Below are 62,518 nucleotides of genomic sequence, written 5' to 3' on the forward strand. Positions count from 1 at the left end.
CGATCAATTATGGTAATGCCCAGAACAACAACAACAACCACCATAGCCACAGCCACAGCCACCAAAACCACCACAGCCATGGCCACAGCGCTAGTAACATCAGCTCCGGCCACATGCCAGCAAGCTCCACTGCAACAAGCTCCTCCGCCTCCGCCTCCAACTCAAACTCGAGCTCGAGCCGATTGGGTAGCGGTAGCAGTGGCAGTGGCAGCGGCAGTGGCAGTAAGGGTAGTAATAGCAGTAATAGCAGTAGCCACCACAGTAGCAACAGTAGCAATCCTCATCATAACAGCCACCACCACCACCACCATCATAACAATCAGCCGCATTCGAATGGAAGTGGAAATGGAAATGGAAATGGAAATACGGGATTCGGGATTGGTGCAGCAGCAGCAGCAACAACAGTTACAGCCACAGGCCATGATATGGCAACAGCCGCCTCCTGCTCGCAACAGCAACAGCAACAGCCACTGCCTGTGCTTCATGTTCTGCCACAGCCGCAGTCTTTGACACTGCCACAAGCTCCTTTGACGCTGCAACAAGCTCCTTTGACTATGCAACCAGCTCCTTTGACTCTGCAACAGCATCAGCCGCAGCAGCAGCAGCAGCCGCCGCAGCCGCATTCACATTATCAATCATCGACATCATCCTCCTCCACTTCTGCTTCCACTTCCAATCATCAGCCATCGCTACAGCAGCAGCAGCCACAGCCACAGCCGCAGCATCTGCACCACCATCACCACCATCATCATCATAGCCATCATAGTCAATCCCAATCCCAGTCCCAGTCCCAATCATCCTCTGCTGCTTCCTCCCAATCCTCTTCTGCCTCTGCCTCTGCCTCTGCTCTCCTTGGCCCTGTCCCCGTCCCCGTCCCCTTATCCGTGCCCCTACCTCTACCCCTACCCCTATCCGTCTCTACGTCTCAGCCTCAGCATCTCAGTCGCAGCCATAAGTCATCGCACGTCCAGCTAGTAATTCCATGCGTAACCGTAGGTGAACACGATCCGGATGATGCACGTCGACGCCACCACGCAGCAGCAGCGGCAGCCATTGCCGCAGGAAGCCCCAAGCATCATCATCACCAGCAGCATGCATCGTCCATGCAACCGCAACAGCAACAGCAGCAGCAACAGCCACACTACCAGCCGCAGCAGCAGCAGCAACAACCGCAACAGCAGCAGCAAGTGCAACAACAGCCGCAGCCCAGCATCAAGTACGAGCCAGGACAATCGCAGAAGAAGCGCATCCTAGCGATGGCTCAAAGCGAATGCAACTACCAGCCGCAGCAGCAGCAACAGCAGCAGCAGCATGTGCAGCAGCCTCAGCCATCTGCCAGTCTGCCGCATATTCCTCCAAAGCAGGAACCGGCAGAATTCTACCCGGAATATGCACCACAGCAGCAGCAGCAGTTGGACACGAAACGCTCCTCGTGGGCACCCACATCCTCCTCGGCTGCACCGCCGCTGGCACATCCCAAGCGAGAGGCGCCCTCGGCTGCGCCCATTAGCTATGTGGCACCCGCTGTGGCGCCACCGCTGGCACACTCGAAGAGCAGTTCTTCGTCGTCTTCGTCATCGATTAGTGCTGCAGCTGCCGCGGCGGCAGCCGCTGTGGGACCACTCTCCTGGGGTGCACCTCAGGTCTACCGCCAGCCATCGCAGCCGCCGCCTGGCAGTGTGGCCTCCCAGCCGCCAGCTGCGCCGCATCACCATCACAGCAGCCATAGCCATCATCATCATCAGGCTGGCACACCGCTGGGCGGCTCGCCTTCGTCCACGGCAGCGGCGGCCATGCTGCAGACAGACATCTATGCACAGGGCGACATTTATCGCCGTCCCACCACGGTGTTTGTATCCCAAGCGGCGCCCAGTTATGCGTACGCCAACAGAGCAGTGGTGGCACCACCACCGGCACACAACAGCAGCAGTCGTCAGGTGAGTGACAGAAAAATTGTTGAAGTTTCTTTCGATCTATCATCCTGTCGATCTTGCTTAGGTGATACCATCGCATCCGTTGCCAGCGCACATCCAGATACCCACGCAGTACAGCCAATTTGGACCACTCAGTCCTGCACAGGTAGCTGCCGCCGGCAAGCATGCGGCGCACTTTGCGCCCACCAACATATGGTATGGGGCTGAGTAGGGAGCCACGAAAGTGGGTGACACGAACGAACAGAGGGTTAGGCGAGACGAGACGAGAGGGAGATGAGATGAGATGAGAAGTGACACCAGCAAACAACAAACAGCAAACTGCATACACCACCAATCATGATCTGAGATCTTGAGAGCTCAAGACACTCATTTGAAATGATTCAGCGTTCGAGTGAGTCGAAAATGCCGTCACAATTAAAAGGCGTTTAAACCATTGAGATTGTCGGAACACCATGGAAGGGATTTATTGATTCAATTTTGTATCCTTATTAATTCGCAGATCGTTTATGGCCTCGGTTGAGGAAGGAGAGGATGAGCAACGCCAAGAGTTAGAGCAGCAGCAGCAGCAACAACAGCAGCTACAGCTGACACAATGCTGGTGGTTTATGCTGCTGATGCAACAGACGATTATACAACACAACACCAATATGCTGCAGGCGGATAGCGAGGAGTCCATCACATCAGGAGAGACATCAGCGGCAGCATCGGTTACATCTTCAGTTGCAACAACCACAACATCATCAGAAGCAGGAGTAGCAGCAGCAGCAACTGCAACTGTTTCCGCCACAACAGCATCAACATCTTCAGCGGCCTTGAACATATTTTGCCGAAGAGCACGCCGCAAGCATTGAGACAGATAGATCATCGCCTCGTCGCCAGTTCTTTCGTTATCTTTGAACATAAAAGAGATATTTGTTTCGATTTGGAGGAGGGTTACCCTTTACGATTATTCAGTTTTATTATGTTTTATAATATTAAATAATTGTAAATGTAAAAGCGAAGCATTCTTACACGCTCGCAAGTGTAAGACATGCATTAGAGCCCATAGAGCTTCTTCACTTCCTTCTTCTCTCACTATATATATAAATACAACAACTGTATTCTATATATATATATAAACATGATATATACATGATATGTGCGTGTGTAGTTGTATCTGTATATTCAGATAATTGTTTTTTCCCCACTCTTCTACAAAAAACGAAAGCGTTTCATTCTCTATGTGTGTTGTACATCAAAATATTCTCTACATATATGATACACACTATTATATACATACATATGCATATGTAATACTATAATTATGAATACTAAAATATCAACAACAATTTAATGGCACGCCAGCGACACACTAACAAACCACAAAAAGCTTAGAAATTCCTTAGACTCTTAGAAAGTACCTCAAAAACCACGAAATACGAATACGAGCAAAAAAAAAAAGAAGTAATGAGCAGCAAACAAAATGCAACAAAAAGCAACAACAGCCACTAATGCAACGGTAACACCAACAACAAACAACAATATATTGTTAATGCAATTTGCCTTTACACAAACAAGCAACAAGAACGAAGCAAAAATAGAAATCGTAAACAATTGTAGAGTAACAAATTAAAAAATACCGCAAAAACCTTACTAGCAAACAACAAAGCAAAGCAAGAATAACTAAATAGACCCTAGGAATCGAAGAGTTCGAAGATAAACCTAATAATATATATGTATAGGAAATAGCTGATAGAAATAAACGGATAGGAGTAGGAATAGGAGGGTTGGCAATGAATGCAACAGTTTTTTTATACACACACTCGTAAACACACTCATAGAAATAACCGCAACAAATATGCAAAACAAAATACAAAATACAAAATACGATTACGAAAAAACGATTCTAAATTAAGTTAAAGCCCACAAATAATTATAGGAAAAATTGTACATACTTATATATATATATATATATATATCGATATATAAATACGAAAGGAGGAAAGTATCTTGTAACTAGAAACTGGATTGGAGAGTTTTTTGTACATTTTAAGAACTGAGCACATCAGACGCATTAGAACGCGCTTTTAGCCAGTCTTTGTTTGGATTGTATGTAGAGAACCCTTAATAGTTTTTAAAAGTCCTTCTATATAATTTTTAATCATTTTTGTATGCTCTGTGCAGAGAAGCGGAAATATTGTTGGGAAACCAGAGACAAGAAACAGCTGCAATCCCCTTAAAGTAAAGTCGCGCTTCAGGTGGAAGCGTCCCTCGGTTGGTTTGACTTTAGGATTTCTGAGTTATCCAGCTGAAAGGGTATCCATTGCTTCGGCAACTGAAGAAGACTTTCTTTCCTCTTTTAACTATGTTTTCTTAGCACTTACCCTTCATCCCCACCCACACGCCACAAGAAAATACCTAAAATTAAATGATGTAGTGGAAAAACTGATGGGATAAAATTTTACTAAAGTACAAAAACTAAAAAAAAAAACAACAAGCAATCTAGCAATAATCAATTAACATTTTTAAGCTTTATAATTTGTTCTTTTAAAACTTAAATTTTTGGTTAACTTAAAATCTGAAACCTTAAATTAAAGCTGGGTTTCAGTATCGCAAAAAAAGGCAGAGGATCAACCGTATGATTGGGGCAACTTTGTGTAAATATAGCACGCAATTTTGATATGTACAAAACCTGGCTTACTTTACACACTTACACCCACTAAATCCTATATACTATATAGACATATAAACAACTATTGTACACTTAAAAAATCTTGTTAAATAGGTTTCCTAAAGTATTTTGTAGCTAGACCTAAACTTAAACCTAAACATGTCGTTGTGCATGCAAACTCCTTTTTTTTCTATCCCTTAGAGAGGGTGGGCACTTCCTATATAACCATACAGAAGATACAGTTACAAAAGATACAGTTAACCGCATCCCCCTAAGCCCCCCCCTTTGAAAACCAACCACCCTTCTACCCATCAATCAGCACCATTTTCGGGATTAGAGAGGGTTAGAAAAAAGGAGAGTGGTAAAACTCCATTTGATAGGATCTAGCATATAATTATTGTGATGTAGTTTTTAACAAAAAGCAAAGAAATTGATAAAGAAAAAGATAACGATATAGTAGAAGAGATATAGAAGCGAGAAAAGGAGCGTTTTGCCAGTCGTCGTCATTGTCTAGAATTAAACAACAAATTATGAATACAACCAACGTAATGGATAAATGGATAAATGGATAAACGGATATCTACAGCTATATGCATCAATATATATGTTAACTAATTAGTGTGCAGTGCAGGATTCAATAGCGTTAACAAAAGAACAACAAAACAAATAAACCAATCGTTTTTTAAACCAACTTTTTAACAATAAAACAAAACAGAGAGATGAACTTTTTGTAGTTTATAATTAAACGAAAGAAGGAGGAACATTTACGAGTAATTAGCATTGTGTGTAGGGGGCGATAATTAAGAAAACGTTAGTGTTGTGAATATATACGAGTACATACAATATATAAGTACTATACATAGATCTAGATGTGGTATATACAATGCATACATATATATTTTGTGTATAAAAACAATAAACGGCAATAAACAAGCAGCTAACGATTGTCATAAACAATAAAACGAGAAGAAAACAACAAGCAAAAACCAATTAAAAATTACTTGAATTGTAAAACGAAGATCAGAAAGCGAATAATTCACATAGATGGAGATATATAGATGGATTTGGGATAGGATGAGTTCTTTTTTTATAGAAATTTTATGGACCATTCAAACTATAAATATAAATATGTATGTTAACAACAAAATAGGAATAATAAACATTAAACACTTGTGCTGTATTCCCCGCCCTCGTTCGTAGAGAGGGAAACCGAAAAGGTTTTCTTGTCGTTTCTGTGTGTGTTTCGTCCTGCACTTATTTCCTGTCGGTGTGTGTGAAACGTTCATATATTGTTCATATTAAATGTGTGTGTATATCTTACAATTAACTAATGTATCCGTATCTGTAACGGAACAATTTTTCACTTTCTACTAAATGTTTTAGGAGCAGCAACAAAAAAATGAAAAACGAAATAAACGAAAATTAAGAAAAAACAAATCAAGAACGCTTTAAATGTAACAAAAACGAAACGTTAATAGACTTACAAACCAACAAACAAACAAAACAAATTAAATTTATAACAAAATAACATTTATAATTACCGAAAACAAAATTCAATTTATATTTAAAAGAAAAGAAACAAAATTTAAATTATATTTAACAAAAAAAATTAACTCACACTCTCCACACGAGACAGCTGCATACTTTTGTGGCACACTGTAAGAGAAATTGTACATGTAAGCAAGCAAACGATATAGGAATATAGTAAGAGAACGGATATCCACATCCAGGAAACACTCTAAATCTTAACACTCTTAATATACGTATAATATATAGAAGTGCGAAAATGCGAAAATGTTTTAACGTGTAGCCTTAATATTTGTACTCGTCGTCCTCTCGATTTCCAGCAAACAGAAACAAAATAAATGAAAACAAACAGCATGAAGAGATAGCAGTAGAAAAAAAGATGTGTAACTATAACAATACGAATACGATATGAATATGAATATGAATATGAATATGAATATGAATATGATATATACATATATATAAATATTTAAAGCTAAAGCTAATGCTTAATGGTGTTTACTACAATATTTCTTATGTACTTGTGTTTATAATCATAATCTGCATTGATAGGATGAGTTGCCTTTATCTGACTATTTTAACATTTTAGAATTACAATTTACTTTAACTTTTACCATTTACCTTTACCCCTTACTTGTACTTTTTTTGTGTGTCGTTTCCTTTGCCTAATGTTTTTGGTGGTCCGCAATGGTCCACTCAGACATTACATATATAATGCATAATGGAACATAAACCCATATGAATATATAAATATTTACCTACTATTACCAGAATTATATATACCCTAAATATATATATGCTTACCACTTACTTATGTCCTACCACAAAATACATATATAAACCGATATTCATAACGCAATTATGATGAGTCCCTGTTTTTGGTTTTATTTATTTTTTTATCGACTTTTATGCTTTGTTTTTCATGCCATTTTGTTTGAAGGACACCAGAATTATGATGATGATGATTGAAGAACAACAAATACAACATATATCCCACCAAATTACAAATGGAGTAAAAATCTTAATGTTTAGCTAAAACAAAACTTAATAATAATTAATCATAATATTGTGCAATACTATCGATAGCAGAAAAGCTTCAAACAACAAAAACAAAGCAATTGTGCAAACAATTTAGGTTTAGGTTTAGTTTTAGTGTAAAAGCTTCAGCTGATTTAGGATTTAGTTGAAAGACCAACCAGGTTTCTGCAGATTTGATAGATTGATTTCGCCCACAAACAGAACACCTCCCCCCGAAGAACGACAACCCCAAAAAGGCCCCACGATGTTGCTTGATTGACCAACAATTGATGAGCTTTTATTGGAAAGTATAAATAATCGTATTTTTGGTTCTTTTGCATTTACCAAAACACACAACCAAATGGAATCAGTAAAAAGTAAACTTAAAGTTAGCCAAACAAAGCACCCGAACTGGAAATCAAAGAGCAGATAGATTATCAGATATCTACGAATAGCTGGAGTACGACGATGTTTTTTGACAAACAAGATTGATAATAACCCGTCCATAATTAGATTTCATTTCGTTAAAGCGCTGAGTCTGGACTGGACAGCAGCAGAATCGAATAGCGGGGAGCCCTTCTCCTCATAGCATAATGCTTTAAAGTTAACGTAAGCTTCGTAATTAGGTTTAATCTACCAGTAAAACGAACATATATAGATGGATATGATATAATCTTCGTGTTTCCTTCACTTGAAGAACTTTCTCCAGAAAACTCTCTTAACAATTTTTGTGGTTCGGATTGAAATTAAATAGATGTTTTCAATAAACAACAACAAAAGTCACTCGAAAAAATACACACGTACACATATTACAAAATGGATAAATCTATGGATATATATACAATAAATATATATATTTTATTAAATACGAAAATTATTTCCTAACAAATCGAAAGGGAGGAAAGATAACCGAAAAATGTTGATGTGTGAAATTTATAAGACTAGCATATTTCCTACCTAAAAACAAGAAAAACAAACAATATACATACATACGTTATATATACATGTATACACGGATATATGATAACTAGCAGCTAGAGCTGAGATCATACTCATAGATGGACATATACAACAAGCATATATACACACATTTACATACATAAATACATACGAGTACTATGGCTAAATGGTAAAGATATTGAATTTAAAATGATGTTTGTACCTTTTGCTGATTTCGAAACCAAACAGAAAATGGCAGAAATCTAGAAAAGATATAGCGAATGCAAAAACATGTATTGGATATATTTCATTGTAGGTGATGCAAAACGTAAACGAAATCGATACAATATATGAATGTATGTTTTAATAGATTGATCAGAGAATGTGAAGCAGAATGGGAGCACTTTTATGGGATTTGCTACAACACAACCGATACATAGTGTAGATGTTGCGTTTGCGCAGTTTCAGATTAAAGAATTTAATTATTTTTATATACGAAATCGATTAGAGGTAGTAAATCTCTACTCATAAATGGGATATGTCCTAGCATACCACAACATAGAGCGAGTAGAGGGGCAGGCAGCGGCAATGGATTTGCATTTGAAAGTAAACCAAAGACCGGTAATCAAAGATCGCACACACAAAGAACACTCACTCATTCATGGATAGTATGAATAGTAGATAGAATTTCCTTTTTTCATGGGCACCAAGTCATATTCATCCAAATAAATTGGAAAATCCATTCAAAATATGTTCACCAACACCTTATCAACGATACACCAACCAGAAATCACCAACTACTCAGCAAATATTCAGCCACAATCCACAACACAACTCGATTCACAACTCTAATCGTATTTTAATCGACGGTTCTCGTATTCTAATCGTATCTCTATGAATATGTACTGAATGTTTTTTACTTGGTGTCCATTTCGTTTTTAGGCATAAGGGAAATGGAAACGAAAACGGAAATGAACATGAAATTCAAAAACTTATATCAAAAACCAAGCACACCGATACATTTAGCATTGTAATTGATAAGGATATCGATATTAGCGTTTAGTTTTATGCAATCAAAAAGTATATACACAAACACGAATATATATAAATGTGTATATGTGTCTGTATCGTAATCAGATATGCGTACCTTTGGAGCAGAGAAGGCCGCCTGCTAATTGATCGAATACAAAGAAGTAACCGTGGGGGAATGAATATTGTATCGAGACCAAAGAAAAACCAAAAATCGCAGGACACAGCAATTTGTATTTATGTATAGTTCCCTACTCCCTCCCTAACCAACGGCTAAAACTTATAACAATCGAGTTCCGATTTCAAACATAGAGATAATAAACTCCCAATTCAGATTTAAGGATCCTCGAGTTAAACAGAACTTGGTGGAAGTGAAAGTGTGTGTAATGACGAGTCTAGATAATTGATAATAGATAACTATGATAAGAACTTTTGACTTTTATGGCTGTTTAGAGATTTTATAATACGTCTATATCTATATAGATATTCTATATGTATACATACGATATATATATAGTATAAACCAGACATTTTCGTAAATTATTTACATACTCATAGACACAAAACACAAACACATAGAAAATACAAGATACAAAAACTAACCAAAAACTTTTGCTCCCCATGGGGGAATGGGTGGACTTTGAATGTCCCCCTCCAAATGATTTTCGGCTAGTTCTGGGCTTGGAAATATCCCTCCTCCCCTCCCCAAAAATTAGACACACACACACACACACACACACACAAACGGGGGGTTTTCTGTGGGAGGGGGCCTCTTGTCTCTTTGTAGCGAAATAGAGAAAGAAAAAAAAAACAAATCGAACATTGTGAAATTTAGTGTCTTTACACTTTAAAGAGAAAATATATACAACCAGCAAAATGGATTACTTAATTAAGATTAATTGTGAATGTAGAAAACACACACACACACACACCCATACACAGATATAGTTACACTAGCGGGAGACACAGATACACTTATACTCATATACACGCCGACAAGCAAAACATAGTTACGGTTGCATAGTCAGCGCCGTACAACAAATTATGATTATGATAACTAACGTAACATACTCTCGTACATATGCCTAAAAGGATAAACAACGTGTAGTAATCTACAGCAGCAACGTGCAACCAGCAACCAGCAACAGCAAACAAACAGCAAATGCAAATGCAACAAATTAAAAACAATTACAAATCAATGTCTATATATGAAATGGAGAATGCACGATGTGTCGTGTGCCAACAAAATATATATACATATACCATATATTGATGTATTTGTGTGTATACGGCAACAGATGCTATCAAAAATTGAAGAAAAAAAGTATATAACAAAATAATACTTGAAAAAAGAATAAGAAAAAGAAAAAAGCAAAAAAAAAAACCAAAGAAATAACAAAACAAATACAAAACACAAAATTATCAAAAGAAAATGCAGAAAAGTGTTTTTTATGTAAGGGATTTAAGCAATGGGATAAAGAAAGGGAAGAACAGGTGACAAGCTTACACATTAAATTCCTCAAATATAGAAGGTTCTCCATTGATATTTGATATTTTTGCATTGAACAGAATTATTTATTTATAAGTATTTATTTAGTTTAATATTTGATTTATTTATTCTTATTTAATTTTGTACTTAAATTGAAAGCCTATTTTCATTATCAGGAGTTCAATCCTTGCTGTCCATCTCAGACTCTGCCAAGGTAAGTCTCCAAGTTATTTTTCTTAATAAGCATGAAAAAGGCTTGCAATAAAATATAAGCTGTCGGTCCATAGTAGGCTATTCTCTTGGAAACATTCAACAAATATGACAGAATATAATAGACAGAAGTTTTGTTTCCCTCTTGAAAAGTATGCCCTGTCGATGCAGTCTGTTTAATGAAATAGACTCATACACATACAAATCAAATATACAAATATATAATCATACAAATACACTCCATCAGTGTAGTAGTCCCAAAAAGTATCAGTTGTGTCCTGGCTGGCTGAATAGTTGTAAAAAACAAAGTACAAAATTTCTATTACACCGGGAAACAATCAGCGGTTCGGTTAACAATCAGGAACGCATCTGGACTAAGGAGAGCATCGAGTGAGTATTTAATTGAGTGTAGTCCAGAGACCGAAAAGATAGTCAGACTTGTGTTATGGCTTCTTGTCCCTTCCTTAAGTACATCATGGGGCAGTCACTATCGGAGCCGGTGACCACCAAGAACACGGCCGAATGTGAGAACAGTGCCTTTCGCGTGGGCTCCAGCAGCATGCAGGGCTGGCGCTGTGAAATGGAGGATGCCCACACGCACATCCTGTCGCTGCCAGAGGATCCCACTGCAGCCTTCTTCGGTGTCTACGATGGACATGGTGGCGCTGCGGTGGCCAAATTTGCGGGCCAGCATCTGCATCACTTCATAACGAAGCGTCTGGAGTACTCTGACAACAACGTGGAGGTGGCTCTGAAGCGTGGCTTCCTCGATTTTGATAAGGAGATAGAGCAGAATGGATCCTGGCAACAGAAGACTGCCGGCTCCACTGCCGTTGTGGTGCTGATCAAGGAGCAGCGTCTGTACTGTGCCAATGCTGGCGACTCTCGGGCCATTGCCTGCATTGGGGGCAAGGTGCGTGCCCTGTCCATGGACCACAAGCCCCAGGACGAGGCAGAGAGCAGCCGCATCGTGGCCGGTGGCGGCTACGTCGAACTCAATCGCGTCAACGGCAGCCTGGCCCTCTCGCGGGCCCTCGGCGACTTTATGTACAAGCGGAACATGTACATGCGCCCAGAGGAGCAGATCGTCACCGCCTATCCGGACGTAGAGGTGGCCGACATCACCGAGGACTGGGAGTTTGTGGTCCTCGCCTGCGATGGCATCTGGGATGTGATGTCCAATCAGAAGGTGGCCGACTTTGTGCGCAAGCGCATCGCCTCGGGCCTGTCCCCGGACTGCATTTGCGAGGAGCTGTTGAACAGCTGCCTGGCAACCGACTCCAAGGTCACTGGCCTTGGAAGCGACAACATGACAGCCATTCTGGTCTGTTTCCTACACGGCAAGAAATACGAGGATCTCGTGGTGCGCTGCGGCATCAACCAGCAACACGTTGATGGTGTGGGCGATATCAATCAGAGTTCCAACGTTTTGGACACCACCACATCCCTTTTGAATGAGATCTAACAATTACACACACAATTGCCACACAAACACTAGGGGCTATGGTTGGTTGGCTTAACACACATTCACTTGATGCAAGGGATCACACTGTACACGCTTTTAATTGCGCGGTTGCAACACTCCAACAACAATCAACACTCCATAGGAACCAGAAATCGCTCATAAGAGTAGCAAAGTAGCAATTAGCATTTCAATCCGCTGTCCACTAAAGTATTCAGAATTGTTAACACTGGGGTTTGGTAGCCTATACAAAACACTTGATACTCACGATCATCCACGTACTCATCATCGGCACTCAAAATTTTCCAGTTCTTTCGTTCAAAATCAATCAAAATCATTTGTGTGTTCATTTCACAGGGATCGTTGGATCTCTCGTTTAATTCGAATAAATGTGCAAGTTCTATAATACAATTGTAAGATCTAGATATACGTGTATATGCGATATAGAATAGGGTGTATATGTGTATGTTAAGTACGAGTATATATGCATTCTATATAGTAGATAGGTATGTGTATATATGTATGTATCTTTGGTGCGATTAGCTGTAGGTTCGAGTCGTTGGTTGAGTATAGAAAATGCAGTGTGCTTCTCGTGTTTCCCCTCTAAATGTGCTCGATGATAACGTAACTAGCTAAAATGCTACAAAATAATAAGCCATAAAATGTATGTCTAAATGTGTAGGCTAGAGGTGTGTGTGTGTGTGTCCAGGGGCTAATTAGTGTTATAGTTATGTCAATTATTGCACCACATGCGGCCATCAAGAGTGCTTAAAATAAAGTGGTGCACACACATGAGGAATAGATCCACAAGATGTGCGCTGAATTTTAAGATAAAGACTAGATATCTCTCGTTTTGGTTGGACTTCCGTGCGGGAAGCAGGAAGCCAAATCCTCAATGCCTTAAAGCGAAACTATTTATGATTAATAAGGTTAACTATGTGTATACTTTTCATGTGTAAAATCATAATTCTATGGGTACAAGTAAGTTAAGAAATTTGTGTGTAAAATTAGCTTTGCTGCTTGTGGGGGGGTGTCAACGATCGCAGGTGCACGGATTGCTGGATCTACATATATTTATGTATGCTGATCGTTATTTGTATGTGCTATCAAAAAAATACTGGTTTACATTGGTTTTTTGTCGTTGTTCTTTGGCAAGTCTCTAAAGAAAGTCTCATTACAACTAAGTGAAGATCAAACGATCGCGGCCTTACAGTTGCCAACGTATCGATCCCTGTCTCTATGTAGATATCTATGGATATATATTTTGTGTATAACTTCCATCTCTGCTACTCTTCCGCGTTCTCTTTCATCTCTTTGGAGTGATCTGTCTGTGTGGATCAGCTAGTGCTCTCTCTTTGGAATTTATCTACTCTCTATCTAAATGGTATTTTAGCTCTTTTGCATATTTTGTTTTTTGTTTTTGTTTGGTTTTTATCACATATTCGTTGACTACAGTAAGAAAATGGCCTTGGACGTGGGTTGGGGCTTGTGGGCGTGTGGGCTTGATCCTTGATTCTCCTTCAAGTTCTCTGCTTCTCTCTTTGGTGTCTTTTTCGTGGATATATTTTGTGTTTGTGTTTGTGTTTGTTTGATTCCTGAGTACTATGCCACCATCGCATAGTTGCCCGTCAGCTCAAAGGGACTCGTCTTGGCCGAGTGCGTAAAATTGTTCTTTGGCGAAAAGTCCACCGGCTGCTCCTGTGGCCCAGTGCTGGGAGTGCCCTCGGTGGATGGGTTCGGTGGATTGGGTGCGTGAGGATAGTGGTAGGGCAGAGACAGGGGCAGCACCAGGGGCCGCGTATGCAACTCTTGGTAGAGCACACTCGGATGAGGCAGTGCCGTCGGCTGGATCACGTTGATCCGTTTGAAGTGTTCGTAATCCTCCAGGGGATAGACGGCAGTAGAGCTCTGATATGCCAGTGCTTGGGCCTGTCGTCGCTCCTTCTCCTTCTGCAGCAGCTTGTTGGCCAGCGTGGACTTTGCGGAGTCCACCGGGGGGACAGTCACCGTCGAGGGAGAGCCCGAAATCGAACCCGAACTGGAGCCGCAGCTGGAGCCGCCCTCCTGCTGCCGCTTGGGCGATGCAGGGGGTCGCCCGGTGCCACTGCTGCTGCGGTTCTTCATGCAGGAGGACTCCTCGTGCTTGTACAGATACGACTTGAGGGCAAAGGCCTTGCCGCAGCGGGCACACGAGTGCGGCTTGGTGTTCGAGTGCGTCTGAATGTGGGCGCGCAGATTGGACTTGTCCGCAAAGGCCTTGCTGCAGACGCTGCACTTGAAGGGCTTCTCGCCGGTGTGGGTGCGAATGTGGCCCTGCAGCAGCCAGGGGCGGGAGAACCGCTTGCCGCATGTATGGCACTCGCAGCCCTGGTTGTGGGTGCGCACATGCATCGAGTAGGCGGGCATCGACACGTACACCTTCTCGCAGTAGGGGCAATGGCGTGCCTTCTTGTCCGTTTTTGACCTACGAAAAGGGAGTAACAGATTACTCTAGGGAGCTCCTTTGGGGGGATGCTTCTAGCACTCTCTCTCTTACCTGTGGGTTTGTCTATGGCGTGCCAGATTCGAGGATGTGGAATACTTTTTGCCGCACTCCGGACAAATGTGCTCGTCCTCGCTGGCCTGCTCTTGATGATCGTGTTGCTCCTGTGGCTCTCCCGATTGATGGCTGCCGTTGCTGCTGCTGCTGCTCGTGCAGGAGTTCGAGTCGGAGATGGTGCAGCGTCGCGATTTCCTGCGATCAAACACCTTGTGGCTGTAGTAGTTGGAATCGTCGTCCGACGAACAGGCATAAAAGTGTGGCTTCACCTCCGACTCCACCTCCGTGTTCAATGGACCCGCTGCCAGTGTCACCTCCGCCAGCTGTGTGAGATTGTACAGCTCCTCGGGTATGGGCGTGGCCTGCTGGTCCTTCGTCATGATGCTGAAATGCTGTCTGCAAAGCAAAAAGGTGGGAATTTCTATGATGAAATGGACAAAACATGCGTAATTCCCACCCAATTGACTAGCGACAAACCAACGCGACTGAGTGCTAGATATATTCACAGGTATGTGGATGTATCTGTGCTATAAATATGTAGCATCCACAGAGCACATCCATCACTCTGCTCTATCAGAAACCCCTTGGGCCATAGATCTATCTCTCTTCTCTCTGCTCTGTCTCTGTGCCGGTAAGCGCCATAATTCTTGTTTGTTTATTTGAAGATTCATCAATTTATAATTAAGGACGTGGAGCGAGAGGCCACACGGCCACGATGCGATGAGCCAAAGTCGTCTGCATCATCATCATCAACATGGGATTGCAGGAATGGGGAATTGCAGCACACGGGGCGTATGATTAACGTCAGAGAACATCGCCGGCATTGCATTCTGCTGGCACTTGTTGGCTGTTCTATGGGTTCTCTAGTTCTGTATATTTCATACTTACATACGTGGGGGAATGGGAAGGAGGGTTTCTTCTACTCGCATGTGATATAAATTTACGTCGAAATGAATGCGCTTAATTTGTTCATGTTGTCGTGGCATTGATTAATCTCGCACGTAATTGGCGCAACACAGCGTCAGAGTCAGGTGGGGGATACACGCCATCACAGCGGAGAGTGTTCACTGTAGTCATAACCCAGATACAGATACACAGATCTGCGCCACAAATATTGTTTTGCGTGGAAAAGCCATCAAAATTATTGTGTTTATATCCCATCCCATCCCATCGCATCGCACTTGATCATTTGTTTATCCATGGCGAAAGTTTTTCTCCACAGAGCCGCAGCCACAGCCACAGCCACGACTACAAATTGTCTAAATAATCGATCCCATTCAATGAGCACTGAAGACGAGGTCATGTGCAATAATGCGGGCTGCTGTCTTGGGCGGTTTTTGGGGTTCAGTTCAGTTTTGTTTGCTATTTCTATAGAGCGCACGTCTGGGGCGGCCACCAGGCCGTGGGTGTGGGTGATTCTTTGGCTAAACATCTGCCTGCCTGTCAGCCTCTTGCAACCTGTTGAGCATTCTTAGCTGCCAATTCTCTCGTGTTCTTCTTTTTTTTGCCGCGAAGTACATCAAAATGTTGAGCGGCAATTAAACAGAAAATTCTTTTGCTCTTTTCCATGGAAAACCCCTTCAATGTGCTCCCAGCCCCCCTGCTGTGCTGTGTTGTGTTGTGTTGTGCGTGGGCTGTGCCAGACAGACAGACAACATCCCATAAGTTGTGTCTTGGCAATTTGCGGCCCATTTATTAATAATATTCCTCATCCACACTCTGCCCAGGTGGTTGCCTGCCACGGACACTTCTCTCTCTCTCTCTCTTCTATATATTTTCATACATAAAGTCGAATTTTCTACCTAATCACGTCATTTTCCATCAGCCAACGGTGTGCTCTGTGCTCATGGCAAAAACTTTTACATATTGTCTACGTTCGTGAACATTCCTCGAATAAGAAAGAAATTGCCCAAGGAACAGCTGACAAGTGCTTGCTGCTGGTCTCTCCTTGCGATCTGTTGTGGGGTCTGTGCCATATTTTCGATGTCAGAATCGTTGATGTTTAAGGCAAACGAAATGTCGCATGTATGTTCTGTGACAGGCCGTTAATTAATAATTCCCTGGGACACCGTGCAGCGCGATTGCAGATCACAGATTGGTAATCGCAGATGACACGAGCAGGAAGTACGCACGGGGGGCACGGATCGATCCCCAAAAGTACTTCTTAGCACTCCGATTGAGTGTTGTGAATCATCCCACACATCCCACCCCACACATACACTGACCCAGGCAATGCCAAAAGGAAATCCATTTCGTATGTTATTTTCCATTGCCAGCGAGGCGCACACGGCATGCCATGGCCTCTGTGTCTGTCCGTGTGTCCGTCCATTCATTGCCAATGGGAGGAAAGTTCAAAGTCCTCTTAATGTACACAGAAAAGCCAAAGAGAGAGAGAAATTCTGGATGGGTGGATGGGCAACAATGGTGGTGCAGAGGCGTTCAACGAGTTGGAGGTGGTGGCCTCAGTGGCCTTAACAGCGTCGTACTTATTGTTCTTCTCCACCGATGGATCTCTATTTATAGATACCTTTTGCTCTAGGGAAAGATGGACAAGGGTTCAGTGAGCGATGTGTGCATGTTGTTCGGGAATAGTTTACATTTTAGTTCAAACTTGAAAATGCAAATGGATAATAAACAAATCTCAGCGCCAGTCTACGTTCCCGCCCCATCCAAGACTCTGCCGCAAGAGTCAATGCCACAGCAACCCATTGCTCCAGCGTTTCGTTGGATTTGTTTGGATTGGTATCAGAAGGAAGGGTAAGGGAAATGTTTATGCCAGTGGCGTGCCCACATCAATCGTTGCCTCAAACTGCAGTAGAGTTCTCGATGGATTGTTTACTGCTCCAGTCGGTGTAGAGATAAACAAGGAAAGGACACACAAAGGATCGCTGGGGTGCTAAGAGGAAGCTGTGCAATCACCTGTAAATCATTTCTCATTATTCCCCCATATGTATGTAATTATCTGTTGACCAAATTAGTTGTGGTGCTTCCAAGATCTACGCAGTTTTTCCCCCAACAATCTTGAACAACGCATTTTCCAACAAGAACGTCTAGACAATGGCAATCCCAGATATGAGCAGATATTTGTGCAGATATATCTCTGTTGAATGGCAACCATTTCCCCGTTCTAAGCTGTCACTTCTCTTTGGGCAAAAGAAGAAAAAGACTTCATCGCAGGGGCACAGAATTAGCCGAACAGAAGCCAAAGCCCCTCGCAGCAGAAGCTCATTGCCAATGCAAACATTTCTCACGTAAATGTCAAAATATCAAAAGAAATAATAATATTAATTTAACAAGTGCGGTGGTCATTTCGTGGGGATCGTATCGTATCGGATCGGATCGGTATGGGTTGGGTTGGGGTTGGGGGCACTCTCTGCCAGTCTTTTGACTGTTTTGCATTCACGCGAATCTTTTGGCCCAATTTGCCTAAACAGATTTTTGTCTTCGATTTGGGGTGTCTCTCTCTCTCTCTCTGTCTCTGCTCTTCCTGCCGCACAAAAATTATAGTTATGCATTCTCTAACCGAATGGTATTGTGTAATGCCCAAGAAAACAAGACTGTGGGAAAATTCCTATTGGAAAAATATTCGTAGAAGTGACCCACTGTATGTATTTCACTTTCTTTCTGACCAGAAGTAAGCGGATTTCCTTTTTGTATGCCAACTCACCCCACACGCAGTTTTTGCGATGGATCCGCTTCTTGTCTCTCTCTCTCTCTCTCTCTCTCTCTCTGTGTGTGTCTCTGTTGTTGCTCTCGGTTATAGGTGGCTGATGATTCAGATGTCGATGCCAAATCAATAATATATTACACACAGGCACAGGCACACAGAGATATCCGTACCCGTACCCGCGACACGCGTTTCACTGTTCCTCTCGTTTCTACTCGAGATTTTCACGAATTTTCAATTTCATCACCAAGCCAAGAAGTGTTCGCTCGAAAGTGTGTGGTGTAGTGTGGTTTGTGGCATGTGCTTTTTGGTGGGAGGGTGCTGATCGATCGATCGATGATCCTCGCCAAGTGTCAAACCGAACGAACGAACGAAACGAAACGAAACGGTTCAGACCGTACAGACGGTGGGGTGTTTCCGCTGTCTCAAAAGAAAAGCGAACGCAACGAGATCCCAGGAAGAACTGAATCTTCAGCGGAATACCACTTACAGTTTTTACATCGGCAGGCGGCACGATCCACGACGGCTCCGAGGGAGACGTGTACGACAGCCAGCAGCTGTTCGCCCGAGGATCGTCGGACAGAAGAGCGAACGGAGAAGTTCGGACGGAACAAGTGTGTGCGGTGTGCGGTTTATAAATAAATCGAAAATACGAGCAATGTTTTCATTATGCCTCCTCTCCACAGCTCTCTGTGCGCTCTCTAGCTCCGGCGCTGGCCTCGGCACCCTCTCTCTGCCGCTCTCTGGCTCCCACTGATTGGAAAACTGTTCTTTTTGAAGTGCAGGCAGCAGGCCAGCAAGCAGGCAGGACCACTGCGCAGAATTTTCCTCCTAACGAGTCAGTGTCAAAAACCTCATTGAGTGTACCGTTGGAGTGTGTCTGTCTGTGTGTGCCCCCATGCTGATCTCCTTCTCTCCCTCACACTCGGTCTCCCTTTGGCTTCGTGGTTGGGCAGTTTTAACGCTGTTGCCGGCTCTTCTGCTTCTTCCTTGTGTGGTTTCTCCTCTGCCTTTTTGCCCGTGTGACGCAGTGAAATGCAATTTGGCATTTGTTCGTGCTTTCGGCGGGCATCCAAAATAGATTCCGCTCACCTGTACCCCAAAACCAACCCATCCCCCTCAAGCAGTCCCTCTCTCTCTCTCTCTCTCTCTCTGCATTTTGGCTATTCCTCCCCCTGGCTGGCCTTTGAAGGCAAACGAATTCCTCACAGGTGTTGTTGTCTTCGCCTCTCTTCTTCTATCTATCTTCCCGTTCCCGTTCCCTTCTCTTTCTGCCTTTCCGGCGTAATGAACTTAATGTCGCCCCGTCAGGTGGTGGTGGCAGGGTAGTGCTGGGTGTGTGGTGGGGCTTTTGGCTATTGGTTCGGATATATTTATGGTTCATTTTCTATATTCTATAGCCAATATGATTTATGTGTGAGTGTGGGCACTCGTTCTGTCGTTGGTTCTGGTTTAAATTGGTTTTTGATGTTGGACAAAAGATTTTCACATCACAGCTCACAGATCAGACATCAGACATCAGACATCAGAGAGCGGAGAGATACAACCCATTCCCCCTGCTTTTTCGCACTTCTTTGGGCATTTTCACACTTTACAAGTTGCAGCCCACGCACTGATCCAAAGACAAAGGAAATCGCAGCAGCAGCACGAACGCCCGCCAAGGGTGTGGCTGGGAAAGAGAGCGGGAATGGAGGATGGATTATGGGGCGAGCGACTTTGTCTGGCGCCAACATGGAAATGCAATTTGAATGGTAAGGTCAAGATGTGGGGCCAGTGCCATGCACCAGAGAGCGGAGAGAAAGAAAGCTTTGGACCAAGGAAATGCCAAAGGGGGTTGGAGGTAGACACACCAATGCGTGACATGTGCTAAAGACACTTTGTGGCAGGCAGCGTCGACTTTAATCACGGCAATTAATAAGAGAAGAAAGGCAAGAGACAGGCGGAAAAGGAGAAAGATCAAGAGAGAGGACTGGGACAAAGGAAGGAAGTGGCCCATACCACCGCGGGCCATCCATCCCCATGTAAGATTCAACCTCTGATCAGCAGCGCAGCCCCCATCCGACAACAACTAAGCCCCGCGACAGCGCAAGGCGAGGCCTCACCCAGAGCGAAAGACCATTCTGGAGACCAAGACCGCGACAGCGACTGGCGGCCATAAATCTATTTTCGTCCTGGTTCCAGCCAGGCCACCGTCACCTACCCTCCCCTCCTGGCAGCTCCACGGCTGTGGCTGTGGCTTTGGCTGCTGGCTGCTGGCTGGTGGCACCACTCCACTCGACTCTCTCCTCACTTGCTGCGCAATTGCATTGGCAGGCAAGCAGGCAGCTCCATCCTCCCGTCTGTGCTCCGTTTATTAAGTGCCCCTGGATCTTTATTTTTAACTGCTGCATCTTGTTGGTGTTGCTGCTGCAGCATCTCTTGCTGCCACGCAGCATCGGGTGGCTCGTTTCTTTGCGTAGGTAAAATGCAATACGAGGGTACAAAATAAAAGTAAAAGTAAAAGCCAAAGCCTCAGCCTCAGCCCCATTCCGATTCCCATTCCCATTCCCATCCCCACATCGATGTGTCGAAGAATCGACAACCACATCCGTAAATTCCATCTCAGTCCAGACGGAGGTTCTCCAATTATTTACACAGATAATAAATAAGCGGAATCAGCCTTAATGCGAACTTCAACAGCCAGAGACTGCGGAAAATAAAGAATGAGGGAAATCTCCTCTTTTTCTGTATTTTCTTTCTTTTGCCAGCCATTTCTTCGGCTCGTCTGTTGTTTTGTAAATAATTTTATAATTGATTGTTAATTGAAGCCTTTCGGGGGAAGGGATGATTACGATAACGATCATGATGCGATTGCGGTTGCGGTTCCATAAATTAAACGTTCATCTTTTCGGTGATCACGTGAGAGATCTGTGAATTCGGGAATTATGCCACGAGCCAACGACTCGACTCCACTTGAGAGGAGACCTCAGATCTTTAGCGATTACTCGAGAGGCATAACTTATATCGCAGAGTGTGACTTCATCACCCCATGATGCATCCATGCAGCATCCTGTTTATAGGAATTCCTTTTACTCGTAGAACACTCAAGGGTTGAGGCGGATGGATGAATGGTTGAATCTCTCTCTCTCTGTTTCACTCTCTGTCCCTGCACCTGACACGGCCGGATATGTGTGTAATTCCTGTGCGAGGAATCAGAGTTTGCAGCTGAAGTTTGGATCGTGCCGCTGCCTGCAGCAATATCATAAAGTTCTATTTATACAGAGGCTGACAACAACCGACGGATGGGGTATGGACTGCACCACTGGACGGGTCTCTGATTCGGATTCCGAATCGGATTCGGATTAGGGGAGTTGCGGATGCATGGAGATGCACACACACAGGGGGGAAGTTCAAACTCCACATCCAAATCCACGGCGCTGCTAAATTTGAACTTTTTGAAGAGCAAGTGAAGCGGCCAAGCGACTCCGTAGGTGGCTGCCACTTGGCAAGGGCCTCGGCCAGGATGGGGGGAGCGTAAGAGTAAGGTGGTGGATGTGCCTCAAGTGGCGGCAGTGGCTGTTTATTGGCGGCTCGTGGCTCGAAAGGGAAGAAGTGCAATGGAAGCGAAACATCAACCGTGTCAAAATTCAAAGAAACAAAAGCGGAAATGTTGTTGTTTCTTTATTTTTAACAGCGGAAAACGTGGGGAAAACAAAAACAGAAATCATCACTTGGATGGTAATGGAAACTAGCTTTGGTCAATGAACTCCATTCCCATTGGCCATGTCTGAGAAATGAGCTATTAACCTGAAGAACTTCCACTTATTAACATACTAAATGGGGAGAAAGTTCTTGTAGATTATGCAGAATAGTATTGAATTAGGTTAATTTTAAATTTTTTTAATATTAATTAATACTATTTTTCTATTGTTTCTTTAAATTCGCGATTTTTCATTTGATTTAATTGAATTTACCGCCCTATAATCGATTATCGAGTATATAATATCGATTATGCTCTTATCGATACCTAAAGTACTCATGACACGATATATTTCTGATGGTCATGCTTTTACTCATAATTGCGTTCATCGGTATATTAATATAAATAAATACGCGGTCACACTGAAAGTACTCATAATTGCGTGCCTTGTTTGAGCATGAGACGGTATATTTCTGAATACCAGGCGGTATTTTTTTACTCATAATTGCGTTCTTCGAAATATTGCTGGGGGTCTGGCGGTATATTTGATTTATAAATACGCGGTCACACCGAAAGCAAAGTCACGCTGTAGGAGCGAAAATTTTGTTAATTTCGCGAAAATTGTTAAAAAAGTGTCGCAAACAACTGGAAAATTGCATAAAACAATGAATAATAGTAATTGGAACTGAAAGCAATAGGAAAATCACATTGCAAAGGCGTTTAGCCCCGAAAAACACACATTCAAGGGAACAAGAGGCACAACATGGCGCCGACACCCCTGCCGCTGGAGCAAATGGCCGGCGTTGGTGGCTACCTGCCAGCTGGCCAGGAAGGCGGACCGCGCATCAATACCATGTCCATGTCGGTGCTGATCGATTTCATCATCCAACGCACATACCACGAATTGACGGTGCTGGCCGAACTGTAAGTACACCCCTTAGAGAAATTCGATATGGAAAATGCAAGCTTAATGCGAATTCTGTTGTTTATTTATGTTTAGGCTTCCAAGAAAAACTGATATGGAGCGCAAGATTGAAATCTATAACTATGCAGCTCGCACACGGCACTTGTTCACTCGCCTCAATGCGCTGGTCAAGTGGGGTAATTCGGTGTCCAAAGTCGATAAATCGTCGCAGATCATGAGCTTCCTGGACAAACAGAACATGCTGTTCGTGGAGACGGCCGACATGTTGGCCCGCATGTCACGGGAGACGCTGGTGCGCGCCCGCTTGCCCAACTTTCACATTCCCGCTGCCGTTGAAGTGCTCACCACTGGCACCTACAACCGCCTGCCGACCTGCATACGCGAGAGGATTGTGCCCGCGGATGCCATCACGCCGGCAGAGAAGAAGCAGACGCTGTTGCGCCTCAACCAGGTGATTCAGCATCGCCTGGTCACGGGAAAACTTTTGCCGCAGATGCGTGAATTCCGCATCAAGAATGGACGCGTCACTTTCGAGGTGAAGCACGAGTTCAGTGTCGCCCTGACGGTTATGGGAGACAGCCAGAGTGTTCCCTGGCGTCTGTTGGACATTGATGTACTCGTGGAAGACAAGGAGACGGGAGGTAAGTGCTTCAAACGGTTTCCCTTTTAGTTCTCTAACTTATATTCCTTCTCCTTCCTTGGTAGATGGTAAATCCCTTGTGCATCCTCTGCAAGTGAACTACATCCATCAGCTGATCCAAGCGCGTCTGGTGGATAATCCCAATGCCCTGAGCGAGGTCTACAACTGTCTGCACTACTTCTGCCAGTCGCTGCAGCTGGAGGTGCTCTACACCCAGACTCTCCGCCTCAACTACGAGCGGCTGGACGACAACAACATCACCGTGGAGGAGTATGTGCCAGGTGTCAAGCTAACCGTCTCCTACTGGCGGGACCTCAAATCGGAGCTGGGCTATCGTCTCACCGTTCAGTCGGATCCCAGTGAGATTGGCCGTCCGCTGGCCGTGGTTCATGTACCCTCGCTGGGCGCCAAGGAGTCGGCGGAGGTGGCCGATCGCGCTGTCCGCTCCGAGCATCTCTCGATGGAGCGGCTGATTGTGCACACGGTGTACATACGATCAGTGTCCAGGCTGAGCGACCTGAAGCTGGAGTTCCAGGCGTTTCTCAAGGATGTTGACTGTGAGTGTAAATGTTTGTGGATTCCGCGTCAACAAAGGAACCCAATCTAAATGCTAATCTCCATTGCAGTTAACCTTCAGGGCACTCCAGCGATTCTCACGGTGCCTGTGCTCTCGCCATGCCTGCGCGCGGAGCAAATCCACATTACCATCGACACGCACACGGGCATGTTCCGCTGCCATGTGCCCAAGCACTTGGACTGTCCCATCACGGAGGAGATGCAGGAAGCCCTGAACACAGATCGCAGTAAGCTGCCGTCACTGCTCTCGGAGTTGCGCTATTGGATCACTCATCGTAGGTGCGAGAAGACACTGCAGCATCTGCCGGCCACGGCAGTCGACACGCTGACCTTCCTCACGTTGCCCGAGCAGGAGCTGTTGCAGCAGGGTCGCCACAAGATATACGTGAAGCTGCACAGGCATCCCAATATAATTCTGGTAAGCCATTGAGCTTCAATCTCTTGGAATAAGCATCTAAAGGCGGTCTCTCCTGTTGATTCCACAGGTGGTTCAGTTAAAGGAGAAGCCAACGATGGCAAACGAAATGGAATACACATTCCACTTGGGCTTTGTGGCTTTCCAGAAGGATGAGGCTGACGTTATAGACGATTCTGCCAAGCAATTGGTGTCTGTGGTGGCACAGCCACCATCGGATATCCCCAAATTCTTCACTAAACTGATGCGACTCATCGAGTTTGACACATTTGTGGCCACCCATGGACCCGGCACGGAGGTGGATGGTGAGCAGATGCAACCCACAGAGGGACTGCCTTCGATTTACTAACAGCATTTGCATATCCTTGCAGCGGAGGTTTCTCCACACAAACGCAAATCTACTGGCGATATTCTAGCGCCCCCAGCCAAGCAGCAAAAAACAATATTCCCCGCGTACTTCATTCCCGAACTGGCCCACGTTGTGGCCATGTGCGATGAGAAGATTCCGTTTATGAATCTGGCCCAGACCCTATCCAAGCACAATATTCCGCATAGCGGCCTACAGGTGGAGGCGAATGCCACATCCTTGGTGCTGAAGATTTTGGCACTGCCACAGCCAGGCAAATCGGCCACAACATCGGGCCAACAGGCACAGCAAGGAGCTGCCAATGCTGCTACTACTGCAGCGGGCGAGTCCAAGCCACAGCCGTTGAGCGGCTCCTCGGCTTTCCCCAAGATCGAGCCACATGTCTGGGACGATCTGATGCGGCGTGTGCTCTCGATATCGGTGCGCTCGCAGACGAACAAGAACAGCCAAGTGAGAATTTGGGTGGTGGAGTTTGTCTTCTACAGCACACCGCTGCAGAGCTGCCATCCCAAGGAGCAGGGCAGCCGGCGCACCGTTTACTTAACCTACGAGCAGGCCAATCATGACTTCTCCAAAACAGTTGAGGAACTGCTGAACGACTGGTCCAAGATTGTGTACCTCTACACGCTGGTCCATGACTTTGCGGAGCAGCTGAAAAATAGTGAGTACAGTCGAAGGGGTTGTGGGAGGCGGTTTATTCTTAACTAATTGCCTTCCTCTCTCTTCCCCTCTAGAACGCCTTCCTCTCTGTGACATGCTGGTGGTGAAGTCCTACAGCTACATGAATCTACTGCTGGGTTATGGCCCCAAGAAGGAGGTTAGCTGCAATATCTACTGGTCTGTGCAGTCGCACGGCTTCCGTTTGACCTTCGTGGGTGGCATGTCGGCGGTGAATGCTCACTCAATGATGCGGGACCAGCTTGCACAGCACTTAAACCAGCACCACAGCCTAACACAGATTGCACAAATCCTGCACGAGACATACTATCCCATGAGCTCCATTGCCAAGCTGCCAGTGCTGCCTTTCCTGGGGATTCCTGTAAGATCAAACATTCTTATCCATAGTTGATCCTTTACCAACGATGTATATTCCTTTACAGCGCCCACAGGTGCCTGTGCTCTCGTTCTGCATGCTGGCACAGTCGCCCTGTCTCATGCGTCTGACCTACCAGGCGGTGTACTGCTTGGAGCTGCGCTTCCGTGCCAATCGTCTGCTGTCCATTCGGGATGGAGCCAGCAGCCGCTTCGAGCGGAACATCATAGAAGAGTTCACGCCCATACAGGGACTCAAAGCGTTCCTGTCCAAGTACGTGGATGAATCGGCAGCGTATCGTGGACGGGCGCCACACGAGGACGACAATCCGCTGTCGCCCATGGGCATGGAGGATAACTATGGCGGTCCCAGCAGTGTGACGGGTGTGAGTGCGGGCGGCTCGTCGCCATTCCTGGGCGCTGGCATGCGTGGCCCACAATCGCCGAGAGACAGTGGATTGCGCTTCCCTGCGCCGCACACTCCGCCATCTAGCTCCAATCCGCACACACCCGCCAGCCCACATCCGAGTGCGGGCGGAGGAGGCGCAGCGCAGAGTCATGGAAACTTTAACTTGACCTCGCCGCCGGCTCCGCATATGCCGCATCCCTCGCCGGGCGGACTGATGCCTTCGTCGCCACTGAATCCGCAGCCAAGTCCCCACATGGTGCACAGTCCAGGGCCCAATACGATGTACATGCAGAGCCACCAGGACTCGCCCTTCACAGCCATGTCGCCGGCGAACAACCAATGGCCCGGATCTCCAAGCATGCCACGTCCTTCGCCCAGGCCTGGACAGAGTCCGGAGCACAAGAGCACGGGAGGTGGCAGCGTAGGGGCAGGTGGGCAAGATCGTGGAGGAGCCAGGGGTACACTCAATCGACCCTGGGCTGGTGCCACGCCCACTCTGCTCACCCACGAAGCCTTGGAGACCCTCTGTCGGCCCAGTCCGCACCCGAACAAGGATATCAATGTGACGGACATGAGCCCGCTGGAGCGCTTCCTCGGCTGCGTCTACATGCGCCGCCAGCTGCATCGTAACATCCAGAGCGAGGAGTCGCTCACGGCGCTCAACTCCACGGAGCCGGGAGTAGTGCTGTTCAAGGTGGACGGTCTGCAGTGCCAGGTGATGCTCAACCAGATGCACATGCAGACGCTACACCTGAAGATCACCCAACTGCCTCCGCCGCCCGACAAGCCCACATTCCAGCTGAGTCCCGACGATCTCCTGGTGATCGAGCAATACTTCGACACCCGAGTGGCAGCGCCGCCCTATCGCCCGAACTCCCTGCACAGCATCTGCCGGCTGCTGAACCTGCCCGCCCAAGTGCTCAAGGATTTCGTGCAGATCATGCGACTGGAGCTGAAGCCAGAGTTTGGCGGGGATCAGCTCAAGTGGACGGTGCAGATGTGCATGCGAATGCCGCCGTCGGCGGTGCCCATTGTGCCCAGCGGCAATGCCTGCGTGGTGCTGGGCAGGATGAAGATACTGTTCTTCCTGCAGATCACCAAGATCCCGTACAACGGCAAGGACTGGAAGGACAGCCCCTCGCTGGTGCTGCCCATCGTCTACGACATTACAACGAACCTCACCCAAATGGCCGAGCGCAGAGAGCAGGTGCCCTCGCCCATGATGACTGCAGCCAGCACACTCCTGCGCCGCTTTGCCGAGTTCAATTCGCAGCAGAATCAGTGCTCGCTGTTCCCGGCCATCACGGATCTGCTAACGAATCTGCAGCTGGCCACGGACATGCCACAGCCCCCGCCCAATCAGGCCATTGGACCACCTGTCGGTGTCGGCGTCGGTGTGGGAGTTGGCGTCGGTGTTGTTGGCTCCAGCCCGAATCCCATGATGCCAATGCAGCAGCTACAGCCCCAAGTGGGACCACAAGGACAGGTTGGCCCTGGCGGCTACCCACAGCTTGGCCCAAATCCCGGCGGTCCGCAGTGATGAAGGCGCAAGCGCCGTGCCTCCTCACTAATGCCGTGAGCAGGCACCAGAAACGGCGACCAACCCGAACTCGAAACCGAACTGCTGCACATCTTATTTATTCGACAAAGAAAAACATATTCTATAAGCAGAGAAGAGCACTCAAGCTGTGCAGTTTATTGTGCACTTCCCCCAGGCAAAACCGCACACCGTACACCATTTACTCTTTAATCTATAATTCGATATTAATATTTGTAAAGTGGCACGAGAAAACCTGTTTATACGCATCGCAAAATAATATTTATTTCCTGTGATCGCTCCCGGGAAGATCCACATATGCAGACTCCTGGCAGCGAACGGAAATGTTGATACTGATCAAGAAATGTAAACAATTGTATTTTTTTTATGTAAAATCCCATTTTTAGCTCCACTTTGGAGACAATTCCCCACAGAATAAATTCACATTGATGTTGTGGTAACAGTTTATTGTGCCAAGATGACCCATCCATTTGTAGTAAACAATACAAAGTGCGGCTAGGTACGAGTATGTAAACAAAATACTAACTAAATGTATGTAAGTGTAAGTGTGAGTGTAAGTCGTACTTCTGTTTCTTCGTTGCTAATGATTGTATCACATGATTCTTTACAGCTTTGCCCAACTGCCAGAGAGGTGAGAGGTAGCTGGGAGGCAGGAGGAGTTCTCCAGCAAGTGATTCGTGACTTTGATGCACCCGAGGTTAGTTATTGTTGTAATTATATATTTTATATGGTAAATATCTAACTGATCCCTTTTCTATTTGGCTTTGTTGCTGGTCTTGGCTGTCCCAACTACTGCTACTGCTGTGCCGCAAGCTGTGTGTTGTCCATTTGGTTGGTCAGCTCCGTGATGCCCTCTTCCTCGTCGGAGACCAGATCAACCCAGTAGCGTAGCTTCTTGCCGCGCAGATAGCTGGCGGAGTTGTCAAAGACAACAGTGTCTGGAAGGAAAGGAGCAAACTTGGTTAGGAACTCCCTTCAATGATGGAGCAGCAGCTACTACTCACATGTGGTGTTGGGTCGCGTGGAGATGTAGCCAATCTCGTCCATCTCGTTGGAGTAGACTGTGCCCAACGGCACCTCGCTTCGCTTCTCGCCCGACTTCTCGTCCACACTGTAGATGCCGAACTTGATGTCGTAGTCGATGGTCCGGAACTCCCAGGAAAGTACCTTCTGCTCTTCTAGATTGACTTTAAAGTGCAGCTTCAGTTTATCCCCCTTGGGCACCTGCGTTTCTTTAAAGTCCTTGTCGCTCTGTTGGCTATTCTGGTCAATGAAGAGATCCTCGGGCAGCTTACCACCCCAGGTCATCATCGACTTGCATTGTGGATCTCCCAATTTATCCACCAGTTCGCCACCCCAGGCCTTGGGGAACACCTTCGGATTCACGTGCGAGAAGAGCTGTTGCTGCCACTTGTCCACTCCCGACTTGTAGATGACGATCTTGCTGGTGGTGTTCTCGTCCAGGAACTTTTTCACTATGTTGAAGGCTACGGAAAACAGCTTTGGCGCATTGATGATGTAACACATCTTGAGCAGCTCTGGGAAGTTGGCCTCGTACTGCTTCACCGAAGAGATGATACACTCCGCCGCCGGACGCCAGGCGTATTGCTTCAGATTCACGTCCTGCATGTCGAAGAATACCACCAGCTGGCGGGCCTTCCAGCCATGATCCAGGCTCTGCTCGTAGGCAGTCTTCATGAAACGTTCGATGAGCAGAACGAGATACTTTTGGAACTCGAAGCGTGTGACGCAGTGCATCATGCCCCAGATGTCAAAGTTGTAGAAGGGACAAACCAGCACTGAAAAAAGCAAACAAAGTATCTCAGTACCAGATGGCTTAACCGGAAGAATTTTCACTTACCTGGCGATCCTTCGTTGTCGTAGCCTATCAGGCCATACGGCAAATACTCCTTCAGAGCCTTTGGAGGATCCCACTTATCGATGTTGTCCACATTCCACATGGCTCGTGTCTTCAGGCTCTACATTGATTTAGGTAATAATAATTATAATTATAACAATAGAACTTAAGTAATTAATCATGTCCTTACAGCTCTTAGCATTTTCTCTGCTGCCTCCAAGTTCCATTTGCGGGCTGTTTGGGAGAATGTTTGGAATGGTAAGCAAGGATCTCCAATAAGGATTATCGTGGGCAGACTCACCTCTTAGCCAGCGCAGTAGGAAGTAATCATCATGACTGTCGACGAGCGCATCGTCCATCTGCTTGCGGAACTATAATTGAATGAAAAGCGTTGCAAGGATCAGTGCTTGTCTCCCAAAGGATGTGATTATATCGATTCCTATCTGTAATCCTGATTGTATATACAAGTCCTATTGATTCAAATAAAAATTGTAACAGCAAAACTTGCATTGTTTCCTTGGTCCTTAAAAAGGACTCCATGGGGTCCTTGGTCCTTGAAAAAGACTCAGTGGGGGAGAGGGCATTCTCCTTCATGTCCTTACACAACAAAAAAGGCTGCACTGTTGTTTTTGTACAACAAAAGTTGTTTTTGTTTTTGTACAACCATTCAATTTGCACAGTGGCGCCACCGCGATCTCGACGGTTACTTCTGGAACTAAAAATTATTTGCACAGTGGCGCCACCGCGATCTCGACGGTCACTTCTGGAACTAACTTATTTCCAACTGTCAAATTGAATTTATTGAATTTCATAGCAGCCAGCTTTTGACAAGGTGAAAAAACATGGGAGCCAGTTACCTTCTTCTGACTTATGTTTGCCTGGTACTTGGTCTGGAAATTTTCCAGTTTTTGGCCATTTAATTGAAGCAATTTCAAAAGATCACAGTGGCGCCCCAACACAGAGCAGCCAGTTCTCGAACTACGCTAGGTTAGTTCTATAAATGGCCGTCTACATCGCAGGGGCGCCACTGCGTTACAACAACAACAGTGTCCATCAAAGCATCCCCCAAAAGTATGCTACACCTTCTGTGATTACATCAGCGCCCAAAATAAACTCGAATATTCGATCGTATAACCCCGAAGGTATGTTATACTTTTATACTTAAATTACATGTATTTACAATATGGGTATTTACATATTTACATACATATTATGTATGCGAATCTTAAGCTGCGCCCTAATCCATCTCGGTCTCACTCTCAATTTGGAAATCTGCAATCAAGGACAGTAAGGATGTTTGTATCCTTGGAATGACCCAGCAAAGAGTACTTGTTGTTTTCTCTTTAGCTGTAAGTTGGCTATCCGTCGACCGCTTGGGCCGTACCACACCTTTTTGTTATCAGGGCAGCTTTCCTAGGTATTCCTGAGTATTCCTGATCGGATATTTCTCAGAGTCCCAATCGTCTCCGATCGCTTGCAGACACAATCTACAATCTTAGACACCTATAAATTCTAAACTAAAACAATTCTAGTACTAAGCAATATGGGACTCTTAATCCACACACATCCGAGTCCCGCATTATATGAAATAAAACTAGATGTTGCTTAATTTCTATACACTACAAATGGAATTGGCAGCGTTGTGAGTTTCTGCCTGCATATACATATTTATAGATATATTTTTAAACACCCCGCTTCTGCCGCACACACCTGCGGCTCTAATCTAGCCGATTCCCAATCAATGGATTTTCTATGTATTGATTGACTGGCGAAGGCCTTGCAAGAGACTGGTAATGCAATTAAATCGGTTGCTTTTCCTATCTCCATCTCGGGCGATAATTTGTATTGCGGTCTAACAGGCTACCTAAACGAATGTCGGGTTGGCCTTTGCTGCATTAATTGTTGTTAATTTTTGTTGGCCTTGGGTCTGGCACTTTGGCTGTTTGCTAACAAAGGTTCATGCAAAATTGAAATTGATCAGCATTCGCATTCTACTTACAGGTTTTCCTTGTTTTTGCTTGACACCTATTTGATTGGCTAAATACTCGACTCACGTACCTTGATTTGCATTAGTGCTTGGTGCACATTTAACACAATTAATAACCGCTAAATTGACTCGCGCCTGGCTGGTTTAGTAATAGCTGAATCATTCCCACTCAATCTGCGTCCCCTTCCAATTTCCCATTCAAGCTTGGCTCTGGGCCAAACCACTTGAAATTCAATAACGAGGCCGGCCGCGTCTTGCATTTGTCCGCTAAGCGCTGCTTCTTTTATTTGTGAGTTTTCGCTTTTCGTAGAGCAACTAAAACCTGGTTGTTTGGCTTTTATTATTAGTGGAGAAGGCTGGCTAGCTGGCTAGCTGGCTGGCTGGCTGGCTGGCTGGCTGGCTGTCTAGCGGAATGGCCAACTGCCCAACTGGCCGACTGGCCCCCAGGTGATTGCTGGCTTAGTTTTTCATTAGCGTCGAATTCTGTGCGGCTTGTCTTGACTTCCTCAAATCCAAAAACAGTCATGCTTTGTGTTGTGTTGTTTGTGGCTTGTACTTGCCTATCGGCCACTGCGCTTTGTTCCTCTACTTCTGACTTTGACTCAGTTTTAGAGCAGCAGCCAGCAGCCAGAAGCCATCAGGTAAACATTCGATAAGCGATCGAAAGTGGACTCTTTATTTGGCAAGGCAAGGGCGAAATGGAGCCCATGAATAATTAATGAATTAACGTGAATAATGTCCACAAACGATTGGCGAATGCAGCGAATGTTGTTTGCCTTTGAATTTAACGCTTCAGGATAAGTAAATGAGGGAATTAATGGGGAGAAGATCTCTCTTCATAACTTAAAAACTCTCCATAAAGTTTCTCTTCTTTTGTGTGTTCGTTTTCTAGTCCGATAAAACCTGTTGCTCTGCTGATTTATGCATAACGCCTGAAATATGTCCGAGGCTGTAACTGAGGCTATGTGATAAGAGGGTCGGAGGCTTAAAGTTCACTCTGGTTGCAAGGGGATGAGCTGTCGTTCTGGGTTAATGCTCTCTCCACTTATCCGTTCGTACACATATTTCTGATGATTCGCCAACACTCATGTTTTATTTATAAACCCCTATAATCGCCGTCGTGCCGGCATGCCAAATGACAAATGACAAATCGCACTTAGTGCTGCACTCGCAGCAATTAAAAAAGGGCAGAGGTCTGGATCTGTTCTGTACAGAAGTTCCGGCAGCAGGGGCAGGGGCAAGCCCCGAAAGATTATAGAATTTCCAGCTGGCCCTGCCTGCACTGCTGGCAACCGGTTCGATGCATTTTACCCACTTTTTGGGGCCTATTCAAATTGTATTCTGGGTCGTTTACTTGTCAACAACAACATTGGTTTCCATTTCGATTTCGCAAGCTGTTTTCATATGCCAGCCAGTGCCAGTCAGCCAGCCAGTCAGCCAGGCAGTCAGCCAAGAACACATGAGTCGACACATGTGCAGCAGCGACTGCAGACCAGACCCCACCACCAAAGCAACGGAGCAATGGCCAGAACAAGTTGTCGCTGCTGTGGCGGCTACTCGTATTGTGGGGCACAGTGGGGCAAACTCTGCTAATCGAAGAGCAAGTCATGCAAAACAATTCCTAATTAGCATAGATCACGCCTCACTGGCCAGGCACTACGCAAACTAGAACATAAAAATCAATCAAGTGGACTGGTTACATCATCTGGGAATTTTTCGAGGAATCGCACACTAAAATAATGTATACAAAACTGTGCCCAAGGGAATATCTAATTCGAGGTCTGTGAATATCTAAATTATTCCCTAGAGAAACAAGGAAATCCATCAGCATAGTCTTATATTCTACTGCCGTGGAATTTTATCTCTCGAACCAACAACAAACACGCACCCAAAGATCTTATCTTTCCCCCAGGAGATGGCGCCAGATACACATATACCCTTCATCCCGTTATGTTTTCCCCGCTCACCTGCTCCAGTGTGGCGCGCTGTTCCGCAGTGATTTCGGGCAATGGGCCGGACATTATGATTTTGTTATTGTTATTGTTATTTCTACAACTAATTGTATTGCGTATCTTTTTATGGAGGTTTATCGACTGAGCGACGTTAAAGCGCTGCCAATTTTGTTTGCTCTTCACACAGATAAAGAGCGGCACACCAATACACATGTACAAATCGAAGCGAATTTCTTTTTTTTTCACACGCGAAAACAGAGTCCGGTGGATGCTTTTGGTTTTTCGATTTTTGGCAGCTGCTCCGCAGAGCAGAGCAGAGCAGAGCTGGAGCTGGAGAGCTTTGTTTAACAATAAAAAACTTTCTACTATTATTTAGAGGTTTTGTTTTTGGGTTGCCGTTACGTTGATTACGTTTGCCATTTAGCCGCACATTTCCCAACGCAATTATTGGGTAGTATTTTATATTTGTGTAGATTTTATGTGTGTTTGTTTTTGTTTTTGGCCACAGACTAGACGGAGGCGGCACTGAGACTCGGAACTCAGCTGACCGACAATAATAACGATAATTTCGACCCAGGCAAGGTAAGGCTACGACTACGACACGGCACGGCACGCAAATGGATTCACAACAAACTGTCCGTGCTCGCGTTCAAATTCAGAATGTTTTGGTTTGGCTGTTTGCTGTTGATAAAGCCCCAACAACCTAGAGCTCCAAAGCCCCAATGCTACAGCAGCAGCTGCTCTCTCGATGTCTCTCTGTGTACATATGTTTCTCCAGCAGTTTTGTTTCGTTACGTTTCGTTTGCTTGGCTTTGCTGTGTGGAAAAATCGATTAAAAGCGAGAGAGAGAAACAACAGAGAGTTGTCATGCTCACGTCAGCCGCTTGTGGAGGATGCTCTCTCCCAGCCACAGGTTGTATTTGACTATCTCTTACTCTTCTGTAAAGACTGTAGTTTGATAATTATAGTTAAGTTGGTACTTCAACCTTGCTAAATTTACTTACCTTTGGTGCAAAATATAATATTGGGGGCGTTTATTTTATGGCAGAAATCTTATCTGGAACAAGTCCGTTTACGGTGGTACTTCTTGGCCTGCTGATACTCGTATTTTTGGCATTCGCAATCAATTGAAGTGTTTGTTTGTTAATTGATGGGATGATTAGAGTCCCAAAAGGTAAGTAAATGTATGTTTGCCTGCAAATGATAAAATATCGTAAGTAAATCAGAGATCAGAGTCATATTTATAAGAAATGGATATCGTAAGCAGATATAAAGAAATATAAGAGTGTATTTTGTAAATGGTTTATGGTTACATACATTTCAGCTTTTGTCACAATGGTGTTTGATATTTGCTATCTGACAAAAGCTGCTAGCTGATAGCCTATGGAAATATAATGTAAAATACTAATGTAGAAAATCATGTTTACATCTTTTCAGTTGCCAGGCAACAGAATTAATTCAAATTTTGGACGTTTTCTGTTGAGCAATTTTAGCAATTACACTGCAAAATCAATTAAAGTCCGTCTGGACCAGCGGGAATGTTGAATGAGACCACTCATCAAATTGTTGACTGATTTAATAGTTTACAAGCAATTATTCCATGCGAGTATTTACTGGGCCAATGGGGCCATTCATTCATCTCTGATGGCCCACGAATATACATATATCCTGCGGCTTCGTAAAGTACTGTTTGTTCTTAAATATACATCCAGAGAGAATACTTGTGTTGACCAGTGCCCAGTGGGATGCGGAGGTTCGTTCGATTCATTGTGTTTTTATAGTCATTGCACGAGGTGCGAATATTCAATTCATTGATTTGTGTGTTTGCACTCGCTGGCAGATCTGCCAGAGCAGGCAGAGGCCAACGCTGAATGAAATCTGTGAGCGAATAGGGTCCTCCACCTACACTGCAGCTCTTGGATTGGATTCCACCACACCAATTCAAAATCTATTCCCTATGCATATGGAAATCATTTGTTCGCAGGCCATCGACTGCTCGGTGGTGAGAATTTACTATCCTGCGTCACGAGAATTCCTGCCCAAATCGAAAACTTAATAATTCAAAAATACCTGTTCAATAATAAGCTATGGCTGTTTATGAAAACAAACAATGGAAGTACAAGTCCAAGAGGCAGACACGGACGCAGACGCAGACACATAATAGGCGTTAATTTTATGAAATTGTTGAAGTATCGAAATGAATTAAACGCCAATTAAGTGGATTTTAATACAAGTTTGTGGACGTCAATCAGGAATGAGAAATGATCGAGCAGAGCATGTGATATGGAGGTAGTTTTCCGTATCAACAATCAGGCAATAATGCCAGCAATCGATGGAAGACTCGAATGGGTACGAGGTGAGCAGAAGGAAGCGCTGAGTCCTCCACCTCATCACCTTGATGGGATTCTAAAAATGCCAAAAGGTCAAGCAGCAACAGCCGTTGAGATCTCCCATCGTCACGTATCGCTATAGAAATCGGATCTACATGTAATACGAATAATGATCGCATACTACGCACATCATTTATCACTTGGAAAGAATTTAGCATGTTTATGCATCAATTCTACAAAAGAAAAATGTAATCTATTTCATCATTTGATCGGACTAAACATATATAGACAACATAGTAGAAGTTCCCCCCAGAAACATCAAACGGTAGACCATAAAGGAATTACCGGATAAGATCTGTGTGGATCGTGTGTACTGTGCTTGGTCTTCTCTTGCCTGAATTTAGTGCCTGACGGCACGCGGACGGACTACTGAGCTACTGGGCAACGGGACTTTTCACTTTTCACTTTTCACCGATGCGTCGGTGGTGAGTTGTGGGGGCGTTTGGCGCAAAAACAAGGCGCAATTCCCGTTAAATACAAATAAATAAAGCCACAAGAGCACACAGACAAAAGGGGAGAGAAGAGTTTGCCAGTTCGCCAGTCAATCAATTGCTCGATCATCGATGGCGATATTCTGCACTTGAAATTATATTTCGTTGGAATACACCGAAATGTGTCGACCTCCCACCGCGTGCCAGACAGCCAACCCATCCAGAGTGATCCGTTGAGCGATCTATGGGATGCTGGGGGGGGGGTCTCCATGACGCCACTGACGCCTCCCTCCCTCACACGGTGATGCAGTTTAGCCTGAAAACCCCAAACAAAATCACGCACCAAAAACACCCAAAATATACCAACAAGTAGATGGGTAGATGGAAATTGTACATTTGATGACGTTAGCGCCACCAGCAAGAGGCGCACGCCCACGATGCTTCCCCAAGTGCACACCACAGAGCACAGACCACAGATCGGAGTGTGTTCCCTGTGTGTCCGTGTGTCTGTGTGTCTGTGACGTCATTCGCTGGGTCGTGTGCTCCACAGCGAATCATTTGATTATATTTGCAAATGTTGTGGTGGCCAGCCAGGCAACAGCAGAGCCCCAACACACCAGAGAATCCAGTGAGAGTCTCGTCTATTTCGGGAGGATTGCACGAGAGTTTACTTCAATCGACGCGCGAGAAAGGTAAGCAAACAAAAACATCACATCGCATCGCATCGCATCGCATCGAGCACTTAATAATGTTCTATAAGTTGATGCCGTGACGAAGAAGATGATCTTCCAATTTCCCTTTCCATTTCCATGGAGTGTAATTCCAAGATTCCGCGGGGATTTCGAGTGGGTTGTCCGCCAGTCTGGTGGTGGTTTCCTCTAAATGCTCTCGTTGATTGGCAAATTAATTACCCAAAAGTTCAACTTTCTGTTGAAATAATATTTCAAATCAATTTTCACAAGAACTTTCCCTTGGGTTTATGGGTGGTTCCCTGAACTCCGGGTTTATTAATCGATCGGATCGAAGTGAGTTATGGATTTATGTGGAATCATCTTTTGTTGGCGGGGGGGGAGAATTCTCGGAATGTGTCTGCTGCTCCATCATTTCCGTTTGCCGGAATTTAAATTTGGGTCATGTCATTCCTCCTTCCCCACACTTTAAGGGGAAATTCCTTACCCCTAATCCCGTTTCTTGTGCGCCGCAGCACGTGTCGCGGCATTCGTGGCCAGGATCTACTCCTCCACTACACGCATGCAGTCTCATGTCTCATGCCGTTGTCCTCGTGCCTGTCTCTGTCTCCACCTCGCTTTGGGAGGATGTGCGTGCATTTTGGTCTAATCCGCGGGTTAGTCGCCCTTTGCCCTTCCCCTTCCTCCTTCCTCCTTCCACGGAGCCATTATCCTGGCAATTGCAGAAAGGCAACCCCTGTTGCTCTCTCTCTCTCTCGCTGCTGAATGACCGGCCATGATGTGGCACATTTGGCACAGTGTTTCCTTGCGGGACAAACAAATTAGAGAGCGAGACGCGCCCCTTTTTGTGTGTGCTGCGGTGATTCCCCCCCTCCGATGGATGGACTCTGCTTGTGGTCATAATACGCGTAATTTTCCCTTTTGTTAAGTGAGGAGAAGTTTTTGGCTCAAAGTCGACCACCACCTACCCCGTACCCTAGCTGTGCCTCGGCTGTCCTTGGCTGGGATGATGCTTCTTCGATATAATGACTTTTGATTACTGCGCCATTAAGCGTTCTCTTGAAAGCCTGTCGCCCCTAGCCCTACCCCTGCTTGCTGCTCTGTACATCTGTTTGATTTTTCCTTTTCAACAACTTGCGCTTGGCCATGACCCTGTCTATGGTTCCCCGTTGTCCCCCCGTGTGGCAGGATGTCAGCGTTGCCATTGGAACTTGGTAAATGGGAGTGGAGCACAGGACCACAGGACCACAGGAGGGCCAGGGCAAAGCACTTTGGTAATTCGTTTTGCATTCAATTTCAATTCAAAATGGGTAAATTTCCCTCAATTAAATTGTTTCGCTTCACTTTTAACCCAATTGCGTTTAAGTTTTTCCCCTGCTTACCCCTTTCCCCTCGTGGCAGTGCCTTTTCCATGGAATTGTTTACGGCATTCAGTGCGCATTCTTTGCATAATTTGATTGGCCTGTCAGTTGGTTAGAAACGGAAGCGACAGAAGCCAAAGAACAAGAAAACTTCAAGGAAAGGGAAGGACTGGCTGGCTGCTGGCTGGCTGGCTGGCTGTCTTTTCACATAAATTAGGCAAGTTTTTCAATAAACTGCACAAGTTGCACATACGACGTGTGCATCCCAGGGGAGCATAGAAGGGGAAGCCAACAAGGTGCAGCAAATATTGCCACATCAATTGTGGCAGGCAGGCAGGCAGCACACCCACACACCACACCACATCAACATCAGTTTGAAAGTGCATGTGGCACCCCCCACTTTGGCATAGTTCTCCAGGGTGTTGCAAGGGGTGTGGTGGCGGCACCTTCAACCTGCCCATCTGCCCACATGCCCACCTGCCACAACACATAATTCCCCATCGGACTCGACTCGGACTCGCAGGTCGAACGGAAAGTCGAAAAGAAACGGCAAAAAGTCTTGTAATACTCGTGTAATCTCTGAGACAAAAACTTATTTACTCAAATGGCAATGGGAAACCCCCCTTTCAGGCTTTTCCTCCATTGCCTTTTCCCCCCATCCACTTTTATGTACTTTTCTCTCTCTTGCACCTGATCTTTATGTTTAATTCTGTTTTTGTTATGTGCCTCTCATCCATTTCTCTCAATTGAACACGAACACAAAAAAAAACACACAGAAATGGCAAAGGATAAGCAGAACTTTCTCTGGCCAAAGTTTTTCGTGGAGAGAAGTTTTCAGTGCAGTTTTCAGGTGTCAAAATCAATTTCAGAGTAGCGATAAAGAGGATGAAGTGGAAAGGGGAAAATTCTGGGCAGGGAATTGGAAAACTGTTCCTCAACAGCAGCAGAATGGGAATGCTAATTATTTGACTTGAATGCAAAACGATGGAAATACGTGGCGGAATCCAGAGCGTGGAGCGTCGTGCCCCCATCAACAAAAATCTTCCTCCTTGGCTCTAATTAAAATGGACACTCGCTTGCAGCATTTCATTTAATTTATGCAACTATCAATCACTCAATCAATGCCTGCCTCGGACTCAGTCTCAGCCTCCATGCGGGGCTATTGTCTATTTCCTGTTTGATTTTTCGTGAACAAATTTAGAAATGGAAATGCAATTTTTCATAATCACTGCTAATCCGTAGCAACATGTCATAATCAGCTGAGGTTGAGGGTCTGTCTTGTGGGAAGAGGGTTGCAACATTTCCATTAGATGTATTTCTAGTTGTTAATGGAAATACATGACATGTCGTAGGCAAATCCAATCAAGTGATTATCGATGGGAAAGGCAATGGCATGGGAATGCAATGAAAGCAAAACTTGTACTTCACTTTACGGCCTTGCCTTGCCTGGGGAAATTGTTTGATCTTTCAATGATTTCTGCTGCTTTGTGTGCTGCTCTCTCTTCTGCTTTGATTTCACTGCTTTGCTAAGACTGCTTTGAGTTCCTTTTACCCCCCAATTTGTTTGCTTGCTGCTGAGGAGTTTCCACTGCTTTGCGGAGATTAATTTGAATTAATTTCAACTGCTTTTTGTATGTTTTTCTAGCACAAATGAACTGCTTTCAACTGCATTGAGTTGATTACTTGCCAACTGCTTGACTTTAACTGCTTTACGCTTTAATCTTTTGAAGCTTCTTGGGGGAAAATAACAATGTGTGGATATCGGGATGAGAACGTTAAGCAAATTAGAGTGGAAATCCACTAGGGGAAGGGAAAGACTGGCCTTAGAACAGTTGAAGTCTACGTCTGAGAGAACTTTTTAGGTATTACCATTCTCATATCGATTCAAATTTAAAGGAAAGATACTTCCAGTGGCTATCACTAAAGTATGTCCATATCTAGTTCTATGTATAACTAAGGTCTATCATTTCCTTGTGCCGAAACACCACCGAAACTCTCTCTATTCAAAGCCTTGACTGCTAACAGGCATTCAGAATCGGCAACACTTGGATTGCAATTAGGCTCAAGCAGGCATGAGACTCCTATCAATTGCAACTCTCATTCCCTGCCACCAATCCTTCTTCGCCTCACCACTCACTATCCGCTTACCACCTGCCCGCATTTGAAACCGAGAGGCAAACACATGCATCGACATCGACATCGGCAGCATCTACTCCATTGAGAGACAATGGGTGCGGCCAAATCACACCTTGCCCCTTGCCACTAGCACTGCCTCCTGGCTCCTGGCTCTCCCTCCCGGCTGCAGCATTTGTAGACATCTTGGCAAACAAAGTCCTTTGCCAGAGGCAGGGCAGGAGCAGTGCATAGGGATAAGAATAAGACAGGCAGACGGACCGACCTGCACACACATGGGACCAAGAGGAGTGGGACAGGGGAAGCGTCTGCCTGTTTCCCTATCAAACTCAATCGCAAATCGCAATCGCTGTGAGGCAGAGAGAGTGCATCGGGATCTGTTTGTGAGCAACTCGAATTACCATTTCGATTCAGTTTTAATGAGATTTGTCCACCGCTTCTGCCCCTGTGTCCCTGTGTCCCCGTGCCCTGCTCTACTCTACTCTTCTCTACTCTGTGCTGCCCTGACAGCAGCGTGTGCCAGTGCGAGGTCCTTGGGCACGAGTTATGGGGTTGTAATATCGTGTTTTCCGCTCGTTAGCCGGTGCTGCACATCTCCTTTTCCCTCACTCTCTCCTCTCGCACTTTCTCCTGGCAGCTGGCATTCATTTTGGGCCATGGGATGCTGGCCGCATATCCTCGTGGCTGGCTGCCTTATCCTTGGCCCGTTCTGGTTCTAGTCTTATCAGCCAAGCTGCATCTTTGCTGCAACCAACATGTGACAGCGTCTGCTGCTGCTGTAGCTCTGCCCCCTGCCCCACTGCAACACTTCGATTATCCTGAGCCTGCGGCCGACAGGTTCGTTCGAGAGTGGCTTCCGTGCAGCCCCTGCTGCTGCCCCTGCTGCTGTGTTTTTCCCCGTGGAAGCGCTTCCATAAAAAAATCACTGAACCAATTAATGCACTGTTCCGATTTACCCACCAGACAGGATGTCGAGCTCATTGTCCATTGTCCTGGTTGCTGCTGCTGCCGCTATTCCTGCTCCTGCTGCTGTTGCCCCTGTGGCAGTTTACGCGTGCCTCGGACCGCCAAATGTTTTCCATTCTCCTGCGTGAAGCAACGCTTCATTTGGCCCACAAAGTACAGTGGGGACTGACTACAAGGAACGGCAGAACTAGGCAGTTGAGCTGCTTTCTGCTTGCCTCCCATCGATGTGCTCACTGCAACTTCCCGCTGCAACTTCTCTTTCCTCCCTGCTGGCTGCCACTTGTTCCGGTGTCGAGTTGCACACGCGGCTGCCTGGCCCTTCCAGCCCTGCTCCTCCTGCTGCTGCCCCTCCTTGTCGTGGTTTCTCCCCGCCCCCTGGTGCTTCCTCCAGGTGCACACATATGCTGCTGCTGCTGCTGCTGCTCCTGGCTCCTATCCTATCGCATCCTTGAGCGTTGAATGAATTGTGGTGGAAACGTTGGTTTATTGATTCGTAAGTCGAAATTTAATTGAACCCGAGCGAGTGCGGAGAGAGCTGTATCCTCTCCTTTTGCTCATCCTAATGCCACTCCTGCTGCAGCTCTTCCCTTCATTCGTTTAGGATTTATGAGGTCATGGGGCGGCGGCTCTGCAGCAACATCGGATAGTGCGGTCAGGCTCATGTTTTGCGGTGCACTAATTAGAAACTGTGCAACACAGCTTGCCACCCAAAAAAACAAAAAAACAAAGGAGCAAACGAGAAGGAAGAGAAGGAAATGGCTAGTGTTTACCTGCAACAGAACCCACGAACAGAAAGTGCAAGAGTTGGCTCTAAAATCTAATTACGTGCTGAGAGGGAGGCGACCCCCAGGCGTATCTATGTGTCTGTGGGTTGAGGGCTCGTGGCAGGACTTATCTGTGGGTCCTACAGGTCACTGAGCATAATAGAGGGAGAAATCGCTGAACAAAGCAGCGAGCGATAGATGCGGAGCTCCATAATTGAGTTTGTTCAGAGGGGCGGAGGGTATAGAGGACGGAACCCACTTGTCACGCGGTGCAGGAACCTCTGCCCTGGCCCCTTAATTGGATGCAAAACAATGGCGTTTGGTGCACCCCCCCCAAATGAATAATAATAATAAATCTTAAGCCAAAAACTATTTCGTAGATATTTAACCTCTCTCAGAGCACAGAGATCAAAGGAGGTGCCCCCCAAGGATCAAGGGACAGAGAAGTGCAGGGAGCACTCCCGATTTTGCTTGCGGCGCACGCGTTCCGTTCCGTTCCGTTCCTCATTTGCCTCAATGGAAAAACATCTGTCCCGAGGGAGAGATATTTGTGTGCCGCCGTGCCCCTCAATCAGTGCGCTTCCTGTCGACGGGACAACATGTGTGCACACACAAAGATACAAGACAGAGAGAGAGAGAGAGAGAGAGACCCAAAGATACGAATAGAAAGAGAGGGCAGAGATGTGTCCTTTGTCTGCAAAAAGGATGCGCGTGCTGCTGCTGGCAGATGCCATGCCACAGAGATTTCTTTTAGGGGGGGAAAACAGAGATTCAAATGATCAAATTTGCACATGGATCGGCGTCCGAATATAATTTGCAGGCGGCCACAGACCAGAGCCAGAGTCAAAGGATTTCCCTGAAAGCAAAGGACAACGGCAGCAGGTATGGTGGCATGGCCGGGGGCTGCCAGATTGATAGCTCATTAATGGGAAGCAAGGAGCAGGGGCAGCTGCCTGGGTGTTCCACCAATTTGAATCGTTTTGTGTCAAAGTTGCACTTAATCAGGCGGCAGACAGGCAGCAGGCAAGGAAGGCAGAGGCAGGCGGGGCCGCGTTGTGGCAGGATCAGTAGCAGGCAGCCAGCCCCCGTGTCAGAGCCATTAGCTGAGCGAAACGAAAGGGGTTTCTGGCTGTGCTGTAAGCGGAGACGCCACAAAGTGCAGCACATTTCGAGTGCCACAAGTAATTCCCGGGCAGAAATCAGCTTAATCTGTTCCTCCCCCGCTCTTCATCTTCCAGAGGGGGGTTGAGGGCACTCTCCACAACTCGTTATCGCATCGCTTATATCGCTTATTAACCCCGCAGCTGGAAGCGTCAACACTTTCCGTGCTTGCCTCCCAGGTCTGTCTCAGTCTCTGCCCCTCGCTGAAGCACTTGCCGGATATGCTCGAGAGATGATGTACTCCGTCTCCATCTCCATCTCCATCTCCGTCTTCGTCTTCGTTTTGGGCTTCCTATCAGATTCCAGCTGCCGTGCAGCAGCATCCAGCATCCTCTCCACTATTTCTTCCGGTGTGCAGACCCCTGCCCCATGGCTTTGTCTTTGTTTTTCCTGCGCTGTTTTTGGGTTTCGGTTTCGGTTTTGGTTTCATCTGCCCGTCAGCACGTCAGCCCGTCCGCCCTCTATCCACGCCCCTGCCCCTTCTCGAGGATTTGGCACGAGCGATGCTGCCATGCCATGCCCTTTATGCCCACGAAACTTCAATGGCGTCTCGCGTTGCAAGCTTAAGTGGCATCGTTGAGAATGTTAATAGCTAGCTTTTGGTCGCTTTTTGATTATATTTACTCGTCGTTTGGGTTAATCGAAGGGTTAACATAGCAGGCCCTAAATGGGGGGTACAATATGTAGATAAACTTGGGAATCAGTGGAGATATTCCTGTCTAATAGATGTCTAATGGCTCTTTCTAATGGAGCACAAGATGGACCTCTTGGATAATTGTTGCCTCTAATCATGGCAGTTAGTGTACTCTTTCTTCTATATTTGATGACGAATATTTGATGTCTTCATTTATGTATAATAAAATGATGCAAAGCAAACCTCAGATTGTGGTTTTAGCAATCCATTTAATGGCTTTCCATTCAATGTCCATTCAATTTAATTTATAGATTTACCTATTCATTTATCAATCATTCACCTATTCCATTTATCTACTTATTTATTTCATCTTCTATTGTGCCCATCATTAATTTCTATGCCATTGAATGCATACACTAATTTGTCTGATTGTCACACGACATTGACAGCATTATTTCGCTTGAACTCTTGTGCCACAAAGCTCGGAAAAAAACAACAGAGGGATCACAGAGGATTATAGAGCGAGGGGCAGGGGCATTCCCTTCACTGCAAAAGTGCATTAATCGCGTATCAACTTAAACGCCAACAAATGGCGAAGAAAGAAGCCACACGTGGAATTTGTCTGTGGATTCTTTCGAGCATTGAAACTGTCCCCCTAAGCTCAGGGATTCCCTTCCATCGCTGCATGCGTGTCATGTGGCATGTGCCCTCCCCCCAATCGTTGCACGAGTGCGCTGCAACGTAATCCAATTGATTTCAAATGGGCAAGAGTGGAACTGAGGTGCGATGTGGCAGCTGTTTCATTCATGTCTTTTCAATGGCTGTCCGTGTCCATGTCCCAGTCCGAGTCCCCGTCCGAGTATTCGTCTTTGCCGCTTCATGGACATTTTCGTGCATTTAAATTTCTGTTTCCTTTGTTTTGCCTTGGATTCGATTCGATTTGGATTCAATTTGGTTTTGATTTGATTTCGTTCAGCGTTTTCGCTGCTGCTTTTTGTTTTTGTTTCTTGCGATTTGGTGTTGTTTCTGCTGCTGGTGCTGGCGGGAACATCCGCATTAAAAAGTTTTCCCTCTATTCGAGCGGAAATCAAAAAGTTTTATTGAGTAAAAGACAGATCGAGAGTGGAGAGGGGGTGGAAAGGGACAGCGCAGCGCTGTGCTGGCCAAGCGGTTGGAGGATACTTAGGATAAACGAATAGAAAATATATTTCGTAATTTCAGGACACGACAGAGTGCAGAGCAGAGCGGAAACTGTCGATGCAGTTTATTGCCACATGCAACATTGCGGGGACTGGGACTGGGACTGGGACAAACAGATAGACAAACATTTCCGATTTCACACTCTGTTTCCCTTCTGCCAGGCCATGCCATGCCACGAAAGTTGCCGTCTTAAAGAATTTCCCCCGAAAACTGTTTACTTTCTTGTAGAATTTGCATTTCAATTCATTCAAAAATTCATACGAGAAGGGAGGGAGGGGGCACGTTGCTTGAAGCAGGGTGCGGGGGCATGAGGTAAATGCGTATACGCCTCGATGAGCGCAAGTAAAACTGATTAATGGCAGTGCAATTAATAATGGGAAACGGGTAAATGGCAGGTAATAAATTGCTCCCTCACAAGCTCCCTCCTACAGAGCCACAGGCGGCGCTCGCTCTCTCTCTGTCTCACCTTCTACTTGAGAGAGAGAGGGAGAGAGGGAGAGTGAGAGGGAATTGAGATGCTTTCGGTTTTGTGCTGCAGAATGTGGCAGTGAAGGCTGGGGCAGGGGGCACCACTAAGTAGAAAATAAGACGATTTAGACTTAGAAGAAAGTCCCCCAACATCTGCACCATTTGCAGCGGCAGCAGCGGCAGCAGCAGCAGCTGAATGGAGAATTTTGTTTATGCAACGAAAGATATTTAAAGGAGAATCATGGGGAAATAATCCCTTACCACTCCCCTCTCCAAGGGGGAATGTGCTGTCCAATGGATATTGCATTTAATGAACTTTTGGCTTGGCAACCCACAACATTTGGGTTAAGGGTCAGAGGGGGAATGTTTAAATGAATGAAGATCGATTGATGGATGAGTTGGTTCTAGCAGTGAAGGAAGTGTCTTTCGTTGGGGCAACTTATTTCATTGAAAAGAGCATCTCAAGGCATTGATCCCTGAACATTCGAGATTTCTTAGAGATTCTCTCAAACGAAAATTAAATAATTTCCTATCCAAATGTTATATTTTATTCCCCTGTTTCAATGGGAAAACTCTTCCTTCTGCACGGTTTATTCCTGCATCATACATTCTCCTTCCCACTGCGATACATTCCCACAGAACTGTGTCTTTCAACAAATCAATTCCAATCTCTTTCCTTACTTTTCACCTTCATTTAACTCATCCATAGATCATCTCAAGGTACTTCCCCTAAGCTTATGCAGCGTACTTAGTACTTAGTCTCTAATCTTCCCACTGCTGGCGCTCTCTCGCCTAATAGATCATATTTAGTGTCGTTAAGTTACTAAGAATTTCCTTTCGAGTCAATTATGATTTGATTTATGATCTCCCAGCCTGCCCCCAAAAACGCAAGGAGGATGATCTATTGCCACCTTTTGAGGCGCCCCACCCGAACACTCGCGGCGATGATGGTCCTTAAAAGGTTCTCCCACTCCTGCAGCTTCCTTCCCCTACTTCCCCTAATAGTTCCTGCATTTCCCCCTCTTCCCAAGCCAGTGTTTTCCGGCTGCGCCTGCGCACTCTAATTTTTATTGCGCCCTTGGGTCATGGCCTTCAATCGCTTGCCCCATCCGAATGGCTGCTACTTCCCCTAAATGTTGCAATGCTGTAATGTAAATTTTTTATGAATTGTCTGCCGCTGCTCTTGAATATTTTGTTTGTTTTCTTTTGGGTCTTTTGGAACGCGCCATTAGCATAAGTTCCGTATTATTACTTTTCTATTTTCGTAACTCATTTCTCCATAGAGGGGCTGGAGGTCCCTCGAGTGCTGTTTGCTCTGTCGACAAGTGTTTTGGTCCCTGTCCCGAAATTATCATCTGGTGGCCGATTGCATACGAGTGGAGTGTCTTCGCCATCGCCTTCTTTGATGTTGCAGCAACAGCAGAGACACCAGAGACACCAGAGACACCAGAGACAGCTGTAGGCTGAGATTTTTCAAGGCAGGTGGCAATGCGGTGATTTGATGCGATGAGGAAATGGAAATGCAAATGGAAAAGCAGAGAAGAAACTTCCAAAGCAGCTTTGGCAGCTTTGGCTTTGTTCTCTGATGGTTTTCGAGGATTCCTCTCGATGTTTTCCCACAAATTAATCAACTCTTTTCGCGCTGCTCCCTTCCCCGGGCGCAGTCAAGGCTCATTAGCCAGGAAGTGTTGGCCATTAGGACAATAGTGGAAGTGGAGTTTTATTCGGCTCAGAGATATTTCCATCTACCCTTTCACACAGCCCCGAACGGACGGTCCCTTTTGAGACCTTTATTAATGATTGTTTGTGGTTCTACGGCGGAGGCTTACAGGCTTACTTCACATCACAGCAGGTAGCCTGTTGATGTCTCTCTCTTGAACTCTGCCTCTCCCGCTTGTTGAGGTTCTCTGTCTGTTTTGGGTTCTCTGTCTTCCAATCACAGGGCAGCGATTGAGAACTGGTTTCCAGCGTCTTGGTCAGCAGATGCTGTTGCCTCGTTCTCCCTCGCTCTCACCTTTTGACCATCTCTGACTCTCGGGACTCTTGGGCTACTGAAATCTGGCACTGGGTTTCTCCATTGCTTTTCGACCTACAGGCTCCGCCCACATGCCAGTTTTATGCATTTCTTTTTTCACTCAGGGCCACATATTTTGATTTAATTAAAAACTATGGAAAACGAAAGAAAACTCGAAAATTGAAATGGGACATGGGGAAATGGGGAAATGGGGTCTGGGGGTGCAACAGCAGGCGTAGGAGCAGCGGCGGCAATTGCAACTTTATGTTTTGTGAATTAAGAAAAATGCCAAGGGGGGGAAGCAAGAGAGGAACGCTGGAAGAGGGGTGCAAGAGTCCGTGAATATTGGGTAGGAGAGTAATCCAAGCTAGGGCATACCCTGGATAAATAATTGAAAGAAAGGTCTGAAGCTCAAAGAAGAAATTTTGAAATAAATATTCAAAGAAGTACAGAACTTCCTTCCTTTATTTTATGGAAACACCTGCCCAAAGATCTATCCTACCCAGAGACTTTCGATGAGTACCAAAAAGGGGAACACCCATGAGAAAGGGATAAAGTTAATCTGCAGCAATTGCACAGAGAGAGAGAGAGAGAGACCAGCGGGCGGGCAGACATGCAGCAGGGGAGTGAAGAGTGTGAGAGGGGAGAGACTGTTGTCTGACACTGCGGTCTGTGGCACTCAGAGTTGGAAATGGATACCAGTCGGCGGCAGAAGGGGAGCGGGAACCGAATGGGAACCGAGACCGGGTCGACCGCCTGCTGGTGTCAAATATTTAATTCAAATGTAAAATTTTGCATATGCCACAGGGCTGTCAAATGCTTCGTTGCACAACCACAGGTTTCCACCTCTCCAACTAAATATTCTGAAAAGTCTCCTTGCCTTTCTTTCACGCTCTCTCTGTGGCTCCCTTGGTAGTTCTGTGCTCCACTTTCAGGAGATGTTTACCCAGATTTCCTCCTCAATACCCCATTGCACAATGTGACACTCTCCTAATGCCAATAATCACCTTCTCCATGTTCTTTTGGCTGCGAAAAAGTCGAAAAAGCTTAGAGCAAAGTGAGAGAAAGAGAGGCAAACACCTTGAGTTGACTCTTGGCGTTCCTTCCACATTATTTTGGGGGCTTAAATTCCCATTTGGTAGAGAACAGAACAGAACCAAAACGAGAACCAGAACCCCAAACCCCCCAAGCAAAAACCACAGGATCCAAGTATTTTCATACAATTAGGCAACAGAGTGGGGGCAGCCAGAGGCAGAGTCAGGAGACTTGGCTAAGAGAGAGAGAGAGAGAGAGCCATGAAGAGTAATTCCTGGCCAAATATGAACTCCACATTTGACTGCCGAAAACTTGAACTCAACTTTTTGGGGCACCCACTCGAACGGGGGCGAGGCATGGCCATGGCCTCGTGGGTGTGTGCTGGCTCTGCCTGTTATTTTGTTTCATTTCAGGCTAAATTGCATTTTATTTGGGGAAGCCCAGCTCCAAGAGGAATCATGGAGCAGCCATGAGTGGGGGGTTTCTAAAACGGTTTTCTTGCCTGCAGTTTGAATCTTATGCAAATATTTTTGGGATAAGCTCTTCAAAATGCCATTGGGTGTCCAGAGTGCAGGAAAAGCAGCAGAGAACCAGGCATTGTGTGGGCTCAGATCTGGGAGGGGGTGTAGAAGCAGCAGCAGGACTCATAGGATGTGGCAGCAGGAGCAGGCATAGACAGAGGCATAGGAGCTGGCAATCCTTGGACGTGGCACAGAAGCAGCGGCATGGAATGGTTTTAAATTGAGCCTTGTGGACGAGGCTTTCTCTTCCGTTTCCCACACTCCATGTGTGTGTGTGTGTGTATGAGGAACAGAAAACAGAAGAGCAGCGAATGGAAAGGACAGTGAAGGAAGACCCCCGAAACGTTTTATGGCTTAAGTATAAACTCTAATGGATTTCATTTGAATGGTTTACATTGAATTAATGTGCTACCAGAACTAAAAGAGTGAAGTTCTTAGGGGAAATTTGCAGAAATGACAAGAAAACATGTCCCTGCTCAGAGAATGTCCAACCAAAAGAGCTTCCAAAGGGGGTTTCTCTTCATTCCAGCATGAATCAACGGTAAGATAAACTCTGTTTACTTTACAGTTGCAATTTCATCACAAAAATCGAACATGAATGATCTTGTCTGCTTCTCCACAGTCATCAAGCTGCTGGTTCGATGGCATGCCCCCTCTTCCCAATAAACCCGTCATCAATCGAACCACACGAATTCTCTTCTAACCAACATGTTGCAACACACACTCTTTGGCTCTCTTATACGCAACATGCTCGAACAGCTGTTGTTTTATGCAAACCTGCAACATTTGAGAACGCAACCAGCGAGCAGGTTCGAACAGATGTTGGCTGGCAGCTGCCTCTCTCTCTGCGTGTCCATCTCTCTCTATCTTTTGGCAAGGTGTTGGACTGATGCTGTTGTTGTTTTCTTTATGTTTTGTTTGTTTGCCTTTCCCCCTCGATACTTCTACCCTCTCAAACAGCTTTATTGGGGCAACTTTGTTGTGAAGCTCTGTTGGACTGTTGGCAAGAGACGCCTCCGAATGTCCCACTGTGCGGGGATACTACACGGGTCGTACATTTGTTTCTGGCAGATACACGTACTCGTACATTTCTTGGTTCTTGCATTGCGTTGCATTGGCATTGTTATGCGGCAAGCGTCGCATTCCTTGGGCCCCAACCGACGATTCGGCACCCCGCCGCACCCCTGCCCAATATTGGCTTGTGTCATTGTCTTTTCGCTCTCTGTACTATGTCTATATTTCTTACCTCCTTCCTCTCCTTATTCCGGCCCTCTGTCCTTTTTCGATTTCTCAATAAAATTACTACAAGCCACTTTCCGTTTTCCGCTCGCGCTGTTTACCGAACTTCGAATGGAGAGAGTCAATGAAAAAGAGAGACCAAGCCACTGCAACTTTAACTGCTTCTTTTACTCCTGCTTGCTACCACTGCTTCTTCGCTCTTCTACTCCTACTGCTTTGTATGCGGAGTGTGTGTTGTGTGTTGGCAAGCGTTTTGGCGTCGGTCTTCGTCGTCTCGAACGTTTTACAGAATGAATCGCACATTGACATTGGCAAAGGGGGAGGCGGGACGACATTTGCAGCTGCAGCAGACTGTCCTCTGTCCTCGGTTCCCCCCCTCACACAATAAGACTCTGCCCCCTCTCCTGGGTCAATGCATATTTTCGGTTAGCGTGTTGTCGTAGTCTCTCTGTGTCTTGCTCTCTGGAACGGAAGCAGGCACTAGGGGAAGGAGTGTGGAAGCGAGCGCAGCAGCGGCATGTCATAATAATTATTATAAGCAGCAGAAGAAGAGGGGAAGGAAAAAAGAAGAGCATAACGTAAGAAGAAGTAGCAACAGCAATCGAGGAGGAAGAAGCAAAAGCAGTGGAAGCAGTTAAAGGAAGGAAGGCAGTTCGTCTACATCTTTTTTGCGAAAAAAAAAAGGAAGCATCGTAATTTGAGTCGTGCAACGGCATGTGGCAGCGCTTCCCCCTATCCACTCCTTCCTTCTTCCTCGTGTGGCACCGCAGCAGCGCCGTCTGCTTACTCGTGTGGCAGGCAGGCTGCAGCGGCAGGTGAGGCTCGACAAAAAACTAGTTGACTGAAATCCTTGATTTCCTCTCTCTTTCTCTCTCTGTCTGTTTTTGTGGCCGTGCAAAGGATATGCTATTGCGTCAGCTCTCGCTGTCTCTCTCTGTGGCACGAGCAGCGGCAAGTAAACAACAATAAGAAGAAGCAGAAGAGAAGGAAGAAGAGGAAGCAGCATCAGGCGGCGAAGGACATTGCCTGCAGTCTGTTGTTGCACTTTTGGAGCTATTGTTGTCTGTGGTTTTTTTGTTCGCAAACTTTTGCCGTTGCTCCAACTGCTGCGGCTGCTGTTCCTGTCTCACTCTTGTCAAACATCTGTTTTGATTTGCATTCCGTCTCATTCCCTCTGTTAATCACACTCTCGCCCATCCCCTCTGCCACTCTCACTCCTCTGTCCGCTGTCACCGCTTCCACGTAATCGCATTTTATTGGATCTCATTTTACGTGCGGCGTTAAATCGCCTCCTAATCGCCTTTTGGCATCTCCCTCTCTCTGTCTCTTTCATCTCCCACTGCTCTCACCCATCAGCCTTCAGCCTGTGCCTGTGCCTGTGCCCTGCCCTCCTCCCCTCTTCTTCCGTTCGGCTTATCCGCATTTTGCATAAATTGCTTTTTGCTTTTTGCGTTTGCTTTGCTCGTCTTTTGCTTTGTTTTTGTTTGATTTGCAGAGGCTCCGCTCCTCTTTGTTGCTTTTGTTGTTTGCTCTTTCTGCTTTGACTTGTTGGCTTTGTTGCCTGTTATGCTTTTGTTGTTATATTGTGTCTTTGCGCAATATACAATAATATTTTCACCTTGTTTCTGCATTTGTTGTGTTGTATTTTTGGCTTCATGATTTTTATTTTCTTTTTCCCTGCTTCGAGGAACAGCCGCGCGGCGGCAATTAAAAGGCGAAAAAAATATACAACAAATATTGAGAGTGAAAATGCGAATGAAAATGGTGAAAAATGGCTACGTAAATACACACAGCTATAACAGCCGCTAAAAACAATAAGCACTTAAAAAATTGTCTTTTACCCGAATGCAATTTTTGTAGAAGAAAATCTGTTTTTTCGTTGATTTCATTTAACCCTCAATTTATGGCCTCTGTTGGGGTTTTCTTTTCTGTTTTTGGAGAAAACATTTGCGGAAGGAAATCAATTATTTGGTGTCTGGATTTGGGGCAGAGGAGGGAAAGCTGATTTATGGGTGGAAAAAATACAATATTGTTTTTGATGGGCGCCTCTTTCAGAAAGAAATCTGTTTAAAATTATTAAAAAGCCTTTAGAGTTGAATCCTCTATGAAATTCTAGTTATTTGTCACTTTTGTTTCCTTATACGTTTAAATTTGTCTCAAAATCTGTCATATTATGATTCACTGCATCATAAACCCAATCTCCCCTCAAATGCCTAACAAATGAAATGAAATCTCTTTAATTTCAGCTGCCGCTGCTGCTGCCTGTCACTTTTTCTCCTTCGCCTTGTTTATTGGGTGTCAGAAATGTATCTGCCCGATACAAGATACTTATTTATGTGGGCTATCTGCCATCGCTCTACACTCCACTCCCTACATCTGATCTCTTTGGACTGCCTCTCGCCCTGTCCCTCTTTTGTTCAGCGACTTGTTAACATATCGAAACTCCGTTTTGATATGTTGCGGTGCGGCATGCACCCTGTTCAATGTTCCCTCTCGCTTCAGCTTGCTACTCTTTGAGGTGCATCCATCATCCAACTGCGTGCCCCTTCTGCTGCTGCCTCATCTTGTGCCACCGCTGAAGGCCACTGCCGCTGACAGCTGATGAGGGCTGAGGGCTGAGGGCACCTTCTGTATCTCTATTGCTCTTCTATTGCGAATCTGCTGTCTTCCAGGTTAGGCCTTACCTTGTCGAAAGATACCCTGTCTGCAAATCTGCTTCCCTTCTATCCCTTTTTCAATTCCTATTTCCCCATCTCAATCACTGCGATCCGATGTCGATCCTGGTAGAATTTCTATTCAAATATAATTTTCGAGTGTGCAGCATTAAGTGGAAGTTAATGCCGCGGAGAAGTGGTGTCTTCCCCTGATTAGCCGCGTGATATGAGGGTGCTGTGTGCAGGGGCTTGCTGCTGATAATTGTTTGATAAATTGAGACTTTTGGATGCTGGCGCCTGTGGCAAACATTTTGCTCTACTCTGTTGATAATTTGATTGAGAAAATGTTAAGCCAATAAGTGAAAAAAGAGAAGAGAAGAAAGTAAAGTTTAAGATCAACTTGTTAATTTTTCAACGTCTGCGACGGCGGCTCCCTCCTGCCTGCTGCAAGTGGCACCTGCAACAGCAGATGTTTCTCCACTGCTGCCATCTCTCTCATACACGCTACCTCTCTCTCTCTCTCTCTCTCGCTCTGTCTTTCTTCCTTCCTTGAGCTGTGCTTCCTTTTGAACGTTTACCGTTTCGCGGCGGCCCAAAGCCCAAAAGCCACGACAAAAGCAACGGCGAATGGCCTCTGCCTGGCAACGGCGTCAACCGACGCGTGCCTCATTCGAACTTCGAACATGTTTGTGCACCTGGAGGCTCTCTCTGTCTCTCTCTCCCTTTCTACCCCCTCCCCGCACTGGGTGGAGAGTTGCGACAGGGGGGAGGACGGTAAAAGCGCCGGTGGCCGGCCGGCAACTGGCTGCAACAATACACAAAGGGGTGAAAAAAAGAGCGAAAAACAACAACCAAAACTACTAACTCGGCAAACAAGACCCTGCTGCCCCCCACTTTGAGGCACGGCACTCAGTCTGCCACAAGGCGCACATTGCGAATCTATAAAAGTATCGGAGCGCATAAAAAACGGGCTCAGTAGTGAACGGTACTTTGTAACGGCAGCCGGGCAGCAAAAGCAAGCAGTCGCCGACGCGGCTAACGGTATTGGAAAAAGGGTAATACGAAAAGGAAAGAAAGCAGGACAGAAAGAAAGCAGAAAGGCAGGCAAAGCAGGTCCTTGCTGGGACTGAAAAATAGAGTGATAGACGGAGGAACTGCTGCTGGCCAGGATCTACGACCGCAGCAACCTTGTTCCTCATCCGCTTACGGGGTGTTGCAGCAGCGGCAGCAGGAGGCAGGAAAAGAGACAGAGAGAAAAGCAACAGCAGATCAACCTCCCCACCTACCGCATGGACTGAAAAAAAAGAAGTCAACACATTTCCCTTTTGGTAAGTCGTAGGAGGAGGAGGAGGAGTCTATAATAAATCCCTTGGCTTAAAACTTGCCAAAAACTTGACTCGAAAACTGAAATGTATCTAAAGCTGAATGTATCTGTGTCTCGGCATCTGCATTTGGAAGTGCTATCTGGCATCTGTCTCTGTGTGTGTGTGTGGCTTTTGGGTTGTAAAAACATCTGTGCATGTCACTCTGTAGCCTTATGTGTTGGCCCAAAAAGGGGGCTGTTGTGAATGGAACTTGGGCTAACTGAATTTCCTTTGGCTCCAGCATCCGCCGCCTTAATGTTTCTTTCACTCTGCAAAGTGGGTGCCACATTGCGTATACGCAATTTAGTTTCTGGGCGACTCTTTTGGATACTCTTTCCAGCATTAAGGGAATAATTGATCTACCTTAAAGCTTATGTTAGGGCCGAACCTTCTTTCCTTATGTAGCATATAAAAAAATGCATCTAAAAATCTATTCATTATCACAATAAACAGCAAAGCATTTCGTTTATCTTTACACCCACCCTCGCTCTTGTGGAGCTCTGATCTTGTCCTATGATTTCTCTCCATGTTGGCTGTTTCCATGCTCCACATTTCGCTATCTTTTGTTCGGATCTTGGACAAGTGCTACTTCTGGCGACTTCTTGGCCCCAGCTACTGCCTCTGCCATCAGACTCTGTTCTATAGTTTCTTTTGTTCTACCCAAAGAGATTTTGCTGGGATGGGATGTGCGTGTGCTGCGTGTAGGAAGGACTGGCTGGGCTGGCCTGGCCTGGGCTGGCCTGGCCAACGATCGATGGAGAGCCAGAGCCACAAATTCTGTGTGTGGGCTGCTGCCGCCGCACACGCACCCACTTTTGGATCGATTCGCCGATTGGAATCTCTGTTCGAGTGGATCGCCCGAATATAGATGGTCATTCATCTTTTTAGCACTTTCTGGAATGGTGTGAGCGAGTGAACATCGAGTGAATGATCCGCAAACAGTGCTACTCTTTGGCTCCAGTCTGTGGGTCTTTTGTTTACACAAATCTTTGCGATTAAATTTATTTAAACATTCACTAAAGTATTCCATTCAATTCGTTGTGTTGCGTTTGCGAATTCATTCAGTTTCCCCACCTCCCACGTCAGTGCTGTTCCGTTTCGTTCTGTTGGGGGATTTTCTTTCTGGTTGTTTGCAGATTCATTCATGGGAACAAGTGCAGACACACAGATATCCACAGATTCAGATTCAGATGCAGATAAATCATGGCTTCCACTCAATGACAACAGACGGGGGGTCTCTGCTCTCGTTCTTTCTCTCTCTAGGAGTGACACTGCCTTGAGCTTTTTTTTTTAGACTGCACAACAAAAAACTATGAAAAATTATTGCGTTTGCTATTTTTAAAAAAACTCATACGCATTGCATTTAGCCCACTTTTTGTTTTGTTTTTTTTAAACTTTTCTCATTCGTTTTTTGTGTAAAATTTTTTTGTAATTATGTCAAGTTTGCTTTTTTTTACACACCCATCGGAAAGGGTAGATGGGAGGGGGTAAGGTGTGAAAACCCAGAGACCGTTTCTAGAAATTGAAACAGAAATACTCGTAATAATAATAAAGGCACCCCAAAGACCTGATTTCTTAATGGTTTAGTTTTGTTTCTTCTACTTTTTTTTTAGTTTTTGCTGCTTTTCTTTTCTTTTTGTGTGTTTGTGCGGAAAGTGGAAAAGTTATGGCAAGATACATTTATGGAAAAGATACTCGCATGAATGGGCAAAACTTTGTTCTGTGTTTGGGTTTGGGTTTTGTTTCAACGAAATTGAAGTTGGATCAAACAAGGGAGAAAGTGTGCAGAAAGTATCAAGAAAATTGCATAACTTTCTTTTCAGCAATACTACGAGTTATACATATGAATATAAAGCTAATTTATAGAATCACTTACCCGCTCTGTATCGATTTGTGTATATTTTGATGTATTTTCTATGTAAATAAATATAAAACTGGTTCTCTTTGGTTTATTCTTTCTTCCTTCCTAAAAACAAGGAGAATGTTTTCAATTAGTTTTAAAAGTTCTTTAAAGTTTCATAGCTTAAAATAGACACACAACTCAATCAATAATAAACACCTTTTTTGCTATCCAAATCCATGAATCTTTAACAACCCATTCCACACCTTCATCCATACCATTTTCAGCACACAATTTCCGTCAGTATTTAATTCAAAACTTGAGATTCCATCAACTGATTTGTGTTCTCTGGTTGGCCTTTTGTCTGTTGTTTCCCAGCAATTTCAACACACACACAAAAGACTCTAGAATGTTGCAAGAGTTTATATATTTAATCATTCTTAAGCTGTCAACAAATTGCCTGCCTTGAGCCACTGCCTTGAGCCACCACCTTTCACCCCACCCTTTCCGCCCACTAATCAAGCCACTCTCTGGGCCACCTTTGACCTTCATTAGTGTCAGAGTGTCGTCTCCTATTCGCATTAATCTAAGAAACATTTCAAGTTGAGCAAAAGAAGACAATGGCCCAGAGGCAGTTTTGTAGTCTGTCTTCTAGTCTCAAGGTGCACACAAAACACACATAGAGCCACACACAAAAAGATACAGATGGAAGCACACGGATACAGAGAAACAAATAAAGATTGCAGCTTGTAGAGGAGCTAATAAATTAGTGCATTTTATGCTCAAGAAATTTAATAAATTCAACAAAAGCGTGGATGAGGAGGAGCGTTGCATAATCCGAGAGGCAGCTGCCACCCCTTGTTTTTTTGGAGGCGCCTCTCGGTCTCAGGGCGACACAAAACAAAGAGTATTTCGTGGTGCATCGTGTGTGTGTGTGTGTGTGTGTGTGTGTGGTGTGTGGCATGAACTGAAGTGGCAAGTGGCGTGTGTTGCACAAAACCCAAGCCAAAGTCCGAAAAAAAAGAAACAGCAACACCAAAGGAGAAACCTTCGTGGAAAATGAAGAGAAATAGTGAGAAGAAAACGGCGTAAAGAAGTAGAAAAAGAGGAGAAAGAGAGGGGGCAGAGGGGGCAGAGGCTAGGGTAGGAGAAAAAAGAAGCAGAGCACCGATGTGAAAAGTTGAATGCCTAACAAGTTGAAGCACGCGGAAAATGCGAAGTGAGTTTGAACACAACACAACAAAAAATGGTAAAGAAAAAACAAAACAGAAAAAGATGAAGACAAATAAATAGGAAAAAAAAACAACAAAAGCTCAAAGATGGAGCAGCAGAAATAACAGCAGCAAGAACAATGAGTCGGAAAATGTGGAAATGTCTTGGGAACCTCTGCAAAATGGATGAAGGCAATGCTGCTGCCGCTGCCTGGCCTGACGCTGTTTCTGGCTGCAGTTTCGTTGAATTAGATAAAAGTTTAGGAAATGTTTATGCCAAAAGTAAAGCAGAGAGATGAATAGCTGCAGAAACACTTTTGCTTCTAGAATTTCAATACCCTGTACAAAAATTGGTCAAAGGAGTTTGAGGAGTTTTCAGCATAGAAAAATGAACCTGGAATGCAATTTCCCATCAACAGAAGATTTCTTTGCCCTTTTCGTTTGCCGTTTCGTTTATTAAATAGAATATAATATTATCCACAAATGCCAGGGTATTCAATCTTCTTGACCAGACCTCCTCCAGATCCGCTCCCTTTTGAAGGTTTTTTGTGCACAGGTGAAAAGGAGTCGGGCGGCTGGCCCCCGCGCTCTCTGGCAAATGGCAGGCGGAAATGCACCGAAAATAAATGTGGGTAAAAATGCCAAGGAAAACTACGACTACGAGTAGTATCTAGATCCGAGTACGACTACGAGTATTCGTAGCTGTAACTGTGAGTCTTTGGAAATGGGGGAATGTTGTCTACACGTAAATATTTCACACAAAACACAAAACTTGAGGCAAATTACGACAGAAATGCCAGGGGAGTCAGCAGCAGCAAAAGCAGAAGCAAGAAGCAGGCCAGCAGTGGGGGGTCTGCGAGCGAAGAGGGGCACTGGGTGCTGCAGGGACGGGGACGGGGGTGTTGGACTGGGGCAAGAAATGCCTAACCAGCGCAATGTGCAAATCCGAATGCGAAATATGAATCACAAGAATCGACGGCAGCGGCAGCAGCAGCAGCAGAAGAAGAAGAAGAAAAACAACAACAAAATACCTGAAGACGATCCGCCAAGGGAACTCCACACAGTCATCGCTTATCGGTAATGCCCCCTCCACTCACCCCTCCCTCTCCTCACTCTTCACTCTTCACTCTCCACCATTCCATCCGGCGCTCGGTTCATTCATCAATGCTCTTTGTGGCTCAGGTGAATATTTCGTGCGCGCGACTAAAACAAAAGGGAGAAGAGAAGAAGTCGAGGGAGAGTGTGAGGGCGAAGGGAGAGCGAGATAAGACACCGAAGCGATAAACCAAAACAAAGTCAAGAAAGGAAAGAAAAGAACAAGTCAAGCTTTGGAAGGAAATAAAACGAAGCTTACGATACACTGCCAGAATGACTATTTAAATTACGTTTATAGGGCAACAATTGTTAGCGGATTTTATTCGACTTTTGTGTTGTAGCTATTCGGTAATTCCCTAAAGCTTCGTTTATTATGCCTTAAACTTCCAGAAAATCCCACTACCCTACTCTGCAGAAGAGTAACAACCAAAAACAACAAACAGACAAAAGTGCACAGTGCACCGCTGTGCACACACCACAAACAAACGCACAAGCAAACATTCAAAGAATGCCTCAAACGCATCGCGCAGCAGATAGGAAAACACAAACACACACACATAAACATTCTGCAACTTACGTGTGAAGCGATACTAAACCGTGGCAGCCGGCCGACAAATTCTGTTGAGATTGCAGCAGCAGCAACCCGAAAATTTGGCAAAAGATCTTTTGAGAATCGCAGAAAAAGTGAAACGGAACCCAGCCAGGGCCGTCGTTGAATCTGTCTATTTGGTTGGGGTGAGTCACGGCCCACGCAATCCGAACGGAACGGAACGGAACACCTGAAATCCGCAAACGATAACACAGAGACACACACACAGGCACTGACACTGACACACGGGTTGCCCGGTGGAGGTGGCCCCCTCAAACAAGTTTCTTCTGTGGCGTGGGCCAAGCCCCTTGGTCACACATCGGACTTTGACGTCAGCAGAAAACAAAACCAAAACCAAAACCAAAACCCAAACCGAAGCTAGAAGTTGCTTTGACAACTACCAAAGTATGTAGTAGAGCTATTGACACCATTTGAATGCCATTTGAATGGTCATTATACATCACATCACATTCGAGTGGGGGGGGGATGTTTGTTTTCCAGGGCATTCCCGGCTTTATCGTATCGTTCTACGGAAAGTTTTGCATTTACCCGAAAGTGTTTCGCATGTGACAAATAAATATTTGTCAGGCGGATGAAGATTGTTCATCCATTAAATGTGAATCCGCGAGCGCTTGGCTTGTCAACAAATTTCATAATTCAATAAACTTCAATTGAAACTTGTTTAGGTGCAGTGCGTATCGGTAGTGTAAGTGTAGCCAAATGATAAGGGGAAGTCACAGACTAATTTATTTGCATTATTCTTGCATTTTAGATGGATATATTTTGTGGCTTTATTTTGATGACTTACAGTAACCAACCGCACTGTCCCCCACTCAAACGCGTATCATCTAGTATTTCTGAATGAATTTAAGTGGAAATCACAGATAAAGCAAATACAAAAAACATTTACAAAGAGTTATCCGCTGCTATTTGGGTTATTATTTCACACAACCAACAGAATGTGGAAAATAAACAAACAGAAAAGCCTGAAAAGCAGAAGCCCCAAAAAAGAAAATGCACTGAAAAACCAAAAAAAAAAATGAGCAAAACATAGAAATGAATGAACACAAATAATAAAGGAGAAGTGCCGCAGATAAATACGAAACAATATCTATCTATCTATATGTATGTGAAATATTCTGGCAATTAAACAACAAAACGGCATTTAATTCTTGGCCGCAGATAGTTTTTTTTTCGCTGGGTTTTTGTTGAATTTGAATGTGTGCAAACCGCAACACGAATTATGCAGCAGATTTACAAGCCATTTGGTGGACAGCAACAAAAAAGGTGCACAAATATTTATAATTAAAACAGGAAAGGAACCGAAGAACCATTTACTATATGCATATATTGTAGATGGACCGCTGCGGCCAGGCAAGCATTGATCAATGTACTGTATCTGCCAGATGCACTGGCGGATATGCAGCCAATCTGCATCTGCAAATGACCAACGGAGTGATACAGATATGTTGAGAGAATGGGGAGAGAGCGGCGCTGAACAGTTAACTCAATTAACTTATAAAATGTAAACTATGCGATCCAGCAACAGCTTCGGATACAGCTTCGCCACAAGTGCAGATACAAAACTTCAGCTTCCAGCTTCCAGCTGCCACCAGCGCGAGCTCCAGCTCCAGCTCCAACAAAGAAGCTCAGCGAGCTAAACGGCAACGGTGATTAACTTTAGTCCATTCTCCATCAATAGAGATGGGAGCGTGAGGGGAGAAAGAGATTTACAGAGCACATTGGAGCACACTAAAGCAATCCACAAAAGTCACCGCTTTAGAGATGATTCCCACTCACGACAGCAGCAAACCTCTCTCACATCTCTAGTCTCCCCGTTTGGTCGTCGTCTTGTGCTTTCTTTCCCATATGTAGATGCGTGCAAAGAGATACGTGAATGTATCTACAAGTTACAAGTTACGCTTTGCAGATTCGCGTATTCAGCTGAGCGCGAATAATTACCACGCCACAGGAGCGTGCGGGCAGCGGGGGGGAGAGACAGGTAGGCGCCGTCATCTCAAAGAAGAGGCGTACCAGGGGCGGAACGGGCCCACTGACTCCAAAGGCAGCTACAACATTGTTGGGCCGCTGCCGTGCCGTGAATGTTGCCGCTCTGCGAAATGTAGATCGCACGCCCCGAAAGCGGCAGCGAGTTGTGGCAGGTGCAAAGGAGGAGGCTGGAACTGGGTGGGTCATTGGTGGGTCGATGGCAGCGCCAGCGGTGCTAATATGGTTATGAACGCCAGTTGGCAGGTCAGTCAGTCGGTCCAACTCGGGGCCGGAGACGTCGCTAATCGAAATGTGATAATCGTACATACGGCATACTCGCACAAGGCAAAGTCTCTCTAGTTCATTGAGCTCCAACATCCAACCAAAGAGGTAGCAGAGCAACAGGGAAGAGAAACGGAGGTTATCTTCGCATTTGCACTGATTTTTCCATAGCTATTAAACTCATTAATGGAGCTTTGTCTTTTCACACCACAACAGTCTGTGGAAAGTGGCTCAATAAATGGATCAATCTTTGCACTTTTTGCCAGCTGCTGATGCTATGAGAGAAACCTAAATGATGGATGCTTACTTCGATGAGTTTTAGGGCTTCCTAGTTCATGCTCTGTTCCTACGATTTCCATACCAATTTCAGCTATAAGTTCTCTGGTTTATATCTGTTTTTGTCTCCCAGTTCCTGTCTTCCTTTCTGAACAATCTTTTGAATTTTTGTTGCTGTGAGAACAAAAGCCTTTGCCATTTCTATTACCATGAGAACTGCCTGTGCTTTTCCCCCTTTGGAATACTTTTCTTCTACTGCTTTTCTTTTGCTGTGTTTCTTATTAACATTTTGCCCCACCCACCCACACACCACACTCTGCTGCGGATGGGGCAGCGGGGGCGGGGGGGGGG

At 45.4% G+C, this 62,518-nt stretch overlaps 6 protein-coding genes and 1 long non-coding RNA gene across 13 annotated transcripts in view; 5 read left to right on the forward strand and 2 right to left on the reverse strand.

The window, feature by feature from the left end:
- Positions 1 to 5,283, forward strand: part of LOC117587272 (homeodomain-interacting protein kinase 2) — a 35,182-nt gene extending 29,899 nt beyond the window's left edge. For all 3 annotated transcript variants that reach the window (XM_034277852.1, XM_034277853.1, XM_034277854.1), the window contains exons 8-11: positions 1 to 12; positions 997 to 1,937; positions 1,999 to 2,325; positions 2,434 to 5,283. In XM_034277852.1, coding sequence (XP_034133743.1) covers positions 1 to 12; positions 997 to 1,937; positions 1,999 to 2,145 — 1,100 coding nt within the window. In that variant the 3' untranslated portion in view covers positions 2,146 to 2,325; positions 2,434 to 5,283. The remainder of the gene's footprint in view (positions 13 to 996; positions 1,938 to 1,998; positions 2,326 to 2,433) is intronic.
- Positions 5,284 to 11,027: 5,744 nt separating this feature from the next.
- LOC117587275 (probable protein phosphatase 2C T23F11.1) lies at positions 11,028 to 12,663 on the forward strand. The gene is made up of 2 exons (XM_034277858.1): positions 11,028 to 11,185; positions 11,265 to 12,663. Exon 2 carries the CDS (start codon positions 11,271 to 11,273, stop codon positions 12,258 to 12,260), a length of 990 nt encoding a protein of 329 aa, XP_034133749.1. The 5' UTR covers positions 11,028 to 11,185; positions 11,265 to 11,270; the 3' UTR covers positions 12,261 to 12,663.
- Positions 12,603 to 19,155, reverse strand: LOC117587274 (protein snail). 2 transcript variants are annotated; one of them, XM_034277856.1, is made up of 3 exons: positions 18,954 to 19,155; positions 14,794 to 15,192; positions 12,603 to 14,721 (listed from the first exon to the last, which is right to left on the reverse strand). In XM_034277856.1, the coding sequence occupies exons 2-3, from the start codon at positions 15,174 to 15,176 to the stop codon at positions 13,860 to 13,862; spliced, it is 1,245 nt and encodes a 414-aa protein (XP_034133747.1). In that variant the 5' UTR covers positions 15,177 to 15,192; positions 18,954 to 19,155; the 3' UTR covers positions 12,603 to 13,859. The 2 variants fall into 2 exon arrangements, with proteins under 2 accessions (XP_034133747.1, XP_034133746.1); XM_034277855.1 differs by lacking the exon at positions 18,954 to 19,155 and adding an exon at positions 18,464 to 18,932.
- Positions 19,156 to 22,711: 3,556 nt separating this feature from the next.
- LOC117587477 (mediator of RNA polymerase II transcription subunit 14) lies at positions 22,712 to 29,029 on the forward strand. Of its 3 annotated transcripts, XR_004574064.1 has the most exons (9): positions 22,712 to 23,066; positions 23,143 to 23,708; positions 23,773 to 24,264; positions 24,334 to 24,701; positions 24,769 to 25,003; positions 25,070 to 25,726; positions 25,800 to 26,104; positions 26,166 to 28,409; positions 28,464 to 29,029. XR_004574064.1 is itself a non-coding variant. In XM_034278205.1 (8 exons), the coding sequence occupies exons 1-8, from the start codon at positions 22,906 to 22,908 to the stop codon at positions 28,044 to 28,046; spliced, it is 4,665 nt and encodes a 1,554-aa protein (XP_034134096.1). In that variant the 5' UTR covers positions 22,712 to 22,905; the 3' UTR covers positions 28,047 to 28,414. The 3 variants fall into 3 exon arrangements, 2 of the variants coding, with proteins under 2 accessions (XP_034134096.1, XP_034134097.1); XM_034278205.1 differs by lacking the exon at positions 28,464 to 29,029 and having other exon boundaries at positions 26,166 to 28,414; XM_034278206.1 differs by lacking the exon at positions 28,464 to 29,029 and having other exon boundaries at positions 25,115 to 25,726; positions 26,166 to 28,414.
- LOC117587478 (SEC14-like protein 2) lies at positions 28,490 to 34,527 on the reverse strand. The gene is made up of 6 exons (XM_034278208.1): positions 33,877 to 34,527; positions 30,224 to 30,293; positions 30,113 to 30,156; positions 29,926 to 30,043; positions 29,069 to 29,863; positions 28,490 to 29,002 (listed from the first exon to the last, which is right to left on the reverse strand). Exons 1-6 carry the CDS (start codon positions 34,072 to 34,074, stop codon positions 28,860 to 28,862), a joined length of 1,368 nt encoding a protein of 455 aa, XP_034134099.1. The 5' UTR covers positions 34,075 to 34,527; the 3' UTR covers positions 28,490 to 28,859.
- LOC117587479 lies at positions 29,912 to 30,425 on the forward strand. Its single transcript, XR_004574065.1, has 2 exons — positions 29,912 to 30,057; positions 30,115 to 30,425. It is a non-coding gene; the product is annotated as an uncharacterized LOC117587479 (long non-coding RNA).
- Positions 34,528 to 54,505: 19,978 nt separating the features above from the next.
- The window catches only part of LOC117586878 (protein rhomboid), a 24,616-nt gene continuing 16,603 nt past the window's right edge, over positions 54,506 to 62,518 (forward strand). For both annotated transcript variants that reach the window (XM_034277179.1, XM_034277180.1), the window contains exon 1: positions 54,506 to 54,849. The gene's annotated coding sequence lies outside the window, so the exon portion shown is untranslated. The remainder of the gene's footprint in view (positions 54,850 to 62,518) is intronic.

Source organism: Drosophila guanche, unplaced genomic scaffold (genome assembly GCF_900245975.1).
Source record: "Drosophila guanche unplaced genomic scaffold, DGUA_6, whole genome shotgun sequence".
NCBI lineage: Eukaryota > Metazoa > Arthropoda > Insecta > Diptera > Drosophilidae > Drosophila > Drosophila guanche.

Coding starts and splice junctions, on each gene's coding strand:
- LOC117587478 (XM_034278208.1), bottom strand. CDS start 34,074: ATGTGTATTGGTGTGCCGCTCTTTATCTGTGTGAAGAGCAAACAAAAT. Junction 30,044..30,112: donor CAGAGAAAATGCTAAGAGCT/GTAAGGACATGA, acceptor AAATCAATGTAG/AGCCTGAAGACACGAGCCAT. Junction 29,864..29,925: donor CGACAACGAAGGATCGCCAG/GTAAGTGAAAAT, acceptor TGCTTTTTTCAG/TGCTGGTTTGTCCCTTCTAC.
- LOC117587477 (XM_034278205.1), top strand. CDS start 22,906: ATGGCGCCGACACCCCTGCCGCTGGAGCAAATGGCCGGCGTTGGTGGC. Junction 25,004..25,069: donor ACCCGGCACGGAGGTGGATG/GTGAGCAGATGC, acceptor ATATCCTTGCAG/CGGAGGTTTCTCCACACAAA. Junction 25,727..25,799: donor TGCGGAGCAGCTGAAAAATA/GTGAGTACAGTC, acceptor CTTCCCCTCTAG/AACGCCTTCCTCTCTGTGAC.
- LOC117587275 (XM_034277858.1), top strand. CDS start 11,271: ATGGGGCAGTCACTATCGGAGCCGGTGACCACCAAGAACACGGCCGAA.
- LOC117587274 (XM_034277856.1), bottom strand. CDS start 15,176: ATGACGAAGGACCAGCAGGCCACGCCCATACCCGAGGAGCTGTACAAT. Junction 14,722..14,793: donor CGCCATAGACAAACCCACAG/GTAAGAGAGAGA, acceptor CCCTTTTCGTAG/GTCAAAAACGGACAAGAAGG.